Source organism: Nannospalax galili, unplaced genomic scaffold, assembly GCF_000622305.1.
Source record: "Nannospalax galili isolate Female #2095 unplaced genomic scaffold, S.galili_v1.0 scaffold1258, whole genome shotgun sequence".
NCBI lineage: Eukaryota > Metazoa > Chordata > Mammalia > Rodentia > Spalacidae > Nannospalax > Nannospalax galili.
Genome location: NW_008341370.1, coordinates 1,129,493 through 1,199,073, shown reverse-complemented (window position 1 = coordinate 1,199,073; position 69,581 = coordinate 1,129,493). Strand labels below are relative to the sequence as shown.

General features: G+C 47.4%; 4 protein-coding genes across 8 annotated transcripts in view; 3 read left to right on the top strand and 1 right to left on the bottom strand.

The window, feature by feature from the left end:
* Window positions 1-10,628: 10,628 nt before the first annotated feature.
* On the top strand, window positions 10,629-20,325 carry Kdf1 (keratinocyte differentiation factor 1). 3 transcript variants are annotated; one of them, XM_029565245.1, is made up of 4 exons: window positions 10,629-10,662; window positions 17,273-18,431; window positions 19,075-19,149; window positions 19,790-20,325. In XM_029565245.1, the coding sequence occupies exons 2-4, from the start codon at window positions 17,393-17,395 to the stop codon at window positions 19,870-19,872; spliced, it is 1,197 nt and encodes a 398-aa protein (XP_029421105.1). In that variant the 5' UTR covers window positions 10,629-10,662; window positions 17,273-17,392; the 3' UTR covers window positions 19,873-20,325. The 3 variants fall into 3 exon arrangements, with proteins under 3 accessions (XP_029421105.1, XP_008835065.1, XP_017654559.1); XM_008836843.2 differs by lacking the exon at window positions 10,629-10,662 and adding an exon at window positions 10,676-10,719; XM_017799070.1 differs by lacking the exon at window positions 10,629-10,662 and adding an exon at window positions 14,537-14,595.
* Window positions 20,326-22,456: 2,131 nt separating this feature from the next.
* Window positions 22,457-38,320, bottom strand: Nudc (nuclear distribution C, dynein complex regulator). 3 transcript variants are annotated; one of them, XM_008836841.3, is made up of 8 exons: window positions 38,114-38,320; window positions 32,314-32,391; window positions 25,763-25,966; window positions 25,606-25,671; window positions 24,540-24,857; window positions 23,323-23,406; window positions 23,113-23,231; window positions 22,457-22,696 (listed from the first exon to the last, which is right to left on the bottom strand). In XM_008836841.3, the coding sequence occupies exons 1-8, from the start codon at window positions 38,192-38,194 to the stop codon at window positions 22,645-22,647; spliced, it is 1,002 nt and encodes a 333-aa protein (XP_008835063.1). In that variant the 5' UTR covers window positions 38,195-38,320; the 3' UTR covers window positions 22,457-22,644. The 3 variants fall into 3 exon arrangements, with proteins under 3 accessions (XP_008835063.1, XP_008835062.1, XP_008835064.1); XM_008836840.2 differs by having other exon boundaries at window positions 24,540-24,860; window positions 38,114-38,294; XM_008836842.2 differs by lacking the exon at window positions 25,606-25,671 and having other exon boundaries at window positions 38,114-38,294.
* A 6,838-nt stretch (window positions 38,321-45,158) lies between these two features.
* Window positions 45,159-47,452, top strand: Nr0b2 (nuclear receptor subfamily 0 group B member 2). The gene is made up of 2 exons (XM_008836839.2): window positions 45,159-45,740; window positions 46,910-47,452. The coding sequence occupies exons 1-2, from the start codon at window positions 45,200-45,202 to the stop codon at window positions 47,149-47,151; spliced, it is 783 nt and encodes a 260-aa protein (XP_008835061.1). The 5' UTR covers window positions 45,159-45,199; the 3' UTR covers window positions 47,152-47,452.
* Window positions 47,453-63,391: 15,939 nt separating this feature from the next.
* Window positions 63,392-69,581, top strand: part of Gpatch3 (G-patch domain containing 3) — an 8,647-nt gene continuing 2,457 nt past the window's right edge. The window contains exons 1-4 of the mRNA XM_008836837.3: window positions 63,392-63,842; window positions 65,210-65,625; window positions 67,960-68,134; window positions 68,780-68,839. Coding sequence (XP_008835059.1) covers window positions 63,392-63,842; window positions 65,210-65,625; window positions 67,960-68,134; window positions 68,780-68,839 — 1,102 coding nt within the window. The remainder of the gene's footprint in view (window positions 63,843-65,209; window positions 65,626-67,959; window positions 68,135-68,779; window positions 68,840-69,581) is intronic.

The window sequence follows — 69,581 nt, the reverse complement described above, 5'->3', positions numbered from 1 at the left end:
CCTGGCAATTCTCACTGCTGTGTGCTGCCCCCAGAGCTCCTGTAAGAGAAGTACAGCAGGGGCTGGTGGCACTCGAGGAAAAAGGTGGCAGGCAGGGAGGGTGGCGTTTGCCTTTAATCCCAGCACGCTGGAGCCAAAGGCAGGTGGAGCTCCGTGAGTTCAAGGCCAGTCTGGTCTACATAGAGAGTTCCAGATCAGCTGGGGCTACAAGGAGACCCTGTATCAAAAGGACCAAAAAAAGAAAGAAAGAAAAAATGATTCTGTTGGGGATGTAGCTCAGTTGATAGAGTGCTTTCCTAGCATGGTTGAAGCCCTCGATTTGATTTTTCAGGACCACATAAACCAGGTGAAGTAGAGCATTCCTATAATCCCAACATTTGGGAGGCAAAGGCAGGAGAATCAGAAGTTCAAGGTCATCCTCAGCAACATAGCAAATTCAAGGCCAACCTGGACTACAGGAAACCCTGTCTCAAAAAAAAAAAAGATAATTTTTTTTTTTTTTTTGAGACAGGGTCTCCCAGTAGCCCCAGCTGACCTGGAACTCGTTATGTAGGCCAGGTTGGCCTCCAACTCACAGAGAACTGCCTCCCTCTGCCTCCTGACTGCTGGGACCAAAGGCATGTGCCACCACACCAAGTGGAAGAAAAAGTTTCTAATATGCTTAGAAAAAGTCCTAAAGGCTGGAGACATAGCTCAGGGGTTAAGAGCACTTGCTGCTTTTGCAGAGGATGCAGGATCAGTTGTCAGCACTTACGTGGTGTCTAATAAACTATCCTCAACTCCAGTTCCAGGGGATCTGATTCCCTCTTCTGGCCTCCATGGGCATTGCATGCACACGGTGCACTTACATACGTGCAGGCAAAACATTCAAACACATAAAATACAAATACATACAATTTTTAAAAAAGAGTTTTATTGAGGCCTGAAGAGATGGTTCAATGGTTAGGAGCAATGGCTGCACTTGCAGAGGACCTGGGTTCGGTTCCCAGCATCCACATGGCAGCTAACAACCATCCATAACTCCAGTTCCAGGGGATCTTCTGACCTCTTCTGACCTCCACAGGCATTGCACAAAACGGGTGCACTTACACGCAAGTAGGCAACACAATCATACCCATAAAATAAAATAATAAATAAAGAGTATGAATACAGTGTGAAGAGCTTTGAGTAATGAGCACTGTGTGATGAGCCAGAGGACTAGGCTCCCACCAGCTCCCCCACCTGTTCACAGTATGCCTTGGGCAAATGGTCTGATATTAAAGGCCTCAGTGGCTTAGTTGGTAGAGTGCTTGCTAGCATGCACAAAGTCCCATGTCCTCTGGGCGTGGTGGCCCACACCTTTAATCCCAGCACTCAGGGATGCAGAGATGGGCAGATCTCTGTGAGTTCAAGACCAGCCTGGTCTACATTTCGAGTTCCTGACCAGCTGGGGCTACAGGTAGACCCTGTCTCAAAAAAAGACCAAAAGGGGCTGGAGAGATGGCTCAGCAGTTAAGAACACTGGCTGTTCTTGCAGAAGACCCATGTTTGAATACCAGCACCCACATAGCAGTTAACAACTGTCCTTATCCCCAGTTCCAGGGGATCTGACAGCCTCTTCTGTCCTCTGCAGGCATTGCACGACACTGGTGCACTTACCTACATGCAGGCAATACACACATACACATAAAAATAATAAATTAAAAAAATATATTTGGGGGGGTCTGTTTGAGACAGGTTCTCCCTGTAGCCCCAGCTGTCCTGGAACTCACTATTTAGACCAGGCTGGCCTTGAACTCACAGAGATCTGCCTGCCTCTGCCTCCCAGTGCTGGGATTAAAGGTGTGTGCACCTAGCCCGGCCTAAATAAAATATTTTTTAAAAAAGGCTTATTTCTATTTTATGCATATGAATGTTTTGCCTGCATATATGTAAGTGTACCACATGTATGCAGTGCCCATGGAGGCCAGAAGAAGGCATCAGATTCCCTGAAATTGAAGTTACTGATGGTTGTGAGCTACCTTGTGGGTCCTGGGAACCGAATCCAGATCATCTGCAAGAACAGCCAGTGCTCTTAACTGCTGAGCCATTTCTCCAGCCCTCTGATATGGGATTTTTGCCACAAAAGACTCTTGTTTTTTTTTTTGTCATATTGAATACTAGGATAATAAGCTCCTCTGTTGTTTTTTTGTTTTCAGAATGTCATCTTTTGTTAGCTTTAATGAGAAATAAAAATTATGCATATACTTTTAGTTTGGTTTTTGTTTATTCTAGTCTTTGGTGCTTTTGAGACAGAATCTCACTGTATAGCTCAGGCTGACCTCAAACTCATTATGTAGCAGGTTTTCCTTAAACTTTTAATCCTCCCACTTCCAGCCTTCCATACCTGGCTTAAACCATTGTTTTAGTCATTTTGTCTTTCATGTGTGTGTGTGTGTGTGTGTGTGTGTGTGAGAGAGAGAGAGATATGTGTACATGCAGAGGCCAGGAGGAGTCAGGTGTCCTGCTCTACCACATTCATACACATGACTGAATAATATTTCACTGTATGTGTATACCATATTTTGTGCATCTATTTATATGCTTATGGATACTTTGGTTTTGGTTATTGTAAAGAATGTTATAATGAACAATGGTATATAAGGAGGCTGGAGAGATGGCTCAGCAGTTAAGAGTACTGGCTGCTCTTGCACAGGACCCAGGTTCAGTTCCCAGCACCCACATGGTGGCTAACAATCATCCATAACTCCAGTTCCAGGGGATTTGACACCCTCTTCTTACCTCTCTGGGCATTGTACAACATGGGTGCATTTACATACATAAGGCAATACACTCATACACATAAAAAAATAAAAATAAGGCTGGGCGTGGTGGCGCACGCCTTTAGTCCCAGCACTCTGGAGGCAGAGGCAGGCAGATCTCTGTGAGTTCAAGGCCAGCCTGGTCTACCTAGTGAGTTCCAGGACAGCTGGGGCTACAGGGAAACCCTGACTCAAAAAGACCAAAAAATAAAATATAAAATAAAATAAAAAATAAATAAAATAATAAAATAAATTTAAAAATAAAATAAAATAAATAAAAATAAATTAAAATAAAAATAGCCAGGCGTGGAGGCATGTGCCTTTAATCCCAGCCCTCAGGAGGCAGAGGCAGGTGGATCTTTGCAAGATTGAGGCTACTCTGCTTCACATTGTGACTTCCAGGTCAGCTGTGACTAGAGAGACCCTGTTGAAAAACAACCAACAAAAAAATAAAAATAAATAAGTAAATAAAAATGAAAATACTAAAAAAAATTTTTCTTGGTCATTTTGAGACAGGGTCTCCCTGTAGCCCCAGCTGGCCTGGAACTCACTAGGTTGACCAGGCTGGCCTTGAACTCATAGAGCTCCTCCTGCCTCTGCCACCCAAGTGCTGGGATTAAAGGCATGTGCCACTATGCCTAGCTATACTAAAATATTTTTAAAAAGAAAAAGAAAAATGGTATGTAAATATCTGCCTGCTACCTTGTGTTTATTGCAAAACACTCCACAAAACACTTGTGAAGATTAATCTTAGTCGTCAGTTTGATTGAGACCTAGGCTTCTGGGAATGCCTGTGAGAGATTAGGTAATTGAGGTGGGAAGGTTTGATCACTTTGGGTGGCACCATTCCCTGGGTTGAGATCCTGAACAGTGTAAAAAATAAACGAGGAAGTGGGCTGAGCACAAGCTTTCATGCTCTCTGCTTTCTGACTGGATCAGTCAGGATTCTCTAGAGGAACAGATCTTGGAGAATACACATAATATGTATATGTGGGATTTATTAGATTGGCTTACAGAATAGGATCCAGGAGGTAGTCCAATAGTCGCTGTGCCACACTTTAGGGCCTGAGAATCCAGGAAGGTTGCTCAGTCCACAAAGCTGATGATCTCAGTGAACTGGCTCAGCAAACTTTTTTAAGTTATTTTATTTTGTTTAGAGTCATTTTAGTAGTAATTTTGTTCTACACCGAAAGGAAAAGGGGGACAATCTTGGGCCTTGGAAAATTGCCCTCGCCATGAATCATGGAATGTGCTAATTCCAGATATTATATTTTTACTAACCAGCTTATTTTCGCTTCTGTAACCTGCTTGCTGTCTTGGGTCACCCTGTCTTGGGGCACAAGACCACCCTTGTTATCCTGTTATTGTATGACCACCTAGAAGTTATTTACCTTGACTGTCTTATTTTATTTGTTATGGCTAAAGCAGTTGGCTAGTTTTTAATGTCACAAAGTTGAGTGCCAAGTTATATGACTGTATCACTTGTCTGTACAATGATTGGTTGTTAATAGAATCAAAATACTGCTATGTTGTACAAACCTGATTGGTTCACAAATGTCCTGTTTTAATAATAATTCTGTAATCCTATAAAAACTCTGACTTAACAATCATCAGGGCTGCTTCTACTCCCGAGATAGATAGCCCGAGTTTTAATCTGGTGCTGAAGGTCTGGAGGATTCTAGAAAGTGGATATTCAGTCTACCTTGGAACTGAAGAAGTGGGTTCTAATATCAGCAAAGGAATGTCACAGCAACAAGACAAATGAACTCAACAGCCAGAGTGAAGGCCAGCAGGCTAAAAGCAAAGTCCTTCTTCAATTTCCTTTTATCTGGGCTGCCACTGGAAAGTGCTGCCTACATTTAGGGTGGGTTTTCCCACTTTAAATAATACGATCAAGGAAGTTTCTCACAGGAGTGCCCAGTGACTTGTGTTTGAGTTGATTCCAGATCTGGTCAAGTTGATAACCAAGATCAGCCCTCTCAAGTCTACTCCTTGTCAGGTTTACATTGAATTGCATCTCCTTATTTATGCTTAATTTCCAAATGAAACCAATAACAAGATTCTGTCTAACATGAAATAACTATTTCATGTGCAATGCAAACTCATTATATATATTTAAACATTTTATTTATTATTTTTATTTTTATGTGTATTACCTTCGTGTATGTAAGTGCACCTGTGTTGTGCAATGCCTCAGAAGTCAGGAGAAGGCATCAGGTCCCCTGGAATTGGAGTTAAGGACAGTTTTTAGCAGCCATGTGGGTGCTGGGAATTGAACCCACCTCCTCTGTGAAAGCAGCCAGTGCTCTTAAGTACTGAGTCACCTCTCCAGCCCCCTGCCCCTCACCCATTTTCTTTTGAAACAGGGTCTCATTATGTAGCCCTGGCTGACCTGTATCTCAATATATAGACTAGGCTGGCCTCAGACACAGAGATCCACCTGCTGCTTCCTGAGTGCTAGGATTAAAGGTATGCCACACCAAGTTCTGGCTATATTTTATTCTTTTAGAATAGGTGTTAAAAGTCCCTTCAGGAATGCTTAGTCAATTTGAGGGAGCCTCAATTGAGGAATTTCCTCCATTGGCATTGGCCTGTGAGGATTTCTTATTGTTAATTGATGTATGGAGGGCCCAGGCCACTGTGGGCAGTGCCATCCCTAGGCAGGTGAGCCTGGGCTATATAAGATAGCTGAGCAAGCCAGGAGAAAGCAAGTCAGTAAGCAGCATTTCTTTTTTTATTTTCTTTTCTTTTTTTTTTGTCTTTTTTGAGACAGGGTCTCCCTATAGCCCCGGCTGGCCTGGAACTCACTATGTAGAACAGGCTGGCCTTAAACGCACAGAGATCCGCCTGCCTCTGCCTCCCAAGTGCTGGGATTAAAGGCATGTGCCACCAGGCCTGGTTCTTTTTTTCTTTTTTTAAAAAATATTTTATTATATTTTATTTTATGCGTATGAGTATATTGCCTGCATGTATGTGAGTGCAATATTGTGAAGGTCAGAAGGGGGCATCGGATTCCCCTGGAACTGGAGTTAAGGAGGGTTCGTAGCCGCCATGTGGATGCTGGGAATCGAACCCAGGTCCTCTGCAAGAGCAATCAGTGCTCTTAACTGCTGAGCCATCTCTCCAGCCCCAGTAAGCAGCATTTCTATCATGGTCTCTGCTTCTGTTTTTGCTCCAGATTCCTGCCTTGAAGTCCTGCCTTAGCGTCCCTCAGTGATTAACTGTTACCTAAAAGTATAAGACAAAATAAGCCCTTTCCAGGCCAAGTTGCTTTGATCAGTATTTTATGAAGCAACAAAAAGTAACTAGGACATTGACTGTGGACACAAAGTGACCAGCTCCCTCAAGTTTCCACAGTCATGACTTTCCTACCATGGTGGACTATACCTTGGAACTGTGAATCAATATAAACCCCTTTCCCCAGAGTTGTTTTTCTCAGGGCATTTTATCACAAGAAAAGAAACTAAAACAACACTCTGTGGAGGAAGTAAGATCACCCCCACTCTTTTGAGACAAGTCACACTATAATCCTCCTGTCTCAGCCTCTTGAGTGCTAGGATTATAGGTATGTGCCACCACATTCCGTTATCATTTCCATTTAAAAAATTATCTATCATGGGGGCTGGAAAGATGGCTCAGCGATTAAGAACACTGGCTGTTCTTGCAGAGGACCAGGGTTCAAATCCCAACACCCATATGGCAGCTAACAACTGTCCGTAACTCCTGTTCCAGGGGATCCAACTCCCTCTTCTATCTTCCACTGGCAATGCATGACACGGGTGCACTTACACACATGCAGGCAATATACACATACACAAAAAATAAAAATGATGAATAAGTGGGCTGGAGAGATAGCTTAGCAAGACAATCTTTTAATTGCATCTATTTAGTTAGTGTGGAGGCAGGCCATAAAGCACATGTGGAGCTCAGAGGACAACTTTCATGAGTTGGATCTCTCCCTCCACATATGAATCCTGGGGACTTCTTACAGAAGACCCGGGTTCGAATCCCAACACCCACATGGCAGCTAACAAATGTACATAACTCCAGTTCCAGGAGATCCAACAGTTTCTTCTGTCCTCCTTGGGCATTGCACGACATGGGTGCACTTACCTACATGCAGTCAATACACGCATACACATAAAATAAAATAATAAATTATCAATCATCTGTGTGTGTGTGTGTGTGTGTGTTTATGCACTCTTGTGTGGAGATCAGAAGACAATCTCTTTTTTTGTCTTTTTGAGACAGGGTCTCCCTGTAGCCTCAGCTGTCCTGGAACTCACTATGTAGACCAGGCTGGCCTTGAACTCACAGAGATCTGCCTGCCTCAGCCTCCCAAGTGCTGGGATTAAAGGCATGCGCCACCATGCCTGACAAAGACAATCTTTTAATTGCATCTATTTAGTTAGTGTGGAGGCAGGCCATAAAGGACATGTGGAGCTCAGAGGACAACTTTCATGAGTTGGATCTCTTCCCTCCACATATGAATCCTGGGGATTGAACTCAGGTTGTCTGGCTTGGTTGCAAGTGCCTTTACTTATTGAGCCATCTCATCAGCCCCATTGCTTTTTTGAAAATATTTTTTTTTCTTTTACTTCTAAATTAGGCTGAACCATATAAAGTTACAATTTTTTAGGTAACAGTAGGATTATTCCTTTGAATGGATTTTCCACGTTTCTTCATCTACTGTCAATGGTGTTTATATGTTTATATTTCTTGTTTGGGAAACAATCTTTCTTTCTTTCTTTCTTTCTTTCCTTTCTTTCTTTCTGAGACAGAATGTCCCTGTGGTCCCAGTTGGCTTGGAACTTGCTATGTAGACCAGACTGGTCTAGAACTCACAGAGTTCCGCCTGTCTCTGCCTCCCAACTGCTGGAACTAAAGGCCTGGCACAGTCCCTTCCTTCCTTCCTTCCTCCCTCCCTCCCTCCCTCCCTCCTTCCCGCCTTTCCTTCATTTCTTTTTTGCTTGTTTTAGTTAGTTTGATTCGTTGGTTGGTTTGGTTTGGTTTTTGAGACAGGGTCTCATTAGGTGTACTTGAACTCCTGATTCTCCTGCCCCCATCTCACCAGTGCTGGGATGGCAGGTGTGTACCACACCTTACTGAACAATATTTCTAACTGCACTCTTGTACACATTTCTTCCTGAGACCTGATTGTAAGAGCTTCTTGTGAATGTGCCCTAGAACTGGACTTGCTGGTCTTAGCACACAGGAATGCAACTGTACCCCATAGGACTCATTTTCTGAGCTCCAAACAAGAATGCAATGTGCTCCTTGCCCCAGAAGAAAAGGTGAATAAGATGTGATGGGAAGATGTGCCATAGGGTCTTCAGTGAAAACTGCACACTGTGTGTATTTATCCCAGGGGTTTCATCCTACATCCATTATCTTTCTATGTGTCTGTTATCAGCTTCCCAGTCTACAGAAAACATTTTTTTTGTCTTTTTGAGACAGCTGGCTTAGAACTTACTATGTAGACAAGGCTGACCTCAAACTCACAGAGATCCACCTGCCTCTGCCTCCCAAGTGCTGGGACTAAAGGTGTGCACCACCATGTCTGGTCAGAGATACCTTTTTATGTCTTGGTTTGTTGTTGCTGTTGTTTTAAGATTTTGTTTTGGGGAGCTAGAGAGCTTGCTCAGTGGTTAAGAGCACTGGTTGCATTGCATGACACAGGTGCACTTATATACATGCAGGAAAATTACTCATATGCATAAAATAAAAATAACAATTTAAAAAAAAAGATTTTTGTTAGCTATGGATGGTGGTACTTTAATCCCAGTACTTGGGAAGCAGAGGCAGGCAGATCTCTGTGAGATCAAGGCCAACCTGGTCTGTAGGGACCAGGCATACAGTCAAAACATACACATAAAAATACAATCTTTTAAAAACATTTTGGGGGGCTGGAGAGATGGCTCAGTGGTTAAGAACACTGGTTGTTCTTGCAGAAGACCCAGGTTTGAATCCCAGCACCTACATGGCAGCTAACAACTGTCCATAACTCCAGTTCCAGGGGATCTGACAGCCTCTTCTGTCTTCCGCGGGCATTGCAAGACACGGGTACACTTACCTTCATTCAGGCAATACACGCATACACATAACATAAAAATAATAAAATTTTTAAAAAAGTTTGGGTTTTTTTTTTTTTTTGAGATGGTCTCACTATGTAACCCTGGCTGACCTGGAACTTGCTATGTAGACCAAGCTGGCCCCAAACTCACAGAGATCCACTTGCCTCTGCCGGACTCCTCTGGAGCCAAGGTTATAGGTGTGAGCTGCCTGATGTGGGTGCTGGGAATTGAGCCTTTGGAAGAACAGTACATGCTCTTAACCACTGAGGCATCTCTTCAGCCCTGGTTTGATGTTTTGAGACAGGACCTTGCTATGTAGGCCAGGCTAGCTAGGGACTCATAATTCTTTTGTATTTGCCTTCCCATGAGCTGGGATTACAGCAGTGCACCACCACATCTGGCCAGAGAAGCACCATTATCTACATAGATGAAACAGAAGGAAGGAAAAGTTCATGCTAAATCAAACAGCTCATGCTAACAGTCTGAGAAATTTCTAAGTCTCAGCTTCTACACCAGTAAAAGTGTGAGGGTGATAGATAATATTTCCACATTTCTTTGTCTCCTATTGGTGGCATTTGTGTGTTTGCAGTTTAGGGGTATCATGAACAATATTTCTACCTCACAGATAACACCTCAAAGATTAGTGGAAGGTTAAATAATACTGAGCAGGTAAGGGACTTAGCATGGATCTTAGTGATGTTCCTAAATTCGTGTGTCGGTTGGCTTTACTGTTGTTCAGTTATCAAGCTGTCATTAAGGCAGTAGTCAGGGTACACTAAGCCTTGACTTCCTGCCACCCAATAGTGCTGCCTTTTGAAGAGGGCCCCCCCACGCCCTGCCCCAACAGTGATCATAGCATCTTTTGGTTTTCTCTGCTGATACATGACATGTCTTTCAGGGCTATTCAGCCTGACTGGCTTCTTCACCCTACACAGGGGCCCTACAGCTAAGGTATGTTTTCAACTGCAGATTTGTACAAACAGATGAGAAGGTGAACTAACCAGCCAAAAGAAAAACGTATTCTCTGGCCCATAGTCCTGTCCCAAGGCAAAGAAAGAAATCAGAACTCATGTTGGGTGTGACAGTGAGTACCTGTAATTCAGGAGTCTGTAGGTGAAGGTAGGAAGGATAGGGGTTCAAAGCCAGCCTTGGCTACCTAGTGAGTTGGAAGACAGACTGAGGATTCAATAGACCCTGGGCTCAGAAAACCTAAATAAATAAATAGGAGAGAGATAGATGACAAGTAGGTAGATAGATAAATGGATAGATAGAAAGATGGCTAGGTAGGTAGGTAGATAGATGATACATCTAGATATTCAAACAGTTACGAATATTTGCTGAACACCTAGTATGTGCCAGGCCTTATGCTAGTATTGCACCAGACCCTACTCTCCAGGTCAGAGGGTAAAAAGAGGAGACACAAAGCAGAGCAACAGCCTGATGACAATTCCGATAAAGAACTCAAAGAACTCTTCCATACAACAGAAACCAGACGAGCCTGGGGTCAGGGAAGGCCTTCTAGGAGACATGCCCTGTGAGCCTGAGCTTTAGATCTGGTATGCACTCGGCCACTTCTAGGCCACTGACTAGAGAGCGACCCTGAGCCCTGGCGCCTGGCAGCCCATCTCCCAGGCCTGGTTCCCGACTAGGCCGAGGTGGTGGGCCGCAGGAGCTCGTCGCTGTGCGGCCCAGTGCCCCGGGCGGGGCCTCAGCCAGGTAGATGCACCGCGGCGTTTCGCGGAGCCAGGAAGTGTGTCCCTAGCGGCGGCCCGTGCGGCGCTCCCGCGAGACGCGCACCTGCGGCCCAGGTGAGCGCAGAGGGGCGGGGGAAGGGTTGACTGGAGGCGGCTCACCTGGCGGGACAGGTAAGGCCCGCGCGGGCTCGCGGGGGCGCCGAGCGGTGCGGCGCCAGGGTGGTAGCCCCTCGAGGCTGCGGGGGGCGGCGGCAGGGCGCGGGCCCGGCTGCTTGGGGTCCGTCGCCCACTTCCGGGGTGCGTGGGCTGGGCCCGGAGCGGCCCGAGCAGGAGCGGGGCTGGGCGGGCCGCAGGCGAGGGGGCTGCGGGGCTGGGGCCGGACACTCACAACGCGTCTGGACCCAAGGTCCCCCGTAGGCTCAGGCGCTGCAGCGGGCGAGGCAGTGCGCGCCCCGGGGCTGTGCTGGCGCAGAAGCTGCGCGCGTTCGGGGCATTGCCGGGTTCGGGTCTCCCTGGCCCCCGGGACCAGGCGCCCGCAGATGGCGTCATGGGCTGTGCTTAGGGGCCGGACACCTGGTGTACCGGTGTCCCCGCTCTGGAGCAGAGTCGATGGCTGCTTGATGATCCGAGCAGCACCTCCAGACGGGTGGTATGAAGCTTGGCTAGGAAACAAGAGTTGGGCAAAGACTGGTGTAGTCGGGCTGTCCTGGGGACCTAGAAGAGGGACCATGGGGAGACACCCCCCCCAGCAGGGTGTTTGCAGGAACTGAGCTGGAAAGGTAAAGCCAGTGGGAAGTCAGAGCATCCACTAGACCCTGGGGTATCCCTGTGGCGCCTCTGAACGCCCCGTTTCCCATGCCAGGCTGTCACTACAAAAAAACAAAAAAAAAAAAACAAAAAAAAACTTAAGTGGGGAGTTAGGAAGACAACTAATCTCTCCCATTTTGGAAAATGAGGCTTTAAAGAATTATTTTTATTTTACTTAATCTTGTTTTATATTTTAATTTTTGTTTTTTGAGGCAGGGTCTCAAGTAGCCAAGGCTCATCTAGAGCCCACTATGCAGCCAAGGATGATCTAAACAAAAAAAAAAAAACAAAAAAAAACTTAAGTGGGGAGTTAGGAAGACAACTAATCTCTCCCATTTTGGAAAATGAGGCTTTAAAGAATTATTTTTATTTTACTTAATCTTGTTTTATATTTTAATTTTTGTTTTTTGAGGCAGGGTCTCAAGTAGCCAAGGCTCATCTAGAGCCCACTATGCAGCCAAGGATGATCTTGAAGTGATTCTACTGCCTCCACTTCCACAGTGTTGAGATTACAGGCATGGGCTGCCATTTAAGGTTCTAAAATGGGCCTTTTTAAAGATGAGGAAACTGGGGGATAGAATGGGGGCAGGGAAGCTCACCTTTAAGCCCCGGCACTGGGGAGGCAGAGGCAGGTGAATCTCTGTGAGTTTGAGGCCAGCCTGGTCTACGTAGTGAATTCCAGGACAGCTGGGGCTACATATTGAGACCGGTCTCAAAAGGGCATAAACAAAAAAAACTGAGACCAAGAGCCTTGTCTTTGTCTAAAATAGAGGCAAAATTGGTTTTTCAGTAAACCAAGTCACTGGTGTTGCTGGAATTGATAGGAAGGGAGGGGCAGCAGCAGGAAGAGGAAGATGTAGCCTGGAATAAACAGGTTCTTTGAAGGAATACTAAGGCTAGGCACTGTTTTTATCACAAGGAGGTTTGTTTGCTTGTTTTGAGAGGGGTCTCACTTTGTAGGCCAGGCTTGAACTCATGGCAATCTGTCTTCCTCAGCCTCTCTAGTAATGGGATGGATGCCTGTGCAAGCCACCATACTGTAGCCCTTGCTTCCCTTCTCACCATTCCTCTCCAGCTAGAGATGTGGCACACAGCAAAGGGCCTGGCCCATCACAGAGCAAATTCTTCCCAGCTTGCTGGCTTGCTCCCTACCTGTAACCCTACCACTCTCTGAGCTTCAGATTCTTGGGTTGTGGAGGTGCACTGCTTATTCACAGGGCAGTTGTCAGGACTAAATAATGTGAAAGAACCCTGGCTAGAGCCCATTTCTGAACCATATACTGCTGTTTCCTCAGCATTTAGCACAGTGCTGGCCCAACAGTAAATGTGTTGGATAAATTTACTAAACAGTAGCTAGTCCTAAAGCCTTGGTGGTAGGAAGGAGACAGAACCTGGTCCATGGTCAGTAACCCTGATCTTCCCACAGACTCCCACAGCTCAGATTGGTGTGGATGGTTCAGAACTCCAAATTCGAGCCTTCAAAGGGCACAGGCTCATGCTAGCAGCTTTGTCTGGTTGTTCTGGCCTTGCAATCCACAGATAGGATGGGGGAGTGGTAAAGAGTCCTCTTGAGCTGGGGTGAGGAGGGGATGAGGATTTGGGCAAGAAGGGCTAGGTACAAAGTGTGTCTTTGAGGTCTGGGGATGCAGCTTGATAAATAGAGCATTTGCTTAGCATGTATGAAGCCCTGAATTTGATCCTTAGCACTGTATAAAGCATCACTTGGGAGGTGAAGGCAAGAGGATGAGAAATTCATGTTATTCTCAGCAAAATAGTGAGCTTGAGGCCAGCCTGGGATACATGAGGCCCTATCTCAAGAAAAAAGTGTGGCTTTGGACAACTTTTAATCTTTGTGCTTCAGTATAGTGGTAATAATACTATTAAGAGGGCTGGGAGAATCAATAAATTTATTACAGGCAAAGCACTTAAAGCAATGCAAGCCCTCAGTAATTACTTTCACCAGAATGTAAGCTCCTGAGGCTAGGGAGTTGGTCTGCTTTACTACTTTGTCCACAGAATTTAGGATACACAGTAGGCCCTCAGTATTTGTTCATTGAATGAGTCCATGCCAATCTCCCATAACTCAAATCAGGGCAGACATTTTAATGTCCCTCTGGGTTATGAGGAACATTTCACCTTGTTTGTTTTGTGGAGACACGGTCTTGCTATGTAGCTTATGTTGATCTCAAAGTCATGATCCTCCTGCCTCAGCTTGAGGATGATAGTACTAGGATGATGGTTGTGTGCCACCCCATTCAGTTGTGAGGGACTCTAAAATTGCTTATTACAATTTTAGTTTGTATACTTTTTTTGAGCAGAGTGGGAGAAATTCCAAAAGAGAAATACCCCTTGTAGATGTCTAAAGATGGGATTTCACACACACGCACACACACACACACACACACACACACACACACACACACACTCACTCCCCCCCATCCATTCCCCAAGACTGCTGGTCCCATGTTCTCATTAGCCTAGAGCCTAAATCTTTTCTTTCAACCCAGTAGTCTTGTTTCTACCATGAAGTCACAGAATATGTCTGTGCTGTGAAAGTACCTTACAATCTGACCCTGCTCCAGGCACTGAGGCAGAAAGGAAGCTGGCTCTTGGAGGTCCCTGGGGAAGTAGGCTTATCCTAAAACAATGGGTACAAGGCTGACTGGGTCATCAAGAGAACCCAGTAGAAGGGTGTGGGAAGAGGATGTCCTATCAGACTAGGGGCCCCAGTGAAGGCTGGAAAGTTACAGGAACAAAGAACTCCCATGTCATCCTCATCAAGCACAACTAATCTCTACACAAGCCCTCTGGGCATGTGCTGGTTAGTTGGTTTGAACCATTGGCGATCACACTGCAGATATCGTGCCCCTTTACCCCCAAGTGCTGTAGTGTCTGTTTCCTAAGTAAAGCTACTAGGCTATTCTCTTTGTCATAGAAATGTATATATTCATCATTGTCATTAGTAATTTGTAGAGAATCAAAAGTCAAAAGGAAAAGTTTTGGGATCCTACTATTTAAAGATACCATCTAGGGAACTGGGACTGGTGGCAAACCTATAATCTCAGCACTTGGGAAGCTGAAAGAGGAGAATCAAAAGTTCAAGGCAGGGCTGGGGATGTAGCTCAATTGATAGAATGCTTACCTAATAAGCACTGGGTTTGATCCCTAGCACTACATAATTCTACTGTTCGTGGGATGGGGGCAGAAGAACAGAAGTTCAAGATCATCTTCGAGTATATAGTAAGTTTGAGGCCAGCCTTGACTGCTCGAGACCCTATTTCAAAAAACAAAGCAAAACCCCCAGCACTCAGGAGGCAGAAGTAGGTGGATCTCTGTGAGTCTGAAGTCATCTTGATCTACATAGGGAGTTCCAGGCCTACCAGGCTACATAGTGAGACCGGTCTTACTTTGTCTCAAAACAAAACAAAAATCCCAGAACATTGTCTTGAACAATAATAATCAAATTCGGAGAATTTAACATTGATAGAGTATTATTAAATAATATATAGTATGGCCAGGTGTAGTGGGACACACCTTTAACCCCAGCACTCAGGATATGTGTTTGGGGTTGGAGATATGGCTCAGTGGTTAAGAGTTCTTGCTGTTCTTGGTGGGGGGGAGAAATTTAAAAAAAAAAAAAAAAAAGAGTTCTTGCTGTTCTATAGGACCTGAATTTGGTTCCCGGGGCTCACAACTACCTGTAACTCCAGCTTCAGGGACTCCAACTCTGTCTTCTGGCCTCCATGAGTACCTTCACACATGTGGCACACACTTACTCAGACACACACATATACATTTAAAAAAATGGGACCTGACAAGGTGGTGCACACCTTTAATCCCAGCACTTGAGAGGCAGAGGCAGGTGGATCTCTGTGAGATCAGGGCCAGCCTGGTCTACATAGTAAGTTGCAGGACAGCCAGGGCTACATTGTGAGACCCTGGCTCTAATAATAGTTTTCTACTTTCACTAATGGTTCACATCATCCAGGTCCCCATTTTTCTTCTCCTGATTCCTAGCCCTGTGCAAAGTCATATACACTTCATTGTCATGTCTCAAACTGTGCTGTCTAATTAATGTCTTATCTCATGGTTACTACATTCAGGTTATGTTTGGAGAAGAAATACTTAATGATGTGCCCTTAGTTCATCATGTCAGGAGATACAAAATGCCATTTTGTCCCATTATCAGTGGCATTAACTTTGATCATTTGCCTGACTAGCACTTTTATCCATTGAGCCATCCCTGGCCCATGAAGATTATGATTATTATTATTTTTTAATATTTATTTTTTAAAAAATATTTAGGGGGCTGGGCGTGGTGGCGTACGCCTTTAATCCCAGCGCTTGGGAGGCAGAGGCAGGCGGATCTCTGTGAGTTTGAGGCCAGCCTGGTCTACATAGCGAGTTCCAGGTCAGCTGGGGCTACAGGAAGACCCTGTCTCAAAAAGACAAAAAAAAATTGTATTAATTTTATGTGTATGAGTGTATTGCCTGAATGTATGTGAGTGCACCTGTGTTGTGCGATGCCGCAGAGGTCAGAAGAGGGCCGCCGTGTGGGTGCTCGGAATCAAACCTGGGTCCTCTACAAGAGCAGTCAGTGCTCTTAACCACTGAGCCATCTCTCCAGCCCGATTATGATTATTTTTGTGGCAATGAATCAAAACTGCTTGATGTTGCTAGGCAGGGTGATGCACTCCTATAATCCTAGTACTTGGGAAGCAGAGGTAAAAGGATTGGGAAGACTAGTCTTCGCTACCTAGCAAATCAGGCCAATCTGGCTACATGAGACCCTTTAGTCTTAAGAAAAAGCAATCTTCCTCCCTCTAGGGGGGAAAAAAAGACCCTGGAACTCACTATGTAGACCAGGCTGGCCTTGAACTCAGATCTGCCTGCCTCTGCCTCCCGAGTTGCTGGGATTAAAGGCGTGCACCACCACACCGGGCTGACCTTCCTGTTTTTAAGTGTTGCTAGGAGGGCAAATCTAAATTAGACTGGAATATTGACAACGGAAGCTTTATTCCCATGTCTGAGATGAGGGATGGGAAGCTGAAGGAGAGTGGTAATGACGGTGGCCCATCAGACAGGAGGGCGTTTGATGAGAGGCTCTGCAACAGCAGGAAGGGAGAGGTCCCCACTTCTCAGAAAGTGAGATCCCTGGGGGTCTTTCCCTGTTTGTGGTAAAATAATTAAAATTGCCATCTTAATCTTTTGCACACCATTTTTAAGTGCCATCCTATGGCACTAAATACATTTACCATGTTGCCATTATGTGACTCAAGAACTTTTGTCATCTCCCTAGCTGGAATTCTGTATGCATTCAACATAATTGCCATATTTTCCTTTGCTCCATCCCCTGGCAACTACCACACTATTTCTGGGAAATTGCCAAATGTAGATATTTCACATATGTGGCACAATACAGTGTGTGTTCCTTCTTGTCTTTTTTCACTCAGAATAATGTCTTCAGGGTTCATTCATGCTGTAGCACAGAAGATTTTCATTCTTCTTGAAAGCTAAATAATTCCATTATATGATATACCACATTTATTTATCCATTCATCCATTGATGGACTTTTGAGTTGCTCTTACCTTGCGGTTCTTGTAAATAATGATACCATGAACACTGATGTACAAATACCTATTTAAGTTGCTTTCACTTCTCTTGGGTATGTTCCCAGGTGTGAAATTGCTGGGTCATGTAATTCTGGTCTTTGTTTTGTTTGCCGTGCTGGGGATGAACCTAGGGCCTCGTGCATGCTAGGCACTCTACCACCAAACTACATTCCCAGCCCTTATGTTTAAATCGCGAGGAACTGCCATATTGTTTTTTATTTTTATATTCCCACCAGCAAAACAAAAATGCTTTAATTTCTTGCTTCCACTGACACTTGTTATTGTGTTTTATTTTCAATCCTAGCCATTCATTGATTGACCATAGAGAGAACTTTCTCTTTGGGGAGAGAAGAGCAAAACACTTAGGTTTTACTGGATGTTCAACCCATCCTCCTCACAGCTTCCAGAAGCCATGCGCTGAGCCATGCCCAGGCCGGGACAGCCCCGACCATCCTCGGGGCCTCCAAGCTTGGGGCCCTGGGAGCGGCCCGCAGAGCTATGCTTGGAGAAGAACTATGAGCCTCCTCACCCGCCACCAGGCCGCCGCACTCGCAGGCCCGACCCCAAAGATCCTGGCCACCATGGGCCGGAGAGCATCACCTTCATCTCGGGCTCCGCGGATCCCGCCGCTGAACCCCCGACCTGCTGCCTGCTCTGGCGCCCCTGGGGCTGGGACTGGTGCAGGGCTGCCTTCTGCTTCCGCCGCTGCCGGGATTGCCTTCAACGCTGTGGGGCCTGTGTGCGGGGCTGCAGCCCCTGCTTGTCTGCTGGGGTCCCCACTGAGGGGTCTGCCGAAGCCACCTGGGCCAAAGAGCACAATGGCGTGCCCCCCAGCCCGGACCGTGCACCCCCGACCCGCCGGGAGGGCCAGCGGCTCAAGTCCACCATGGGCAGCAGCTTCAGCTACCCTGACGTCAAGCTCAAGGGCATCCCAGTCTACCCCTACCGCAATACCACCTCCCCAGTCCCCGACGCGGACTCCTGCTGCAAGGAGCCCCTGGCCGAGCCCCCTCCCACACGGCACAGCCTGCCCAGCACCCTTGCCAGCAGCCCCCGCGGTTCCGAGGAGTACTACTCTTTCCACGAGTCGGACCTGGACCTGCCCGAGATGGGCAGCGGCTCCATGTCGAGCCGGGAAATCGATGTGCTTATCTTCAAGAAGCTGACGGAGCTATTCAGCGTACACCAGATCGACGAGCTGGCCAAGTGCACGTCTGACACCGTGTTCCTGGAGAAAACCAGCAAGATCTCAGACCTGATTAGCAGCATCACGCAGGACTACCACCTGGATGAGCAGGACGCCGAGGGCCGCCTGGTGCGTGGCATCATCCGCATCAGCACACGGAAAAGCCGCTCCCGCCCACAGACCTCCGAAGGGCGCTCTGCCCGAGCTGCTGCCCCCACCGCTGCTGCCCCCGACAGTGGCCATGAGACCATGGTGGGGTCTGGCCTCAGCCAGGACGGTAGGTGGGCCAGAGGGGCAGGGTAGGGCAGCTCTGGCAACAGGAGGGTTGGACTGAGTTCTTGGGGCATAGTAAGGTTTGAGAACTGAGGAGAATGGGCAGACCCCGGGGCACTTTGACTGTCAGGGTCGTCCAATGGGCTGCTTTTCTCCCCTGCTCCTGTTGGCCAGAGCGCTTCCAGACCTGGCCAGAGAGGTCCCAGGGCAAATGAATTTGGACCTCTGCAGAAAACAAGGTTGGTGTTGGTGGCCCATGCTTTTATTCCTGGCACACCAGAGGCTGAGGAAAGATTGCCAAGAGTTCCAGGGCAGCCTAGGGTAGAGACCTTGTCTCAGAATACAACAGTAATTTGTACCACTGGCCTAGCCTACCCCACCCCCACCCCCAATTCATTTATGTCTTTTGGTCTTTTTGAGACAGGGTCTTCCTGTAGCCCCAGCTGGCCTGCAACTGTGTAGACCAGGTTGGCCTGTCTCACAGAGATCTGCCTGCCTGCCTGCCTTTGCTGAGTGTTGGGATTAAAGACATGTGCCACCACACCTGGCCCATGTGTCCTTACTTTTAAGCATGCTTCTCTAGCCCTGGGCAGAGGACTGGGGCTTAAAGGACATGATAATGACCACTGCCTGTTCATGCTCCCTAGAACTGACAGTGCAGATCTCCCAGGAGACAACAGCAGATGCCATCGCCCGGAAGCTGAGGCCATATGGAGTCCCAGGTGTGGTCCTGACTTGACCAGAGGGTGGGATAATATCCTAGGGGGCCCTCAGCTTCCTTGGGGGTGGGTGATGATGGGATCAGAAATGGAAAAAAAGCTGAGCAGCCACATACCCACCCCACCCTGGAAGCTGACTTGACTGAAGCAAGGGGAGGCAGATGGCAGGCCATCCAGCCTGCAGCTGCAGAAGCTCCCTATGTAATTTTTATTGCTGTCTTCTGGGACTTCACAACCCCTAAGGGGCAAGGTCATTATCCTTTTACATGGTGAGGCTGAGGTTCAGAGACCAAAACACTGAGGGGGGTCACCCATGCAGGATAACTGATCAGGACCAAGTCCCGCCCTGTTCCCTCTAGGAGGATTCTCCCTGTTCTCCCTGGCCCTGGGCCCCAGATGAGCTCCTAACCCTCAATTTTTATTGCTGTCTTCTGGGACTTCACAACCCCTAAGGGGCAAGGTCATTATCCTTTTACATGGTGAGGCTGAGGTTCAGAGACCAAAACACTGAGGGGGGTCACCCATGCAGGATAACTGATCAGGACCAAGTCCCGCCCTGTTCCCTCTAGGAGGATTCTCCCTGGCCCTGGGCCCCAGATGAGCTCCTAACCCTCTCTGAGCCTCTGCTTCCTTCCCCCACCAGGGTACCCAGCCAGCCACAACTCATCCTTCCAGGGCACGGACACAGACTCTTCAGGGGCACCCCTGTTGCAAGTGTACTGCTAACCCCAACCGGCCCAACAACCACAGCCCCTCTTGGGAGAAGGATAGCCTACAGAGGAACCAGAACCCCGTGTGGGTCCACACAAGGGAAGTTGGACCAAGCCCAGAAGTGGTGCCCACTCTGGGTCCCCTCCTGCCTTGGCTGATTGGTTCCTATACCACATGCATTTCACAGGGCCATAGGTGCCCTTGCATCTCCAGCTGGCTTGACTCCTGCCTGGGCCTTTTCCTTCCTGTGGCCTGAAATCTGAAGAAAAGCCTTGGGAGCTAGCTTCTCAGATTAAATCCTGGCTCCATTCCCACATACCACTCTAAGCAATCATGGATACTCAGTAGACTGGGTTGGGGCAACAGGGCCTCTGTATAGAATTGTGGGCAGTGCCCGCTTGTTATATTCTGTTGAGCAGTTTGTTCTGATTCTTGAATGTTTAACATGTTAACATGACATAGTTCCAAGTATAGATAGCTGTTTGGTCATCTGGGCTACAACACAGTCCTTTCTGTCCCATTTGCCTTAATTGTTGCTCAGAACAGGGTACAGGATATAGGTTTCCAGCCTGGCTCAGCATTGTGGAGTTAAAGTCAGAAGGACAAGTTAGGAGCACGCTTGCCTACAGCTCCAGTTCACTGAGCTCCAGGAGATAAAAAGCTATCTCCAGTGTCTACACCTGGCAAGGGTTTAAGTGGTTTTCCTCACTTCTAGGGCAATTTACCTCAACTGAGTTCCCAAGTCCACTGCCTATAGGCTGGCCTGCCGCCACCCTAGTCTTCCCAAATACAAGATTGCTTGTCGGCGACTCTCACCTCTCCCTGGTGCTATCACAACATTGTTGGAGGAGGGTTGTCTTTTTGAGACAAGGTTTCCCTGTACCCTCAGCTAGCCTGCAACTACGTAGACCAGGCTGGCCTTGAACTCTGCCTGGGATGAAAGGCTTGTGCCACTACTCCCAGCTAGCAGTTTTTCGCCATTATCCCGCCACTCTTTCTGGCAACCTGAGGAGAAAGTCTGGGGCTCAAAGAAAGCCTTGTAGCCAGTAACTGGCCCTGACTCTGAAGTTGAGCTCCTTGAGGCAGAACAAGGCATTAGTACCAGCTATGTTCAGGGCCCTTGGTTGCTCCCTACAGGGGTGCCTCTGTTTATTCAGACTAGCTGGGCATGATTTTGTAATCTTGGCTGCTTGAGAGGCTGAGGCAGGAGGGTCACAAGTTCAAGGCCTGCCTGGACAACTCAAGTGAGACCATCTCAAAAAACAAACAAAGCTGGGGAAGTAGTGCAACAGTTCAAGCCCTAGCTCTACAAAGATCCTGGCTCTAAAAAAAAAAAATCAGTCAGCCCTGGGCAGGCCTACAGACCCTTTCTCCAGAGACAAACGGGCTAGAAAATGAGGCAATTCCTTTCCTACCCTCTTCACTTACAGCCCCAGCCCTTTGTGGTCTCAGCCATGGTTGCCCTTTGGAAAGAGGTAACTACCATTTATCTAGTTTCCTGTCAGACTCAAAGGATGATCCCCGGGAGCTCAGCTGGAGCTCTAACATTCTAACTGGCCCCTTTCCTTAGGTGCTCCTGTCTTACCCAGGTCTAGACATGAATGAAATGACTGGTGGTGATGCTCAGTGGTAGAATACTTGCTTAGTATGTGTGCAGTCCTGAGTCTGATCCTTAGAACTATGAAAGAGGAAAAAGGTGCTGTGGCAAACACTCCCCTGTAATCGCAGCACTTGAGCTGAGACAAGAGGATTGCCATGAGTTCAAGGGCAGCCTGGTCTATATACTGAGTTCTAGGCTAACCAGGGATACATACCAAAACTGTCCATGTGTATTCCCCCCCACCCCCCCAAAGCAAAAGGAACAGGATAGGGCATGGGAATTCAGAGTAAGAATGACATCACCATGCCTAAACTCTAGCCTTGACCCTAGAAACCAATTTCCAAACAGCTTTGCAAAGCACTATTCCCAGAAAAAGGTTTATCAAGTTTGGGGAAACCTGGGTACTACCTTAATCCTTGCAGCCTCTGCACCCTGGCCTCTAGGGCTAAGCAGGGTAGAGAGCTCCAGGGGCCAGATCTGAGAAGGGGCTACCCCACTGACCCTGATACTGCCTTGGGGCTGGCTCTGAAGCAGCCTAAAATCTGCAGGGGGCCAGGTCAAAAACAGTGGGGCCCTACTAGACTTTATTCTCCCTGGACCCCCCCCACAGCAGTCTTGAAGACTGTGACATCTTGCCTCCCTCCCCAGGGCTAGGCAGTGTTACTCAAGCCCCTGGGAAACAGTCCAGTATGAATCCTTGATTCTGGGATGGGGGGCAGGGCTTAATAATTAAGTACAGCTGCTGTTAACCTTGCTGGGTCATGGCCCCTCTGGGAATCTGACCTGTTCTGGTCTCTGTAGCCAGAAAAACTCACCTTTCCTTACAGCCATACATACTAAAAGCCTTGTTCTAGTTCTTCCTATAAGTAATAAGGAGAAATTAAGGCCCAGAGAGGGGCAAGAATTTGCCTTAGGTCACGTGGTAGAATATGGCCCAGAAGCCAAAACTCTAGCTCCCAGCAGCCACCAGGGAAGGTCCAGAGGGAGAGGACACAGGTGGAGCTGGGTAAATAGTTTTTAATGTGTAACAGTAGGCCAACTGGGGAGGACAAGACCCCCAAGGCTCAACCTTTCTCCTGTGGTACCCTGGAATCCACATGCCTGGGCCAGTCCCATGCCTGCCCCAGCCCTTAGGCTCCCAGGTCCCAGGGAAAGGGTGGGAAAGGAGTGAATGGCTGACACAGGTGCTAGTTGAATTTGGCCTTGGAGAAATCCATTTCTGGATGCTGATCCATGAACCTGGGGAGCGAAGTAGAAGAAAGTGAAGCAGCTGTCCTGGGTTCCCCTGCTCTTCCAGTCCAACACCAGGCCTAACCTCTTCAGAACCCCGAGATCTGGATCAAAGCTAGGTGGAGCCCCAGGTAGCTGAAGCCCAATTGAGCCCAGAGGCTGGAAATGGAAGTAAACAGTGGCACTGGTTTCCAGTAGGTGGCAATGACCAGTTTCAGCGCCAATGACTGTTACCTACTGCTTCCTACTGAGGTGGCCTTGTGCTGGCAAGTGATTAAGGTAGGCAAGCCAAGGCCATGGAACCATAAACTTGACTGGTTTCAGGAAGGGAACAGGGCAGTTCTGGAGTCCCACTCTGACATACCTGCTGTTCTCACCCAAGCCCCCAGTCCCCCCCTTTCTCTGCTCCCACCCGAGCTGCTTACTTCTTCAGAATCTCCTGTTTCTTCTGCTCATCAGAGGTGGGCAGGCCCATGGACTTCTGTCTCTGGTCATACATCATTTTTTCCACCATGCTGCGGGTCTCACTGTCCAGGTCTGACAGCTAGATGGCAGCAGGGAGAGGGATGGGTGAGGCTCTGGACCCACTCCCCCATATCTCCACCAGAAAACTTCCCTAACTAGTCAGGGCTCACCTTAGAGTTCTCAGGGTTAATCTTCTTTGTATTGATCTCAGGGTCACTGGCCACCAAGCGGTTCCACCATTCCATCTTATTGATCTGGGAGGAGGAAGAGGGCATCCACGGGGGAAGGGTCACTTGATGACCTAGGAACCACACTTAAATCCTTCTAGAACCAAACTCTTCCCACCCATATCCTCCACCTGAGGCCCACACAGGTCTGTGCGAGGACCAGGGGTACAGAGGAGCCAGACCTCTGCCCTCAAGGGAACAATACGCCAGCAGTCATAAACCAACACAATAAGGGCAAGGAAGAAGTTCGAAACGGTCACCTGGGGTGGAAGAGAAGCCAGAATGACAGTTGGACTAAACTTAAAGGAAAAGGAAAAAAAAAAACCCAAGAGATTCCAGGCAAGAGAATAACCAAGTGCAAGACAGGGTGAGTGGCAGCCAAGTGATCTGGGCCACACTGTGCCAGAGGAAGCTGTCCTTGGACTCCTGGCCCTTGCAGACACCACCTTTATTTACCAGTACGTGTCCCACCTCTCTGGGAAGGCAGTATGGCAGACAATGTGGACTTCGTGAGGGCACAGATTTTTCTACATTTTCTTCACTGTTCTCTCTCCATCCCTTAAAACAGTGCTTGTCACACAGTACGTATTCCAAGCATGTGTGGAACTGAACCCATGTGAAAAGTGGGAAGGACGAGGTTTGGTACACAAGATTCCTCAACCCTGACTCTGCCCACCCTTCCCAGAGGGAAAAAAACAGGCAAACCGCAGCTGTTTCCTAAACAAAGAGAGGGGCTGGTGATATGGCTCAGTGGTTAAGAGCACTGGCTGCTCTTGCAGAGGATCCAGGTGTGGTTCCCAGCACCCACAGAGTGGCTAACAAATATCTGTAACTCCAATTCCAGGGGAGCCAACTCTCTCTTTTGGCCTCCTCAGGCATTGCATTCATGTGATACAGGCAGGCAAAACACTCATACACATTTTTAAAAAAATAAGAGAACAGCCAGGCGTGGTGGCGCACGCCTGTAGTCCCAGCACTCGGGAGGCAGAGGCAGGTGGATCTCTGAGTTCAAGGCCAGCCTGGTCTACATAGTGAGTTCCAGGACAGCTGGGGCTACAGGGAGACCCTGTCTCAAAAAGACCAAAAAAAAAAGAACAGGTAGTCTATGCTAGGCCCCATCTCCCCCCCACAGCACCTAGGTTGGGACAGGCCTCACCCACCTTCTCCAGATGCACCGTCACCATCTTGCCATCCTCAATGAGCCAGGAGCTCTCTTCCACCTTAACTTCATTGTAGAGCTCCCCATCAATGACTGCCGGCTGTCCCTTGAGCCCTACCCAGAGGTGTCGCCGCTGGATGTCCACCACTACGTCCTTGCTCTTCAGTCGAAAGCTAACTTGGAAGGGCACTGCCAGGTCCAGTTCTGACAGGGTCTGGGTCCAGCGGTAGTTGGGCAGGTCGGCCCCATTGCCTAGGTTGGGCTTCAACTTCCCTTTGTCTTTTTCATCTTCCTCCTCCTCCTCCTCCTCCTCAGCATCCTGCTTACAGTCAGGGGTGCTCAATGATGTACCTGACAGACAAAACCCCCACCCAGCCATTCCTAGGACTGCCACTGGCCATCCAGCCATGAGAGCAGGCCAAAGCATGGCAACCTCCCCCGCCCCAACAAACCCTGAGCCACTGAAAAGACAGCTCAAATCAGGTCCTGATTTCTGCCAGAAGGGCTTAGACTACTACACCATGTAAGATGGTATAGACTATTACACCATGGATGAGCCCATTGCCCCTTAGCCCAGCCTGCATGGTGCCCTGTATAGGCACGCTGCCTCCAAATTGTAGCGTTTTTTTTTCTTTTTGAAATAGGGTCTCCCTACAGGGAGATGCTCAGTCTCCTGCCGAGCTTGTTTCCAGCTGGCCTGGAACTTGCTATGTAGACCAGGCTGGCCTCAATCTCAGATTTGCCTGCCTCTGTCTCCTGACTGCTGGGACTTAAGGCGTGTGCTACCTTATCTCACTCATGGGCTTTCTTGCCCTAGGTTTAAGGCCAATAGGAGTTTTATTACTATTTTTTTTAAATCTCTTTTGAGACATGGTCTTAATACGTAGCTAAGACTGGCCTCAAATTTGCATGTAATCCCTCTGCCTGAAATTACAGGGTGTGCTACTATACTGGCTCTGTTCCATTTCTTCCATGTCTCCAGGTGGGACCTTGAAATATGGGAGGGTCCCCAAAGGTGGGTGCAGGGGAGGGTGAGGACTAGTACCCAGGCCCACTAGTCTCCTTACCTGCTTCCCTGGCGAGCCAAGGCTGCCATTCTTGAGCTGGGTTTCATGATTCTCTGCATCCTTTTTCTGGGGCAAAGGGCACAGTTGGCAATAAAGCCTGACTTCCCAGAGCCAAGGCAGGGAGGTAAGGGGGTGGAGGAGGGAAGCTCAGCCTCACCTGGTCAATTTCCTGCTGCAGCCTCTCCGCTTCCTCATCAGTCAGCTCCTTGATCTGGGGCCCAGGGGTCTCTGCCTTGGTCTCCTTGGCCAGTCTGGCTGCCTGCTCTGCCTTCTCCCGACGCTCAGTCTCCTGCCGAGCTTGTTTCTCTCGCCGTGCCTTCTGTGCCAGCTGGTTGTGGTGGTTAAAAGTCTGTGTGATGAGCTGGGGAGGGAAGAAGGCAATCAAGTATCAGAGCAAGGGACAGTGCCCCAAGGCCTGAGGCCTGGACAAAGCAGGGCACTCAACATGTTTCCTCATCTGCAAAGTGGGGACTACACACCTGACTCAGAGTTGTCATGCCCATGCCTGTAACCGGCACAGCAAATGCTGTTACTCAAAACACCCCTGCCTCCCAACTGCTGTTACACGATGTGCCTGATTATGAGGTAGGTGCTGGTAGCTGCTTCTGTTATAAGCAGAACCCAACCTCCGGCCCTCTATGAAGCCTTCCCTGAGCTCCCAGGCCCAGAACCCCATGTTCTTTGACTGTCCCTCTCCCCTGCCTATATCCATCTCCAGTAGTACAGCCCAACCAGGCAGTGTTCAAAGCCACACCTAGAATCATAACAAGCAAGCTACCAATTTCAATTCCTTTCACTTCCACTAAGCCTTCTCAGGATGTTTCAACCCCACACCCTGCTAGCTGGCCTCCCTGTCACACAAGGGCTACCCCTATTCCATCTGTCACATGACTAAGTGTGACCCTGAGGTCACCCCTATACCTCTCTAAACACAGCCTTGGCATACACTGTTCTTACCTAGACTTTGTCTGTCTCATTTGCTGTTCACTCTCCAAGACCAGCTTAAGTGTCTCTTGAGTTTTAACCTTCAGCAGACTATAGGCAGACCCTTTGGAAACCCAACTGTGTGGCCACCTACACACAGTATAAGTGCACACCTGGAGGTCTCACAGGACACCCACCATGTGGTCAGTGGTCAAGAAACCACCTTCTAAGTTATCAATGGGCTCTCACATCTAAGGTTCTGCCAAATGCCTGCAGACTCTCATTCATCAGTGGCTACTCCTGTGACTCTAACCCCTGGCCCTATGCCACACAGCAGTAGCTTCATACTCTGCAACAGTAAAGGATATTCAAAGCCCCTGACCTCCACCAAGTACACTGGATAACAAACGGAGAAAAATGAGCCACTCAAAGGCCATTCTGTCAAGAGAAACAAGAGGTCATGAGATCTGTGCAGCAGGGGCTGTTCCACCACAGGGCCTTGTCCCAAGTCCCTATCAGTGGGACCTTGAACTCAAGCCATTTGCCAACTAGTGGCCTTCCCACCCCTCCCAACCCCAGTAAGTCATGTCACAACCCACTTGCCCTTTTCCTAGCCGCTGGAGGTTAAACAAGAGTAAAGACGAGCAACTGGTCAGAGTCAAGGCCAACCAGAGCAGCCTCTGACCCCTCCACCCACAAAAGGACACGCTGGACACTGGTACCTCCCCAGAGAAGGTCATAGAGTCAAGCTTCAGTCAGAGATCATTAGGAACTACAGCCTGGCAGGTGGGAAAGGGTGTGAGGTGTGCTGGGCCTGCAGGGTGGGCACATGCAAGAGCAGGCCTTTCTTGACTGGGCTGACAGAAGGATGGTTCCCACTGGTGGGGCACATCACAAAACCATTTAAGCTCAACCCAAAGGCATGAGGTCCTAACCCTGAGCACTCAAGCAGCAAACAGAGGATGCCTCTAGTGAGCTGCTCAGTGAGGGAGTCCTGCTGAATTCTGTCTTCAAGCCCCACCCAATCCCATCTTTCTCCCTTTACACAAGTCAGAGAACAGACTAAGCTGGAGTGGTATCTTGGCTCCTGCCTTTTCTCAGCTTTCAGCTGTGCCACAGGCCCCAGGGGAGATGTCTAGAGTTGGGGTGGGGGAGGTAAGAAATGGCAGGCCTTACTTAAAGCACGGACAGAACCAACTTACATCTCTCCATCTTTACCTTCAGCTTCTTTCTCCTCCCTGGTAGTTCCCATTTTGAGTGACACTGCCATTCATCCAAGTGCCCAAGGACAGACCTGGTACCAGTCTTACCAGTCTTAATGTCCTGCCTCCAGCACAAACAGATGGCCTACGCAGAATGGCCCACAACTCCCCACAACCTGCAGCCTGTGATACTCAGCCTCTGCCCAAGTCCTTCTGTCTGGCTGACCCGTTGCTGGCACGGACCTTAGTCCTTCCTAGTCCTCAAGGTTGGACCCAGTGTATGCAGCTCATGTTGCTGCCTCTCCTGGCAGATTCAGTAACTCACTTCCTACCACAGGCCTCCACAGTTCTGCATCTGTTTCTCGCTGCTGCTCCCTTTACTTGGGACAACCCTGTGTCCTCCACGGATAGCCCTACTCTACCCAGACTTTCAGACCCTGCCAAGAAGGAAAAAAGGGTAAGGGGAGCTCAATGACAGAGCACTTGCCTAGTACAGGAAAGGCCCCACATTTAGTCCCCAATACCACATAAAAAAGTAATCAAATGACAAAGAATTGTGAGTAAACTTTACAGAAAGCCAAAAACAGACAGAAATGAGATTCACACCACTAGAGGGGTTCAGAGAAGCATGGTATGGCACGGGGTTGACAGTCATCAACAAGGGGTATGCACAGTGACCGGGACAGAGGTAGGCACTGGTGCTAATAGGGAGTCTCACGCTTTTGTCATGGATCAAAGTGGTTTGTATCCTTTGACAGAGATTTCCCTCTTGACTGACTTAGTGACCACCCCTGAAACACATTTATTCATGACCATGAGTTTATGACAACAGTGGAGGAAAAACCCACCTCATGGGTCACACTAGGGAATCGAGGAATTCTTCAGAAAGCTTTTCCTGATGTCCCTTCCATATGACCAAATGATTAGTGATGGGGAATCTTTGCTAATAAAGCAAAGAACAGTAGAGCATCATGAAACAACAGCTTTAGGTACGATCAACAATTACGTTCTTCACAACAGAATAGACACAGCCATGAACAGTTACAAGAAGAAAAAAACCAAGAGAAGCAAGTCAAGCCTAGATAGAAGTCTAGCTGCCAAGACCCTGGGAATCCACAACAAAGAAACATTAAACTACACCATGAGGATGTGAGATGCAGTAAGAAAAGCAGCATTCTGTCTGTTCCAGGTCCCCTCACACAATGCTACAGGCAGGTCTTCCTCACCAAAAAAAAAATTGATGAAGTTACGGAGAAACTGACCCCTGTGCAACCAAACCCAGCCCATCTACATTTAGTTTTGGAAAAGAGAATGGTAGTTCCTCAAAATCTAAATATACGCAGGGTTTGGATGTACACACCTTTAGTCCTAGCTAGCACTCAAGAGGCAGAGGCACACAGCCTGGTGTGCACAGGAAGTTCCAGGCCAGCTAGAACTACATAGTGATATCCTGTCTCAAAAAAAAAGTTAAAAGTTAAACAGAATTACTATATCATCTAAGCTAGAGAGATAGCTCAGCACTGGCTTCTCTTGCAGAGGACCCGGGTTCAGTTCCCAGCACCCACAGGGTGGCTAACAACTGTCCATATCTCTAGTTCCAGGGGGGATTCAACACCCTCTTCTAGCCTCCACAGGCATTGCACACACAAGGTACACTTATATACATGCAGGAAACACATTCATACATATAAAAGTAATTAAACTAAAAAAAAAAAAAAATTTAACCTGGGCATGGTGGTCCATGCCTTTAAGACCAGCCCTCAGGAGGCAGAGGCAAGGGGATCTCTGAGAGACTGAGGTCAGCCTGATCCACATAGTGAGTTCTAGTTCCAGGCCAGCTGGGGCTACAGGTAGACCTGTCTCAAAAAGACCTCTCCCCCCCAAAAAAAGAAAAAAAAGTATACAATTTGCCGTCTTCACATCAAACCTACAGTTCTGAAGTGATATACTGCTTTTTCTAATTTTTTATTTTATTACTTTTTTATTATGTGTATGCATGTATTGCCTGCAGGTAGGTAAGTGTACCCGTGTTATGCAATGCTGGAGGAGGTCAGAAGAGGCTGTCAGATCCCCTGGGACTGGAGTTACGGACAGTTGTTACCTGCCACGTGGGTGCTGGGATTCGAACCCAGGTCTTCTGCAAGAACAGTGTGTTCTTAACCACTGAGCCATCTCTCCAGCCATTATATTGTTTTTTCTTTTCTTTTGTTTTTTGGTCTTCTTGAGACAGGGTCTCCCTATAGCCCCAGCTGGCTTGGATTCCCTATGAAGACCAGGCTGGCCTCGAACTCACAAAGATCCACCTGCCCCTGCCTCCCAAGTGCTGGGATTAAAAGCATGCGCCACCACGCCTGGCATGCTTTGAAAAAAAAAAAGAAAAAGACTTAAATTATGTGTATGTGTGTGTGTGCATGTGAGTTAAGGTATCAAGGTATCTGCAGAGGCCAGAGGCATTGGATCCCTTGCAGACAGAGTTACAGGCAGTTGCAAGCCACCCCATGTATCAAACTTCGGTCCCGTGGAAGAGCAGCATGCTCAACCGCTGAGATCTCTCTCCAGACTTTATTTACATTGTTTAAAACGGGTTCAGAACACTGCAGCTCGTTAAATTAAAAGCTGTACCAATTAAACAACTCTCATTGGTTCTTTACCTCCAGCCCCTAGCAACTATTCTCTATCACTATGAACCTAACTACTCCAGGAACCTCATTCATATCAACAGTATACAGCATCTGTCCTTCCATGACTAGCTTATATATGCCCTCAAATGATCCACAAACACATGATGCTCCCTTCTCTCTTAAAGCTGAATAATATTCAATTGTATGCATATGCCAAACTCTATTCATGTACTGACAGGACTTCAGGGTTCCTTCTACCTTTTGGCGATTCTGAATAATGCAACATGAACACAGCTGTGTAAGTCTTCGAGATCTTGACCAGAAATGGAATTGCTGGATACAATAATACTCTTTAATATTTTGAGGAACCACCATGTTCTTTTTCCAGAGCAGATGTACCATTTAATTCCTACCAGCTGTGGCCAGTGGTTCCAATTTCTCCATGTCTTTATCAACATTTCCTGTTGTCATCTGTTTTTAAATGTACCAGGTGGGTCTGGAACTTGTGGGTTAACCCACGCTCCTCCCTTAGCCTCCAAGTAACAAAGACTAGGGGTGTACAACACTCTAGTTGATTGGGGATTTAGCTCAGTAGTAGACCACTTACCTAGCAAGCACAAGGCCCCAATTTTGGTCCTCAGCTAAAAAAATAAAAAATAAGCCAGGCATGGTGGTGTATGCCTTTAATCCCAGCACTCAGGAGGCAGAGGCAGGCGGATCTCTGTGAGTTCAAGGCCAGCCTGGTCTACATAGTGAGTTCCAGGACAGCTGGGGCTACAGGGAGACCCTGTCTCAAAAAGACCAAAAAATTAATTAATTAAAAAATAAATAAATAAAAAACAAGGCTACTAGGCTACTAGCACAGCTTTTCTTTCCTGCTCTTCTGATATAAGCCAGTCTACAGAGTCTGAGGTAGGAGCTTATTATGGCTTGGGAGGAATGGGGTGATGGGGCTGACATAGGATCTAGCTATGTAGCCCAGGCTGACTGTGTAGCTAAGGATGACCCTGAACTCCTATTCCTCTGGCTCCTACCTCCTGAGTACTACAATTACAGCCCTTAGTCCTTATGCCTGGTTTACTCAAACCTTTTGTTTGTTGCTGCTGTTTTTAATTAATTTTTATGTGTATGAGTGTTTTGTCTGCATGTGTATAAGTACACCATGCTCAAGCAGTGCTTGTGAAGGCCAGAAAAGGGTGCTCCCCTCTCCTGGAACCGTAGTTACTTATGGTTGTTAGCCACTATGTGGGTGCAGGGAACTAAACTGGTCCTCTGTAAGAGCAGCCAGTGCTCCTAACCACTCAGCAATCTCTCTAGCCCTGGTTTTTGTTTTTTGAGACCAGGTCTCCCTGTAACCCCAGCTGGCCTGGGACCTGTTATGTAGACCAGACTGGCTGACCCTGTTCTCAAAGAGATCTACCTGCCTCTACTTCCCAAGTGCTGGGATTAAAGGCCTATGCTCACCCAGCTTGATTTTGACAGGGTCGTATCACAGCTCAGGCTGTTCTGGAACTCACTATGTAGCCCAGGTTGGCCTCAAATTCCCAGCAATCTGCCCCAGCCTCCTGAGTGTTGGGTTTATAGGCGTGTATCACCACGACTGGCTTTAAGCCTTAAGTTACAACGTTTATCCAAGCAAGGTAATTAGTAAAAACCTTATGGGTTGGTAGTGGTGTGTTGAGTCAGGGGCAGAAGGCAAACTTACAATAGACTAGACTCGTCTTAATGGTATTTCTCCCACAACTCAGCTAATGACCCTGAACAAAGTGCAAAACATCTCTGAGCCAATTTCCTCATTTGTAAAATGGAAATGGTTAACACCACAAGAAACTCAGGACCAGGGCCTCACCGACAGCTTGTTTGCTGACTGGCACTCTGCTTTAGCTCAGGCTCCTCATGCTAAGGAGACAGGGGAGCTTTTCTTCCAGACAGAGCTGCCCAAGGAAAAGGAGGTCACTCACCTTCTCTGCCATCCCCTCTTCTCCTCCAATGAAAAAGTCTGTTTTGCGACGAAGGAAGCTGAAGAAGGTGTTCACAAGCTGAAAGACAGAGGGAAAAGACTAATGCTATGGGGGTGCCAGGATGGGAGCCCCTCAACTGCAGTCAACTTCCCAGTTTAGGATGGAACTTGAGTATTTCACCATTCAACCTCCCATCTTAGGTGACAGCCTTCCAACCAGGCCCCTTCAGGCACTTCCACCAAGAAGGCTATCCTGACCTTATCACCTGAAAGACTGAGTTCTCAATTTTTGCATAGATGTGCGCACATTTCACCTGCCAGGTGGTGCCCAACACAGCAAAACACACACTCTGCATCCAGGACCTGAAAAATGTGGACCCAGCCTTTAGTTCTAGAGAGTAAAAAGTCCATCAAAAGGGTTGGAGAGATGGCTCAGTGGTTAAGAGCACTAGCTGCTCTTGCAGAGGACCTGGATTCAGTTTCCCAGCACCCACATGGCAGCTAACCACCATCTGTAACTCCAGTTCTAGGAGATCCAATGCCCTCTTCTGGCCTCTGCAGACACTGCATGCACATGGTGCATTTTACACACATGCAGGCAAAACACTCATACACATAAAAATAGAAAAGGCTGGGTGTGGTGGCACATGCCTTTAATCCCAGCACTTGGGAGGCAGAGGCAGGTAGATCTCTCTGAGTTCAAGGCCAGCCTGGTCTACATAGTGAGTTGCAGGCCAGATGGAGCTTCAGGGAGACCCTGTCTCAAAAAGACCAAAAAAATAAATAAAATAAATTTTAGTTAAAAAGAAAACCAAAAACCGGGTGTGAGCTAGACATACTGGTACATCCCAGCGCTTGGGTCAGGAGCAGGAGGATCAGTTGTTCAAGTCATTCTTGGCTACATAGCAAGTTTGAGGCCAGCCTGCACTATATGAAACCCCACCTCAAAAAAAAAACAAAAACAAACAAACAAACAAAAAAACAAAACACAAACCAGCCTTGTGTGATGGTGCATGCTTTTAATCCCAGCACTTGGGAGGCAGAAGCAGGTGGATCTCCAAATTCCAGGCCAACCTGGTCTACACTGTAAGTTCCAGGCCAGCTAGGGGTACAGGGAGTCGTTTTCTTTTTTTTTTTTTTTGTCTTTTTGAGACAGGGTCTCCCTGTAGGCCCAGCTGGCCTGGAACTCACTATGTAGACCAGGCTGGCCTTGAACTCACAGAGATCCGCCTGCCTCTGCCTCCCAAGTGCTGGGATTAAAGGCGTGTACCACTACGCCCGGCCTAACCCTGTCTTTAAGAAAAAGAAAGAAACCCCACAAACCAGCCTGAGCGATGTGGCACCTGTCTGTAATCCCAGCACTCAAGAAGCTGAGGCAAGGGGCTAAAGAGATGACTCAGCAGTTAGGAACACTGGTTGTTCTTGCAGAAGACCCAGGTTTGAATCTCAGCACCCACATAGCAGCTAACAATTGTCCATAACTCCAGTCCGAGGGGATCTGACAGCCTCTTCTGACCAACAAGGGCATTGCACAACATGGGTGCACTTACCTACGTGTAGGTAATACATGCATACACAAAAAATTAATAATAAAAAAGAAGCTGAGGCAGGAAGATACAAAGTTCAGGGCCAGCCTTAGCTACATAACAAGTTCAATGCCATCCTGGGTTATAGGAGAGCATCTCAAAAAGACAAAACAAGAGGCTGGTGAGATCATCCAGCAGGGTAAAGGTGCCTGCAGCCAACCAAGCCTGATGACTAGAGTTAAAGCCCCAGAATCCAAATGGTAGAACTGACTCCTGTAACTTGTCCTCTGACCTCCACATGGACCATAGCATGAGCACACCCACACATGTACACAAAATAAAATAATAATAAAATAAAAATAAGGGGATGGGGCCCAGAACCAGCAACCTGTAAAACCGAGGATAGTGAATTCTGTAATCCTAGTGTTTGGGAGGTAAAGAAAGGAGGATTAGAAGGCCATCCTGGGACACATGAGATCCTTAACAACAATAGCAATCATCTGGGGGCTGGAGAGATGGCTCCAAGGTTAAGAGGCCTTGTTTCTCTTCCAGAGGACTGAGTTCAATTCCCAGCATCCACAACAGCTGGCTCCCACCACCTATAACACCAGCTCCTGGGGAATCCCAGGTTTCTGGCCTCTGTGGGCACCTGAACTCAGGGGCAAATTCCCCCCCCCCACATATGTATATACATAATTTCAAATAAGAATGAAATCTTAAAAAGTTAGGCATGGTGACACATGTCTTTAATCCCAGTATTTGGGAGGCAGAAACAGGCAGATCTCTGTGAGTTCAAAGCCAACCTGGTCTTCCTACTGAGTTCCTGGCCAGCCAGGGCTCCATAGTGAGACCCTGTCTCAACAAAACAAAATGCAAATAAAACTAGTTAAGTAACTAGGACAGTCAAAAGGGAGCAAATGGAACCACATCAAAGGTTAGGCCAGGTGATCTTCAAAAAAACACTGAGGACCAAGTGGTTGAGCATGAGACTCACACGATGTCAGGAATCTGGAAATCAATGCTGAACTTTGTTTTTTAACTGCAGGACTTAATTCTAAGACCTTGTAAGAATCAAATGAGGTAATAGAAGCAAGCCCTTAGGAGTGTGTGGCACAGAACAGGAGATCCATTGGTAGAAGGCAAACTTTTCCTACACAGGAATCAGGAATCACAGCTTACTCTTTCCACATACATAACAAGGGCCCCAATAATGATTCAGTGAATAGAAGGTCACCAGCTGATGATGACTACCTTAGGGTTTATAGATTTCACACTGAGTAGAAATCAGGTTTTAAATTTTGGTCTTACACCAGCTGTGGTGGAACACGCCCTTAACCCCTGCATTCAGGAAGCAGAGGCAGGTGGATCTCTGGGAGACTGAGGCCAGATGGGGCTACAGGAAGACCCTGTCAAAAAAAATTTTTTTAAAGGTCCTAGGCTATCAGTACCTATGACAGTCTCTTGTAATACTAGGCAGCAAGCTTCGGCTCCCAGCCAGCTATTCCACAACCATCAATAATCTGCAACGCACGATGCAGCTGAGCTGTGATGTTCTGAAGGTTAGGTGTCAGAAATGCGTTGCCCCCTCAGACTTTCAATCTATGTTAGGGTGCAATATCACCATGAACTGAAGAGCATCAGTACATGCTCAGTAAAGTTCTTGCTGACCTAACCTAGCGGTGACTTCAGGCGCATGTATACCAGGTTTTTTTTTTTTTTTTTTTTGGTTTTTTAACTCACTATGTAGACCAGGCTGGCCTCAAACTCACAAAGATCCACCTGCCTCTACCTCTCAAGTGCTGGGATTAAAGGCGTGCGTCACCATACCCAGCTATACCAGCTCTTTTATTTGACCGAATGAGTATTAAATCGGCCACTCAAACTTACTGATGGGTGCAATTCCTACTTCTAGACACTTTTTAAATCAATTCAAACAAAAAGTGAACTCCCAAATCCATTCTGTGTCAATTTAGGGGAATGGGAACAAGAAGCCTTTTCACATTTGCAGATTAGAAACTGTCTCCCACCTCAAAGTGTAGGTGCCTGGGTCAACACAGGCACCTACACTTGGCATGGGGAGTTAAATGAAACCTACCCTCAGTGACCCACAGGCTGAGGAAAGCACACTAGCCTGAGGGGCCTGTCTAGGCCAGGGCCTTGGGGTCTCACATTGGGCAAATCCTTTACTCTCTAGGCAGCAATGCTAGGCAGTGGCCCTTCAGTGCTTACAAAATGAGCGCTCTGTGCTGATCTCCACAGGTTCTTCTACCCCTCCCATTACTTCTGTTTGAAAAGACAAAGAATGTGTCAGGTGGTCTCTGTGGGTCATAAGCTATAAGCTATATCCATGGTATTACTGAGTGTGGTCACTCAACATGAATGATGGCTTATCTGCAGCTTTTTTGTTCCAGACAGTCTCACTATATATACTTGGAATGCTCAGAATTTGCTTTAATGATAAGACTGGCCTCCTACTCATGGCAATCCTCCTCCCTCTCCTGTGTCAGGATTACAGCCAATCATATCCAGACCTGAATTATGCTCTTTTAAAAATTCTATTTATTCTTCTATTTTATGTGTATTGTATGAGTGTTTTGCCTGCATGTATGCAAGTGTGCCACATGTGTGCAATGCCCCAAAGCCAGAAGAGGGTGTCGGATTCCCTGGAACTGGAGCTACAAATGGTCATCAGTTGTTATGTGGGTTCTGGGAATCAAATCCAGGTCCTCTGGAAGAACAATAAAGTTTTTAACCACTGAGCAATCTCTCCAGCCCCCTGGCCTCTCCCCCCACAGTGCTGGGACTAAAAGTGCACATCACCACACTGTGCTTCTGTGGCTGGTGAAATCACTCAGTGGGTAAAGCTGCTTGCTTTGCAAGCCTGGCAACCTGAGTTTCATCCCTAGAACCCACAATGGAAGAATAGACTGGACTCCACAAAGCTGTCCTCTGACCTTTTCAAGTGTGCTGTGACATGTGTGCTCGTGCACACACACACACACACACACACACACACACACATAGAAGTTCGTGGGGGGCAAGGACAAGATTCTGCTCCTGTCTGTAGCCCCAGGACCCAGGCTTGTGGATCTGGCACATATTAATGACTTGAGAAAATACTTATTGAATGAATAAGCCTCTTTAAGAACTTGGCTTTTCCTTTCAAGGCACTACTCTCCTAAAACTCAAGAAAATGGGCACAGGGCATGGTGGCACATCTGAATCCCAGCATGGGGAAAGCAGAAGCAGAATCGTCCAGAACTGGAGGTCAGCCTGGTCTATGTAACAGTTCTGCGACAGCTATAGCTACAGTATAGTTGAGGATCCTGGCCTGGCATGGTGGTACACACCTTCAATCCCAGAACTTGGGAGGCAGAGGCAGGCGGATCTTTATGTGTTCAAGGCCAGCCTGGTCGGTCTGCATAGTGAGTTCCAGGACAGCTGGGGCTACAAGGAGACCCTGTCTCAAAAAAAAAAAGACAGTTGAGGATCCTGACTCAAAAAACAAAGCACAAACAAAAACTGGTATTCCTAAATTTCATCTCACAGACAAGGAAACTGAGGCTTGGCAAGATGAAAGGTCTCAACATAGTGGAAAGCAACTGAGACTACTGGTCTCCTATTCCCCCATTCAAGATCTAAAAAGGCCACGTGTGGGGCTGGATAGATGGCTCAGGGGTTAAGAGCGCTGGCTGCTCCTGCAGAAGAGCAGCACCTACATGATGCCGAATAACCATCCTAAAGCTCCAGGGGATCCGACGCCCTCTTCTGGCCTCTGCGGGTACTGTACGGCACGGGTGAGCCTGCACACATGCAGGCATAACACGTTGACAAAATAAAAGTTAAAATCCTATATAAAAAAAAAAAGGCCACGTGCTAACCTTACTTTACTTCCGCTCCCCCGCCCCTGCCCACTACCCCACACATTAAGTGATAGGCTGGCTCCACTTAGGGTAAAATGCAAACCACGTCCGGGAGGGTCAGTCTAGGGTAGAGAGTTGGTCTAGTGATGCTCTGCGGAGTGGACATCCCAAGGGAAGCAGATGCACGTGCGCATGCCTAGGCTCTGGGGTGACTCGAGGACCACGGATGGCTTAGACGGCTTAGCACGAATGGGGGCGAGGGGGGCAGGAGGGCCCCGGGACGGCCGGGGAGAGGCTTGGCCCGCGTCGGGGGTGGCCCAAAAGCTGCGGCGCTGGGCGAAGGTGCGGGCGGAACCCCGCGCGATCCTGCGGCGGGGAAGGGCTGGGGACCCGGCAGTCTCGCGCCCGTTACCTCCTGCACGCCGCCCTCGTGCTGCTGCGCCATGGCCAGCAGCATGCCGTCGAAGCGCTCCTCCTCCTGCTCCCCGCCCATCGCGCCACTACTGCTCCGAGCTCCGCGCTCCCTGCCGCGCTTGTACAGGTGGCCGGGCCCAAAGGCTCCCGGAGCTCGCCTTCCGCAGCGGAGCCGGAAACACGCAGCGGCCCGGCCGCCAGGGCCCGCCCGCCTCCCGGCGCTGGCCACTGACCGCACGGCAGACAGCCCGCTTCATTCACCATTGGTTAACGTGAGGAGCAAATCCGCAGACGCAGCCCTGGAGTGGTGGGCGGAGCCCAGGGGCCCAGAGTTTGGCTTGCGTTGCTATGGTCACCGGATACCTGAGCGTCTTCTAGAAAGCTCTGGGCTCACATCTTGACACGACTGGAAGTGCAAAGAGTTTTGTAGGGTTTAAAAAAAAAATTATTTACTATTTTTATTTATTTTATTTATTTATCTTTTTTTTTTCTTTGTCTTTTTTGAGATAGGGTCTCCCTGTAGCCCCAGCTGTCCTGGAGCTCACTATGTAGACCAGGCTGGCTTCGAACTCACAAAGATCCGCCTGCCTCTGTCTCCCGAGTGCTAGGATTAAAGGCGTGCGCTACCACGCTCGGCTCTTATTTTATTTTTTATGCTTGTTCTTTGGTCTTTTTGAGACAGGGTTTCCCAGTAGCCTCAGCTGACAAGGAACTCGCTATGTAGACCAGGCTGGCCTCTAACTCACAGAGATCCTCCTGCCTCTGCCTCCCACCTGCTTGGATTAAAGGCGTGCACCACCATGTCTGATTATTTTTATTTTATGTGTATGAGTGTATTGCCTATATGTATGTTCTGTAATGCCCATGGAAGTCGGAAGAGGCTTCGAATTCCCTGGAACTGGAGTTAGGAATAGTTGTTACCCACCGTTTGGGAGCTGGGAATCGAACCCAGGTCCTTTGCAAGAGCAGCCAGTGCTCTTAACCACTGAGCCATCTATCCAGCTCTAAATTCTTCACTTTTCTGTTTTGTTTGGTTGGTGGATTGTTTTGTTTAGTTGAGGCAAGGTCGCATGTACCCCAGTATGGCCTCAACTCACCTCATAGTCAGTTGATCTTGTACTCCTGATCCTTTAGCCTTCACCTCCCAAGCACTGAGATCACAGGTGCATGCCATCTTAAATTTTTTTTTTACATTTATTAATTGTAAACTACAGAGTGCTGTACTAATGGAAGGGTATTACCAGAAACTTTTCCTGAAATCCAGGCTGTTTGTCCCTCCTTTGAATAGGGACTCCTGAGAGCTGAACTGAGTCTCCAACCTCAGGAGAAGGCTTCCAAGAGCTGAAGTCATCTCCTCTAGGAGACTCATGTCCCTGGGGGCTGACCTGTGCCATCTCCCAGATAGAAGCCCCACGTGTTTCTAAGCAAATGGCCCCAGCCAGGATCTAGATCATAGAGAGTCCAGCCATAGCCTTTCCTCATCCTCCAGGGTCTCCAGACTGACACCCTGGTCAAGAGGGACATATAGGGCTCAGAAAACACAGCTCCCACTGTGAAAAACCCAAGAACCTAGCCTCCAGCCTGGCAGAGGGGCTCCCCCCAGCCAGGATCTAGATCATAGAGAGTCCAGCCATAGCCTTTCCTCATCCTCCAGGGTCTCCAGACTGACACTCCAGACATATAGGGCTCAGAAAACACAGCTCCCCCTGTGAAAAACCCAAGAACCTAGCCTCCAGCCTGGCAGAGGGGCTCCTCTTCCAAAGATGGTGATAGCAACAATTATAATACCAGCCCTCAAGAAACACAAGTGTGCAAGGTGCCTTGGAACTCATATGCCCCTTGAGCCTCACAGACTACCCTTCAACAGTGCTTTTCCTTGTAGTCTGTGTGTACCTTCTTTCTCCTCGCAGGGTCTCCCTGGGACTAAAGGCATGTACCACCATGCCTGGGTTTTTTGTTGTTTTTTTTTTCACTTTTTGAGACAGGGTCTCCCTGTAGCCCCAGCTGACCTGGAACTTGCCATGTAGAGCAGGCCGGCCTCAAACTCACAGAGATCCACCTGCCTCTGACAAGTTCTGGGACTAAAGGAGTGCACCACCAAGCCCACCTCCATTATTCTTTCTTTCCTTTTTTACCCCTGGGCTGACCATGGAACCCAGGGCGTTGTACATGGTAGGCAAGCTGTCTCCACTGAGCTATACCTCCAGCCCAGAATAATCAGAGCTGGTTGAGTACTAATTGATCCCAGAGGCTGGAAAGGTTGATATCTTGTTAGACCAACCTGTGAATGCCTTTGCCTAGTGAAGCAAAGGCATTCACAGGATGATGGAGGGAGGTCAAAAGGATATAGACTCCAGGGGCTGGAGAGGGCTCAGTGGTTAAGAACACTGGCTGTTCTTGCAGAAGACCTGGGTTCAAATCCCAGCACCCACATGGAAGCTAACAACTGTCCATAACTCCAGTTCCAGGGGATCTGACAGCCTCTTCTGTCCTCCAAGGGCACTGCACAACACGGGTGCACTTACCTACATGCAGGCAATACACGCATACACATAAAATAAAAATAAATATTTTTTAAAAAATCCAGACATGCCAGGTGTGGTAGCATACGCTTTTAATCCCAGCACTTGGGAGGCAGAGGCAGGCGGATCTCTGTGAGTTCAAGGCCAGCCTGGTCTACATAGTGAGTTCCAGGACAGCTGGGGCTACAGGGAGACCCTGTCTCAAAAAGACAAAAAAAAAAAATCCAGACATAGTGTTGTACACCTTTAATCCCTGCACTTGAGAAAGTAGGGCAAGTAGATCTCTGTATCTCTGAGTTCAAGGCCAGCCTGGTCTATATAGCCAGTTCTAGGCCAGCCAGGGCTACATAGTGAGACCCTGTGTCAAAAAAAATCCAAAATGAACCACCAAGCAGCCAGATATGACGGCACAGACCCATAATCAAAGCAACCTAGGAAGCTGAGGCAGGAGGATCCCAATTTCAAACCCTAATAAGCTAATAATAGAGTGCGTTTAAGGTCAGCCTGAATAACTTAATAATATTCTGTTTTTAAAAGGGGGTGGGGAGGGTGGAGAGATAGTTCAGTGGTTAGGCGCACTGGCTCCTCTTACAAAAGACCTGGGTTTGGTCCTAGAACTCCAGTTCTAGGGGATCTTAATGTTCCGTTCTGACCTTCGCAGGTATTGCATATACAGGTGCACTTACATACATGCAGTCAAAACACTCGTACCATAAATTAATTAAAAATTAATTAGGGGGGCTGGAGAAATGGTTCAGCGGTTAAGAACACTGACTGTTCTTGCAGAGGACCTAGGTTTGATTCCCAGCACCCACATGGTGGCTAGGAACTGTCTTTAACTCCAGTTCCAGGGGAATCCGAAGCCCTCTTCTGACCTCTGTGGCATTGCACAGCCGGGTGTACTCACATACATGCAGACAATACACTCATACACATTAAAATAATAATAATAATTAGGGCCAGCCGTAGTGGTGCATGACTTTAATTCTAGCACTTGGGAGGCAGAGTCAGGTGGATCTCTGTGAGTTCAAGTCCAGCCTGGTCTACATAGTGAGTTACAGGCCAGCTGGGGCTACAGGGAGAGCCTGTCTCAAAAAAAAAATTAATTAATTAAAGGGAGTACGGTGCTGTAGCTCAGTAGTAGAGCACTTGAGTACTTGTTTAATGTAAGCAAAGCCATGGATTCAAGCCCTAGTACCACAAAAAGAAGAAAAAAGAAACCAGGCAAAATGTGGTGGTGCATGCCTGTTATCTCAACACTTGGGAAGTGGAGGAAGGAGGATAGAGTTAAAGGTCAGCTTTATCTACATTGTGAGTTCAAGGCCAGGCTTGGCTACATGAGACCCTGTCTCAATAAAACAAAAAAAGGGTGGGAGAGATGGCTCAGTGGGTAAAGGCAGTTGCTGGACACACCACCAGAGTTTGATCCCCAGAACCTACATAAAGGTGAAAGGAGAGAACCAACTGTACAAAGTTGTCCTCTGACCTTCATATGCACCCAGTGACAGACATGTCTACACACATGAATCATAAATTTAGAGACAGATGCAGATGCAGCAGCCCAGCTGGTAACTCAGGCCTGTAATCCCAGCACTTGGGAAGCAAGGCAACAGGATTGTTGCAAGTTCAAAGGTCAGCTCTCACAGTGAGAGCCTATCTCAAAAAACCAGGACAAAGCAAACACAACAGTAAGAGGAAGAACAAAGCATTTCCCCTGTGACAGTCCTAAGAAGAGGTAAAACCTGACTCTAATCTCAAGGGAGCTCACCCCCCCCAAGTGCTGGAATGGCAGGTGTGCACCATCTGTCCCAGTTCTGTCAGTTTATTTGTATTTCACTTTCTCACTGTAACTTTTCAGTTTCATACTTGAGTTTCTATTCTTTTCCTAAATAAGGCCTGGACAGAGAAGATAGCTCACCAGTAGAGCACTTGCCCAGCATGCCTAAGGCCTTAGATTCAATCCTCAGTATTGCTTAAAGGGGGCCCTCCAAATGGTTTAAATTTCCTGCCCCATCAAGCCAACGCTTCTGATTATTCTTTTTTTAAATTTTTTTGATTTATTCATTTTTATTTTATTTTGTCTTTTTGAGATAGGGTCTCCCTGTAGCCCCATCTAGCATAGAACTCACTATGCAGACCAGGCTGGCCTCGAACTCACAAAGATCCACCTGCCTCTGCCTCCTGAGTGCTGGGATTAAAGGCATGTGCCACCACACCTGGTGATTTATTTATTTTTATATTATGTGTATGAGTGTTTTGCCTGCATGTATCTAAGTGCATCTGTGTCTTGCAATGACAGTGGAGAACAGAAGAGGGTGTTGGATCCCATGGAATTATGGATGGTTGTTAGTCTCCATGTGGCTGTTGGGAACTAAACCCAGGTCTGCAAGAGCAGCCGGTGCTCTTAATGGCTAAGCCATCACTCCAGCCCCCACTTTTGAACATTCTTATAACCATGTCATTAATTAGTTTGTTTTATTTGAGACAGGGGCTCACTATGTAGCTCAGACTGGCCATGAACTCACAGTGATCCTCGGGCCTTGTCTTCCTGAGTTCTGGGATTACAGGACGGTATCACCACACCCAGCTCTTGCCACCAAGAGAGATGGCTGCTCTTGCAGAGGACCCAGCACCCACATGGCAGCTAACAACCATCTGTAATTCCAGTTCTAGGGGAATCTGACACCCTCTTCCAACCACACATGCAGGCAATACACTCACACACATTAAATAAAAATAATAAATTAAAATTAAAAAAAATAAGGTAACTGTGGCACACAAAGATAAAATGGCTTCCCCAAGGTCACTCAGCTAAGGAGGCTGTGGACCTAGGTCATCTGACTCTGAGATCTTCTTTGGAGGGACACTGAGGCCTCAGTGAGATAAAAGGATGTGACAGAAACTTCATAAATGAGAGGACTAAAATTATCCACAATCAAGCTGGGTATGGCAGCGCACACCTGTAATCCTAGCACTTGGGAGGCTGAGGCAGGAGATTCCACAGTTCCAGGTCATCCTTGGATGCATATCAACTTTGAGGCCAGCCTGGGCTACATGAGACCCTAACTCAAAACAAAAACTCAAAAGTGAAAGCTGTATGCCTCCTTGTCTGCAGATTCTTAAATTCTTTAGGTAAAGGAGAGCAGATTCTAGCCCCCTATTGTATACAGGACCTGCTTGGTATTTGACAAGCAGACCTCAATCTGTCCTCACAGCAGTCCTGTGGCCAGGTCTTCTTGTCTCAGATGAGGTACCTGAGGCTCACAGATGACTGAAGACCAACCCAAAGTCTCACAGATGCAACAGAATGAGGCCAGGAGTAGATGCCAGGGCTGGTGATGCCAGAGTCTGTCTCTCTCCATCCAGAGCGGCTGATTGCTCAAGAGTGTGGCAACAACAGAACTGCTAGGCTAGGCTGGCCAAGGTCAGTAACCTGACACAACTGAGGATCTCCCACTTTCCTTGTCCCTCCCTCACCTCTAACCTGAGACAGATATCCAGGATAGAGGAGCCATGAGCTGACAGAACAGTGGGCACCACAGGTGGGCAACACCTGCAGACCGGGCAGCAGTAGGGGGTGGGCCACTAAGCCAGCAGCACTGGGAAACTCATACTTTAGCTGCACAGTTGATCCAGGGGAATAAACAAGGTCTTTGGGATCAGACAGCTCTGTGTTCTGCCCCGTCCGGTTGGGGTGACTATGCGCAGGTCACTTCACCTCTTTGAGTCTCCATGAGTAAGAGTCTAGCCTCACAGGGAAGCTCTCAATGTTACAATGGAAAGTGATCCACATATAGTAGGTGCTCAATAAATAGCAGTCACATTTCATAATGGTTCTGTGAAGGCTTCTCAGCAGACTCTGCCTCTCGGGAGCTGTAGGAATACAGGGTGCTCTGAACACCTTCCTCCTGAAGGGATCCCAGTACTGGAGTCTCAGGAAGGGGGGCTCCTAGACTGCAAAGGGAACAAAGTCCTCCCAGCGCCCCCAGAGTCCTGGCTCTCTTCCCTGCAGTCTGTTCCTTACCAACAACAGGAGCAGGGCCCCAAGGTTAGGCAAACACAGCAGTGATAAGGCACTTCCAGGCTGGGCCTTGTTCCCTGTCTGGATCCCTGGCCTAGGGAGAGCCCTGGTCTTGTATGTAGGAAAAGTGGGCACCAATATAAACAGCAGTCACAGCCACCTGCTGATTGAGCACCTAAGGCCTTGGTGCCCTGGTACCGCCTGGGTTAATGACCCTGTTTATCCACTTGAGTCATCTGATCAAGGGCAGCCAGGCAGCGGGCAGGTGGCCCTGTGCCTATGCCCTGCAATGGCCACTTCATTGACTAAAGCACTATCAGCGCCACGTGGTGCTCCCAGTGACCCTCCCCCAGCACTTCCCACCAGTCATGCCAGGGTCGGTGTGTGTGAGTTCTTTTTTTTTTTTTTTCTATGAACAATATTTCTGGAGTCAAGGTTGTGTGGCCATTCCCCCTCCCGCCCATCAGGGATATAAATAGCGCCTACAGTACAGCACAGAGGACCAGATAGCTAGGAAGAAGTAAGAGCAAGTCCCCAAATCATGAGCTCCAGCCAGTCAGGGGTCTGCCCATGCCAGGGCTCTACAGGCCGCCCCACTATTCTCTATGCACTTCTGAGCCCCAGCCTCAGGGCAAGGCCCATCGCACCCACATCCCGCAGCCACTGCCTGTGCCAACAGCACCGGCCTGTCCGCCTGTGTGCTCCGCACCGCACCTGCCAGGAGGCCTTGGATGTCCTGGCCAAGACAGTATACTTCCTCAGGAACCTGCCATCCTTCTACCATTTGCCCCCTGAGGACCAGCGGCGGCTGCTGGAGGGCTGCTGGGGCCCCCTCTTCCTGCTTGGGTTGGCCCAAGATACTGTGACCTTCGAAGTGACTGAGGCTCCGGTGCCCAGTATTCTCAAGAAGATCCTGCTGGAGGAGCACAGCAGCAGTGCTCACAGCGGCCAGCTCCCAGACCCGCCCCAACCCTCACTGGCTGCTGTACAGTGGCTCCAGCGCTGCCTGGAGTCTTTCTGGAGCCTTGAGCTGAGTCCCAAGGAGTATGCCTACCTGAAAGGAACCATCCTCTTCAACCCAGGTGAACTCCCAGACACTCCTGGATGGGGGCCGAGGTGGGAGGGCACAGGACCCAGCTAGGGAAGAACCTTTTCGTGGCTTGACATATATCATCTCATTGGATCCTTGTCAGCCTCAAGTAGCTATCTCATGGAAGAAGCACAGAGAGCTACAACAACTACCCGAAGTTTACACACCCAGGTAGGGGCAGAACAGGGCTAGGAACTCACGTCAGTTCACTCCAGAGATTGGTCTTAGCCATTGTGCAGAGAAATTTGCAGGACTCTCAGGGAATGTGGGAGGGAGGAAGAGGTGGGGGCGGACACAGCCATGTGCCAGACACATCTTCAAGGGCAGGCTGCATGCTGAAGATCTGCAGGTTAAAGTCCTCCATGGGTTCAGAAAGGTAACACAAGGAAGGAAAGAGTACCCGGGGACTGGAGGGCGGGGACTCCTTGTGAAATCTAGAAGGAGAGCCTTGTTAGGGAATGTGTTCTTTGTAGCTTTGAGCAATATATGAGACAGGCCTTGCAAGCATTAAGTGTAGTGAAGACCTGTGGTCACAGTACAAAATATCCATAGTGAACTTACCATATGTTAGGATTTAGTCTATGGATTTTTACAAATATTGGTTTGGTTCAACTTCATAATAAGCCTAGGAGGCACCTACAGTCATTGTTCCTATTTTACAGATGGAGAAACTGAGGCACAAAGATTAAATTACTTGTTTAAGATCACTTAGCTATTAAGTGACAACACTGGGATTCAAACATAGGCAGCCTGGTTCTTAATCAATTATTATCCACTTCTCTATAAATGGATGGATGAATAAAATTATAATGAAGAAAATGATAGTGGTTGATGCTTCAAATGTCGAACAAAAGTGGCAGAGGGGGACCAAGGGGTGAAATTTATTGGTAGAGTGCTTGCCTTGTATGGCACCAGCCTAGGTTTGATTCGCGGCACCACAAAACAAGGAAACAATTAGTTCATGTCAATTAGTTCACTTCTCTGTCCTTACGGGCACAGAACAGCGCTAGAACCCTTGCCTAGCAGGTTCAAGGACTCATCCTGATGTAGCTCAATTGTAGAGTGCTTGCCTCACATGCACGAGGGGTTGCATCCAGAGAGGGGGCAGGGTTTGAATCCTAGGCAGCTGCTCACCAGCCTGCTTTACTTTCTCTACCACAGATGTGCCAGGCCTCCACGCCTCCTGTCACATCGCACATCTACAGAGGGAGGCTCACTGGGCGCTGTGTGAAGGCCTAGAGCCCTGGTACCCAGCTGGCCAAGGCCGCCTGGCCCAAGTCCTCCTCATGGCCTCCACTCTCAAGAGCATTCCACCCAGCCTGCTGGTAGACCTCTTCTTCCGCCCTGTCATTGGAGACGTTGATATCGCTAGACTGCTGGAGGACATGCTTTTGCTGAGGTGACCTGCCAAGTGAGGACCCGATGCTCCCGAATGGGGAGCCTGGCAGACAGCACTCAGTTTCCCAGACGCAGCCCTCACTCAGCTACAGCCCCTAACTTGGACTTTCTTGGTTTGGACACAGTGTACATACACTAGCAGGCCCTAGGTGGTTCCCAGAGCCTCTGGGACAAAACTCCTCTCCCTTCCTGGGACAGGGATGGAACACTGGGCTGCACATCAGGCCAGAATTCCTCCTGACTTTGTATAGAATGGAATTAAGTTATTGATTTTTGTAATAAAAGGTATGACATGCTTGGAGCCTGTCACTGTAGTTGTGTGCAGAAGGGACCAGACATCACCTCCAGTACCCAACCTACCCCTGCCAGAAGAAGATAGAGGAAAAGCACAGGGCCAGGCTCACTCATGTTTTAGAGCAGGATGGTGACTTCACCTCTGGAGATAAGATTTCTTGTCTGGCTGTGAGTCCAGTGGAGAACATCAACTCACAACCCTGCCACGGCCTTTCTTCCTGGGGAGAGGTGGTTTCATTCCCTGTCCCTAGATCCTCCATGTCCCCCTCCAAGGCTGTTGTTCCCTAGAGGCATTCTCTCTCTCTCTCTCTCTCTTCTCTCTCTCCTCTTCTCTCTCTCTCTCTCTCTCTCTCTCTCTCTCTCTCTCTCTCTGGATCATAGCTAATCATAATTGGCCCATTCCTAAAGCAGACAAGGCTACTTCAATTTCTATAATTTATGACCCTTCACCCCCCCACTCCTGAAATTGACAGAAAAAAATGGTCCCTCACTGTCCCAACACCAGGAGACAAGGCACCCAGGTCTGCCTTAGAAGCTGCTTGGAGGCAGAGACAGGCCAGGGTTTAGCACATGACAAGGTTATCCCAGTTGTTAATAGTCTGAAACACTCCCATTAACAGTTGTTCACAGTTCCTGCCCTGAGCCCCTGAGTTCTCTTCCATCATCCCTCTGCCCTGCCCTGTCCTGGGGCTCTTCCCTTAGGTCATTCCCATTGTCTGCCCATGGAAGAGGTTGTATTTGACCTGGCCACAGCCTCTAGCCCTGCTCCATTCAGAGCCTGACTGGGATCTGTTTTGATTGGTCAATGCCTGGGCCTCAAAGTTTGTTAACTATTTTGGCCTGGTCACCTGGGTCAGGGTGACTGACCTGAAGGCAGGAGGAGATGATAACAACACAAGTGCCCATAGGACTTCCAGGCCTCCTCCTGTGCTGACCAGGCCCCACCCCTTCATCCCTTCACCACCACAGTTTGGATTCTTCTCACTGAGCCAAGTTAATTATTGCTCAGAGAAAGGTCATTCTTTCAGGGACACCAGTGTAAGAGTCATCATTCAGGTCTATCTCTAAAGCTCCCAACTGTGCTGAACTGGCCATGTCCCCATTATGGACACCCAGTTCCAGCATCAGGGTACCCTTGTTTCTAGAAACACAGCTCAGGCTCCACAAAAATACACAGAACTCAAGGTGTACGACTCAGACACATTTACTTTTTTTTCCAGACTGGGCTATAAAAAAAAACCCTGACTCAAAAAAAAAAAAAAAAAAAAAAAAAAAAAAAAAAAAAAAAAAAAAAAGAAAAGAAAAACAGACCCTCAACCCACCTCCACATGGCACAGGAAAGCATGGTGCAGTAGACCCAAACATACACAGCACAGACATGCACCCAAGCCACAAGTTCGTTTCAATTTTTTTGTTTGTTTGTTTTAATGAAATAGCATCATCCTATATAGCCCATGCTGGCTTTTTTTTTTTTTTTGTCTTTTTGAGACAGGGTCTTCCTGTAGCCCCAGCTGGCCTGGAACTTACTATGTAGACCAGGGTGGCCTTGAACTGCTTCTGCCTCCCAAGTGCTGGGATTAAAGTCGTGTGCCACCACACCCAGCCAGGCTGGCTTTTTGATTCTCTTGCTTCAGCCTCCCCAGAGCTGGGATTACAGGTATGCCTCCACATCTGGCTCTAGGACATGTTAGTCACTCTTTTCTATGTCACAGTGAAGACAAAATTAGCTTTTTTTTTTTGTCATTTTGAGACAAGATCTCCCTATAACCCTGGCTGGCCTGGCACTTGCTATGTATACCAGGTTAGCCTCGAAATCACCTGCCTCTGTCCCCCAAGTGCTGGGACTAAAGGCGTGTGCCACTATGCTCAGTGAGAAAATTAGCTGCTGAAGCAGGCAGACCTCAGCAGGCACAGTGGCTCATGATGATAATCCCAGCTCTCAGGAGGCAGAGGTGGGACACTGCCATGAGTTTGGAATGCATGGTGAGTTCTAGGCCACTGTGGCCTATAGAGTGAGACCCTATGTCAAAAAAAAAATGTGTGTGTGTGTGTGTGTGTGTGTGTGTGTGTGTGTGTGTGTATGTGTGTGTGTGTGTCCTGGAGAATGTAGCTCAATTTCTAGAGAACGGTTGCCTAGTATGCACAAAGCCCTGAGTTGATCTCCAGCCCTGCTGGTGGTGTGGGTTTATAATCTCAGCACTCAGGAGGTGGAGGCAGGAGGGCCTGAAGCTCAGGATCACTTTTGGCTGCATAATGAATTTGAGGCCAGCCTGGGTTACATGAGACCACATCCCAATAAAGAAAGATGAAAGATGAAAAAAATGAAAGAAAGAAAGAAAGAAAGAAAGAAAGAAAGAAAGAAAGAAAGACCTGGGTATATACACACCTTTAGGTTATGCTCAGAGTCTACAGATCTAGGCCAAACTGCTCTGTCCAGCATTCAGGACCTTAACTACTAATCACTCTTTTTCTCTACAGTGAGTTCATCGTTCACCCTTTTCTCAGCCATTCCCCACCAGCCAAGTCCTAGTGAAATCCCCCAAGAGAATGGCTGAGTAAGCCCTGTGTTCCCCTACCTCCCACCGGACCTCCAATCCTGGCCTCTCCCTGCCCTGCCTCCCTGGTACTCTAACACAGACCAGTTCCTCACACTTTGCTGACACAGGAGGCCACTCTTGCAATACTAGAAGTTCATTTTCTTCATGTGACCTGATCAAGCAGATTCAGGCATTTGGAATCATCCTGTACGTCTGATACCTTTTCACCAACTCTGTCTATTAGTTAACTGTGGCACCTCCCCAAATCTTCAGGCCATCTTCCTGCTTCTCAGCTTCCCTCCTCCAAGGTCACCATGCATTAGGGAGCATTCTCCTCTACCTGTGCCAACCTTTTCCCTCAACTTATTTAATTTCTCCATCATCCAAAGAGTTTTTTCTATTAACTCTATCTTGTTCCTTTTCAAATTTCTTCCCTACCCCTCTATGCAGTTGGAAATCTACCCCCCCCCTCATTTTTATTTCCTGTTAGTGCACTCACATACCTACAATAATAACAAATTGCCTTGCCCATGTGAAGATCAGAAGACAACTTTCAGAATTTGGTTCTCTCCTTCCATAATAGCATGGGGGCTTGAACGCGGGTCATCAGGCTTATACAACAGTTGTCCTTACCTCTATGCCGTCTAGCTGGCCCCACTTCTGTTTTTTTTACCTCTCTGGTCCATTCCCTGTGCCCTGGTTTGAACTCTTTATACTAGGGGCATAAAGACAAACATTACAGAACCAAGGAAATGAGGGCACAATGCTCTTTCTAGGAGACACAAGCTTTCCAAAGCTGGGAGACTGTGTTTTCTTTGTCACCGGGGTGGGGCCTGTGTCTCATTTCCAGGGAGAGGAGGTAGGAACAGGTCCAGACAGCACATGCAACTCTCTGAAGTCTAAGCTGATCACTGTGCTGAGCCTTAAGCTCAGAATTATGTGATTCTGGAGACTGAGTTCTTACCACCAGCACACACTGGAGTGAGTCATGGCTAGGATCAGACCATCTGGTGCCAGTTTGGCCACTGTTTACTGACCATCCACCTCTTAACTATGATCCCTGTCCTCAGGCTCAGCCAGGGGTGACTCACTGGAAAGCTGGAGAGTGCTGTGGCTCTAGGGTAGCTGAGGGTACTGGTTTATGGCCACCATTAGTTATATCTTCATTAGTGAAATCATTGGCTATGCATTAAGTTGTCTAACAGCTGTCAGCTGATATGTGCTCTGGTGTGCTCTGGTGTGCCCTGAATCACCCTGCCCTCAGGGCCTTTACACACCCTTGAACCTTTGATGCTGGCAAAAGGTGAGGTGATCATTATCCATCCATCCACTCATTAACTGTGCACTCAATGTCTCCTGACATCTACTCATGTCAGACTGTGTGCTACATGCCAGGGAAAGGGGCACCGAATGAACAAGATGCAGCCCCTGCCCTTGTGGAACTTTTTTTTTTATTGCAGAGGAAGGCATCCAAGTAATTATAACACAAAGTGATCTGAACTGTGATAGATCAGAAGACAGGCAGAGGAATGATTGAATGTGCATGGAGGAGGGAAAAACACTTCCCTGAAATGGTGACTGAAAAACGGTTAGGGGTTTGCAAGGGTTTGGCATTTCAGACAGAGAGAACAAAGTATAAAAAGGCACAGGGGTGTCAGCAAGGGCATGCGGAGCTTGGGGCAACAGGAGATGGGCCCAGATAGGGGCTGATTCATAGACAAGGACAGCAGAGAAAAGAAATCCCAATGAAACTGGTGGAAGAGACATGTGAAGGTCTGAGAGGAATCAAGGTCAACAAAGGAGACCTTGTGTTCCTGGCAGGGCATGGCTAGAGCAAAGCCCAGACTGCAGCATAAGAGTCAGGGCAGGGGCCTGGAGAGACGGCTCAGCAGTTAAGAACACTTGTTGCTCTTGCAGAAGACTTGAGTTCAGATTCCAGCACCCATATCAGGCAGTTCACAACTGCCTGTAACTCTAGTGCCGTGATCTGGGCATCAATCAGGAGATCTGAGGCCCTCTTCTGACGTGGGCACCTGCACACAGACACACATAAATAAAATACACATAAATAAAAAATAAAAAAAATTTTTTTTGGTCTTTTTTGAGACAGGGTCTTCCAGTAGCCCCAGCTGGCCTGGAACTCACTATGTAGACCAGGCTGGCCTTGAACTTACAGAGATCTGTCTGCCTCTGCCTCCCAAGTGCTGGGATTAAAGGAGAGCACCACCACACCCAGCATAAAAATAAAATTTTTATAATCCCAGCACTCAGGAGGCAGAGGCAGGTGGATCTCTGTGAGATTGAGGTCAGCCTGGTCTACATATTGGTCTCAAAAAGACAATCAATCAATCAATAAATAAATAAAAAATAAATTTTTAAAAAAGTTTTTTAAAAAGGGGCTGGAAAGATGGCTCAGTGGTTAAGAACACTGGTTATTCTTGTAGAAGACTGGGGTTCGAATACCAGCACCCACATGGCAGCTAACAACTGTCAACTCCAGTTCCAGGGGATCCGAGAGCCTCTTCTGACCTCCGTGGGCACTGCATGACATGGGTGCACTCACGTACATGCAGGCAATACACTCATACACATAAAATAAAAATATAATATTTTTAAAAATTAAAAAAGAGTCAGAGCTGAGTGTGGTGGCGCAAGGCTTTAATCCCAGCACTTGGGAGGCAGAGGCAGGTGAATCTTTGTGAGTTCAAGGCCAGCCTGGTCTACATAGTGAGTTCCAGGACAGCCGGGGCTACAGGGAGACCCTGTCTCAAAAAGACAAAAAAAAAATTAAAAACAATAATAATAAAAAATAAAATGCGTTAACAATAACACCCCAGAAAACCTCAAACCTCATTCCTCCCCAAAGCTTACCACCATCCTGATTCTAAAATCATAACTGAGCCAGGCTTGGAGGCACACAACAGTAACACCAGCATTTGGGAGGTGTTAGAGGCAGGAGCATCAGAAGTTCAAAGTCAAGCAACCAGGGTGTTAGTGGGTAAAAGTGCTTCTTATGTAAGCTTGACAACCTAAGGTCGAGCCCTGGAACCTATAGTGGATGGAGAGAACTGATAAAAGCTGTTTTTTGACCTCTCTATTTGCACTGTAGTGTACACACACACACTCTAAATAAAAAATAAAATTTAACTACTCATGCTCATGCAGTGGGTCAGGAAGGGAGCTGGGCATGGTGGCACATTCCTTTAATTCCAGCACTTGGGAGGCAGAAGCTGGTGGATATAAAGTTCCAGGCCAGCCTGGTCTACATGGTGAGACCCTGTGTCAAACAGACAAAGTATTATGGAGACTTGGTGGGAGGGGGAAGGGATAAGAGAAGTCAACAGGGGAACTTAGACCAAAGAATGGTATCAAATTGTAAAAAGATAAATTTAAAAATGTAGAAAGACTAGATGTGGTGGCACATGCCTTTGATCTCAGCACTCAGGAGGCAGAGGCAGGCAGAGCTCTGTGACTTCAAGGACAGCCTGGTCTACATAGTGAGTTCCAGGTCACTCAGATCTACATAGTGAGACCCTGTCTCAAAAAAAAAAACAAAAAAACAAAAACAGAGGCTGGAGATGGCTCAGCAGTTAAGAACACTGGCTGTAGTTTCTGGGCTAAAAGTCAAAATGTCCTTGGGCTTGTTAGCAACATACTCTGTTCCAAAGGCCAAAAATGTCAAAAGTATTTGGGAGCTTGTATCTAATCCTTAAAAGATTTTAGGGTTACCTTTTCAGAGGGGGGAATGTTGGAGGGGAGGGAGTAGGCATGAAAACACCTTATATGCATGTATGAAATTCTCAATAAAGTTTTTGTAAAAGTTAAAAAAAAAGAACACTGGTTGTTCTTGTAGAAGGCCCGAGTTCAAATCCCAGCATACACATGGCAGCTAACAACTGTCCATAACTCCAGTTCCAGGGGATCCAACAACCTCTTCTGTCCTCCTCTGGCATTGTACAACACTGGTGCACTTTCCTACATGCAGACAATACACAGATACACATAAAAATAATAAATAAATAAAAAACAAAAACAAAAAAATAAAAACCCAAAAAATTTAGAAAGAAAAAGGACCTGGGTTCAATTCCCAGAGCCCACATGGTGGCTACGAACTGTCCTTAACTCCAGTTCCTTGGGAATCCAAAGCCCTCTTCTGACCTCCCTGGCATTGGGCACACTCACATCCATGCAGGCAATACACTCATACACATAAAAATAACAATTTTTTTTTCTTTTTGAGACAGGGTCTCCCTGTAGTCCCAGCTGACCTGAACTCACTATGTAGACCACGCTGGCCTTGAACTCACAGCGATCCGCCTGCCTCTGGCTCCCGAGTGCTGTGACCAAAGGCATGCACCACCACGCCTGGCAAATAAAATATTTTTTTAAATCTTATTATTTTTATTTTATGTGTATGAATATATTGCCTGCATCTCTGTAAATATACCCGTGTCATGCAGTGCCCATGGAGGTCAGAAGATGGCATTGGATTCCCCTGGAATTAGAGTTACTGACAGTTGTTAGCTGCCATGTGGGTGCTAGGAATGGAACCTGGGTCCTCAGCAAGAGCAGTCAGTGCTCTTAACTGCTGAGCCATCTCTCCAGCTCCCGAGATACACACCATTAATCCTAGCACTTAAAAGGCAGAGGCAGACAGGCTGCTTCTACAGAGGATTGGGTTCAGTTCCCAGCAGTCACATGGTGGCTTATAACTTTCTGCGGCTCTCTCTGGCCTCTGTGGGTGTTGCACACATGTGGTGCTTTTACGTACTTGGAGGCAAAACACTTAAAAAATAAAAATGGCCAGGCATGGTGGCGCACGCCTTTAGTCCCAGCACTTAGGAGGCAGAGGCAGGCAGATCTCTGTGAGTTCAAGGCCAGCTTGGTCTCTATTGAGACAGGGTCTCCCTGTAACCCCAGCTGTCCTGGAACTCACTATGTAGACCAGGCTGGCCTTGAACTCACAGAGATCTGCCTGCCTCTGCCTCCCGAGTGCTGGGATTAAAGGCATGCGCCACCACGCCCGGCTATTTTATTATTTTTACTTTATATGTATGAGTGTATTTGCTGCATGTAGGTAAGGGCAGTGCCTGCAGAGGACAGAAGAGGCTGTTGGATCTCGTGGAACTGGAGTTACAGACAGTTGTTAGCTGCCATGTGGATGCTGGAATTCAAACCAGGGTCTTCTGCAAGAACAACCAGTGTTCATAACTGCTGAGTCATCTCTCCAACACCTTTTTATTTTTTTAAACTGGCACATACAATTTGTATATATTTATGAGTTAAGAATAATTTTTTTTAAGTTCAAGGACATCCTAAGTTATCTAGTAAGTTTGAGGCCATCCTGGACTACATTAACCCATTTTTCAAGAAACAACAAAGAGAGAGAGACAGAGACAAAGAGGAAGAAAAACCTTATGAGATGGCTCATCTTATAAGTTCATGTATGTATCTGCATGTGCTATTCCTGTTGATCGTTTTTCACTCAGCATTTTGCCTCTGAGTCATCCAGCTGTTCTGTGTGGCAGGAACCTGTTCATTTTCATAGTTGTAAAGTATCCCATTATGCCAACAATTCATTTCCATATCACGGTGAACATACCTGATAATGAACATACTGTTTGCTTCCCATTTTATGGATATTACAAATTATATTGCTTGAGTGATTGTTGTCTGTTTGCTGCATGTTGCATATGCATGTGGCAGGTGCACTCAACAGTGCAGGTGCCTGCAGAAGCCAGAGGCTGACGTTGGGATGTCTTCCTTGATCTCTTCTTCCACATGTTTTAGAAAACTATTTATCTATTTTTAATTTTTATTTTTTTAATATTTTATTATTTTTATTTTATGTGTATGAGTGTATTGCCTGCATATAGGTAAGTGCACCGTGTTGTACAATGCCCACGGAGGACAGAAGAGGACATCGGATCCCCTAGAACTGTAGTTATGGACAGTTGTTAGCTGCCATGTGGGTGCTGGGATTCAAACCTGGGTCTTCTGCAAGAACAACCAGTGTTCCTAACCGCTGAGCCATCTCTCCAGCCCCCCTTATTTTTATTTTATGTGTATGAGTGTTTTGCCTGCATGTATGCAAGTGCACCTATGTCCTGCAATGTTGGTAGAGACCAGGAGATGATGTCAGATCCCCTGGAACCGGAGTTACTGAGGGTTGTTAGCCGTCATGTGGGTGCTGGGAACTGAAACTGGGTCCTCTACATGAGCAGTCAGTGCTCTTAACTCCTGATCCATCTATCTCTTCAGCCCCTACACCTTATTTTTTGAGGCAGGATCTTTCACTGAACCTGGAGATTGCTGTTTCAGCAAACTAGCTGGCCAGAAAACCCCTGGGATCTGCCTGTCTCTAGTCCCCAGAACTGGGGTTATAGATGTGAGCCGCCATGTCCAATTTTTACAAAGTGCTGAGGATCTGACTGAACTCAAGTCCTCATGCTTGCACAGCAAGAGATTTACTCATGGAGACATCGTCCCAGTCCCTTGTTGCATGGTTTTAAAAGCGCAGGTGCTTGCAGATCTATTGGTACATAGAGCTGGAATTACCAAGTCATAGATGTGTGTTTAATTTTGTTGGGTCTTCCCAGTTTTCCAAAGTGATTGTATCAATCCACATTCTTACTAGATTTTAATATCCAGACATAAAAAACAAAAACAGGCCGGGTGTGGTGGCATATGCCTTTGGTCCCAGCACTTGGGAGGCAGAGGCAGGTGGATCTTTGTGAGTTCAAGGCCAGCCTGGTCTACACAGTGAGTTCAGGTCAGCTGGGACTACAGGGAGATCCTGTCTCAAAAAGAAAAAAAAAAAAAAAAAAAGAGGGTTGGTGACATGGTAAGAGGTGCTTACCACAAAAGCCTGGTAACCTGAGTTTGATTCCAGGAATCGATGTAAAGATGGAAGGTGAGAACTGACTTCACAAATTTGTCCTCTGACCTCCACACAAGTGCTAGAGCATCCACGTCCCCATACATACATTATGAATACACAATACTAAAATAGGTAATCCAGGTATGATGCTGTCCCTACCAAGAGTTATCCAAACATTCATTTGAACTATTTATTAAGCTGGGTATGGTGGCACATGCCTATAATTCCAGCATTTAGGAGGCTGAGGCAGGAGGATTGTCAATATGTCTGGTCAAGAAAAGAAAGAAAAATAAATTAAAAAAGAAAAGGAGCCAGGTGTGGTTTCACAGCCTTAAATTCCAGCACTTGGGAGGCAGAGGCAGGGGGAATCTCTGTGAGTTTGAGGCCAGCCAGGTCTATATAGCGAGTTCCAGGTCAGCCAGGGCTACAAAGTGAGACCCTGTCTCCAAAAAATTATTTTTTTCATATATAGGTAAATATGTGATTACCACAGAGTAATTATATACTTTATTGCTTTCTCTAAAATGATTATTTTTAATATTTTATTTATTTATTTAACTTCTTCTTATTATTATTATTATTTTGGTCTTTTTGAGACAGGGTCTCCCTGTAGCCCCAGCTGTCCTGGAACTATGTAGACCAAGCTGGCCTTGAACTCACAGAGATCCACCTGCCTCTGCTTCCCAAGTGCTGGGATTAAAGGTGTGTGCTTTTAGTCAGGGTTCTCCAAAGAAACAGAACTGGTAGAATGAATATATATGTAAAGAGATTTATCATCTCAGCTCATAGGACAGAGTCCGAGTAGTCCAACAATGGCTGCACCACACTGGAGAGGCTGAGAATCCATAGTCACTCAGTCCACGAGGCTGGATGTCTCAGTAGTTCCAATCTGGTGCTGAAGGCCTGATGAATTCCAAAAGATCAGCTCGTCTTCAGTCTACAGTAGCAAGACTAACTCACCAGCAAGAGAGAAGGCAAGCAGCAAGAAGCCAGGCATTCTCCTCTGCCTTGGCCTTTTATACCGGCTGCGATCAGAAGGTAACACCGCATTTAGGCTGCGTCTTCTAGCTTCAGATGATCCAATCAAAAAGATCTCTCTCATTTCAGTTAATCCCAGATCCATTCAAGTTGACACCCAGGATTAACCATCACAAGTGTACTGCCTTGCATGTATGTGAGTGCACCCGTGTTGTGCAGTTCCACAGATTCCCCTGGAACCGGAGATGAGGACAATTAGTAGCTGCCATGTGGGTGCTGGGAATCAAACCTGGGTCCTCTGCAAGAGCAGTCAGTGCTCTTAACCGCTGAGCCATCTCTCCAGCCCCTAAAAAGATTATTTTAATGTTTATTTTTATTGTTTTGTTGAGACAAAGTCATACTTTCTAGCCTAGGCTTGCCTGGGACCTGTGGCCACCCTGCCTCGGTTGCTCCAGTGCTTGGATTCCAGGCATGGGCCACCACACTCAGAGGATTTTTTTTTTCATTCCAAATGAAGTTCACCAGTAAGATTTTTAAACTGAATATTGAGTAAAAGAAAACGATGTTCATAAACCATATGTGTGCATACTATGAAGTATGGCAGTGTAAGAGTCTGCACAGTGTTCCTTGGGCCATTATCCCCACCAACTCTGAAGTTCTTTTCTGAATCTGTCATTTCCCCTAAAGCTAATGACCACTCTAAATTTTAGTTAATAACTTCTTGGCTTTTTACTTTCTCATATTCTCTCTCCCTCTCCCCCTCCCTCCCTCCCTCCCCGCCCCTGCCTCTGAGATAGGATCATAATATGGGATATGCAAGCCAGGGTGACCTTAAACTTGTGGCTATACTCCTACCTCATCCTCTCAAGCACTGAGATTAAGGTGTGCCCTGCCAAGCCTGGCTTTGTTTTAGGCAGATTTTTTTTTTTTTTTTTGTCTTTTTTTTGATGCAGGGTCTCCCTGTAGCCCCAGCTGTCCTGGAACTCACTATGTGGACCAGGTTGGCCTTGAACTCACAGAGATCTGCCTGCATCTGCCTCCCAAGTGCTGGGACTACAGGTGTGTGCCATCATGCCCAGTGATTTTTTTTTTTATGTGTATGCGTGTATCACCTGCGTGTAGGTAAGTGCACCCATGTCGTGCAATGCCCGCAGAGGACAGAAGAGGCCGTCGATCCCCTGGAACTGGAGTTACGGATAGTTGTTATCTGCCATGTGGGTGCTGGGATTTGAGACCAGGTCTTCTGCAAGAACAACCAGTATTCTTAACTGCTGAGCCATCCTTCCAGCCCCGGTTTTAGGTAGATTTTTTTTATGTATCCCTAAATCCTTTTTTAGTTTGCAATTTTCAACTTTATATAAATGAAATTATTTCAGTTTCTTTTTCATTGGTTTGATTTTGTTTGTTTGTTTGTTTGTTTGTTTGACATAGGGTCTCTCTGTAGCCCCAACTGGCCTAGAACTCACCAGGTTGGCCTCAGCCTCACAGAGCAACACCTACCTCTCCTTCCCAAGTGCTGAGACTAAAGTCATGCACCACCATACCCAGACAATTTCAGTTTCTCACTTACTTTATCTACATATACCTGAGATTATTAGTTCAAAATGCCAAAGTTTTGTTCTCACAAACACTGCAGCTATGAATACTAACATATATTGTCAAATGAAACCAGAAATCTAGACTCAGTACAGGGAGATTTAAGGTTTATTATAAAGGGAAAACGGACTATTGCAATCAGGAAGACAGGAACATTATACTGGGGAGGGGCTTGGACCTTGACCATGAGATCGTCGAGGCTCTTGAGGGCTAGGCAAAAGGAGTTTTTCTTTCACAGGAAGGTCAGGAAGAACTGGGTGAGAGCAAGACCAGCAGACCATTTATTCTAATGCCAGCCTATTCTCAAGGGCAGCTGTTGAGGGACAGGAAGTAAGAACTGGCTCAAGCTGAGAACCGGCCAAAGTTCAGAGACCCAGGAGAAGGAGAGACACAAATCCAAAGTTTGATTGATTAGTGGGAAAAGGAAGTTCAACCAAGCTTTTCTGAGGCACAGAATTGGAATTTGGAATCTATGTCTGGCCTCATCACAGGTAAACAAGAGGCATTTGTGAGTCTTATGTAAGTTAGATGAATAGATTTTTTTTTTTACAGTAATGTATGTTCCAGAATATAAAAGGACGGGGCGTGGGGTCCCTTCTGTTTTTCAGGATCACAGGGCTATGGTCAAATTCAAGTTCCACATTGTCAAAACACCTCCTGATAAACATGCACAAGAACTTTTTTTTTTTTTGAGGCAGGGTTTCCTGTAGCCCAAGTTGGCCTTAAACTTGCTATGTAGCTAAGGATGACATTGAACTTCTGGTCCTCCTGCCTCTTAACCTGCCAAGTGCTGGAATTACAGGTACACACTGCCACCTCCAGTTTATGCAGGGCTGGGAACTGAACCCAGGACTTCATGCATGCTAACTAAGCAAACACTCTACCAACTGAGCCACATTGCCAGACTTGTTTGTTTTTATGTTTTATTATATATTAATTAAACATAATGCATTTTGTTGTGACATTTTTTCATACATGTACATAATGTATTTTGATCATATTCACCCCCACCCCATTACTGTACCTTGTCTTCCTCCCACTCATGCTGATTGACTTTCTCTTCCCAACTAGCCTCCCTTTCATGTCTTTTGTTAAAAAATATTTTATTTATTATTTTTATTTTATGGCTTGTATTGCCTGCACGTAGGTAAGTGCACCCATGTTGTGCAATGCCCATGGAGGACAGAAGAGGCTGTTGGATCCCCTGGAACTGGAGTTACGGACAGTTGTTAGCTGCCATTTGGGTGCTGGGATTTGAACCCAGGGCCTTCTGCGAGACCAGCCAGTGTTCTCAACCACTGAGCCATCTCTCCTGCCCTCATGTCTTTTTTTTAATGATCCAATCGGTTTCATCAGGATTGCCTATAGGAGCAGGAGTACACCAGCACCTTGGCAGTGGCTACAGTGCGACAGAAAATGTCTTTCCCTCCCTTTGGTGTGACTTTTCCTGGGGAAATGCAAACAAATATCTAATCATCCCAGATAGAGAACCAACGGCAGATCAAAATAACAATTTCACCATTGTCTAATGTGGTGAACCTGAAGAGCTGTGGCAACTCCATTTTAAAACCAACCTCCATTTTATTAAACACCCCAGTTGAATCTTTCCAGTAAGAGCGAGTAGTTCCCGGAATACCCAGAGACCAAGTGCCACAAATGGTCAAAACTGCCTCCCAACCACAAACGGTCAAAATTGCCTGACAAACAACCAATCACCTACGGCCCCGTACATTCACCCCACCATGACGTAAGGCTGTGGTGGGTCCCCTATAAAAGGCCAGCCCAAACGATGGACTGGGCCTTCTCATAGAGCTGGGGCACCAGTCTCTGTGTTAAGGTCCCTACCACGATTTGTACTTTTTTGTTCGATAAACCTTGCTTTTGCAGTTTTGGAAGTGTCGGGCTGTCGCTGGTCTCTTTGGGGTCCTGAGGCTGAAGTATAACAAACCAATTAATTTATTAGGATTACAGGAGTATGAGTGAAAGGTCACAGGAGCATGGGCGACTCCAAGAAAAATGCCTTACTGAAAAGCCACCCCAGCATGGGTGACACCTCACCAAAGCTGAGTCCTTGGCACTCCCTGAATGACTTGCAGGCAGTTGGACAGAGTCTCTTGGTCCCAGCAGTTCTCACTGCTTATATAACCTTGGGAAGGACACTTTAACCATGGGAAGTTCCTTACTTACTGACTCTTAAGGAAGTCTCTCCAGGATAGAATGTTTCAATTCAGAGGAAATTGCTACACAACACTCCCTCATCAACCATTACCTGCATGGAAAGTTTTAGGCAGGCTGGGCATGGTGGGGTAGGCCTTTAATTCCAGCACTCCAGAGGCAGAGGCAGAGGCTGGTGGATCTCAGTGAGTTCAAGGCCAGCCTGGTCTATAAAGCAAGTCCAGGACAGCCAGAGCTACATAGTGAGACTGCGTCTCAAAAAAAAAAAAATTCTTAGGGAGGAGGGGGCATCAAGACAAAATGTTGAAGGTCCTAATCTTGTGCACATCTTGTGCAAATAGTCACAGCTGCTGTGAGTTCAAGAACGCAACCACCATGCCATGCCTGGAGTTCTTTGGCTCTTACATTTTTATGCCATTTCTTCCACAATGTTCCCTGAGGCTTGGATGGGGTAGTGTAGGTGAACCATTATGGCTGAGCACTGTCAATGTCACCACTGTGACCAGTCTCTTCAGTTACCACTGCCCACTGCAAAATGAAGCTTTTCTGACCAAAGTTGACAACAGCACTAATCCATGGGCATAAATAATTAGAAGGCAATTTCATGAGGACTTCATGTCCATTTAGCAAAAGAGCAGCAAGCTTCACCACTAGAGCCTATGATCTCCCCAACCATGGGCCTTTGTTGTGGTTCATAGTATCAGACATGAATTCTCTTCTGTGCAGCAGGTCTCAAATCCAATCAAAGCAATTGGTTATCCACGTAACAGACCTGTCACTATTGCACCTTATGCCCTGCAACCTGTGTTGGCCTCAGCATAGGGTCTGACCATTTTGCTCTGGTGGGCAACAAACAGTAGTGACAATACCTATATTGTTTTGTGGGGTCCAACAACTTGTAAGGAGGTAATCCTCTACTGGCACTAGAATTATTTAATAAGAAGGTTTCTGAGAGTAGTTTTAAACATTCAACACAAGCGCTTTTAGTTTCGTCTTTTTTGCGATAGCAACTCACTTTTTTAGTTCAGACTAGCTAGAACTCACAACACTCCTGCCTCAATTTTCCCAAGTGCTAGGATTACTGGTGTGAGTCACTAGCAAGGCTTTAAAAAAAACTTTTGAGACAAGGTCTCTCTGTAGACACAGCTGGTCTGGAACTCACTATGTAGACCAGGCTGGCCTCCACCTCACAGAGCTCCACCTATGCCTCCCAGGTGCTAGGATTAAAGGCGTACGCCACCATGCCTGGCATAATTTTTTTTTTTTTTTTTTCGGTCTTTTTGAGACAGGGTCTCCTTGTAGCCCCAGCTGTCCTGGAACTCATTATGTAAACCAGGCTGGCCTCGAACTCGCAGACATCCGCCTTCCTCTGCCTACCGAGTGCTGGGATTAAAGGCGTGCCGTCACCACGCCCGGAGGCATAATTTTTTTTAATAGTTATTTTAGGTTGGGTCTTGCTGTGTAGCCCTGGTTGGCCTGGTACCATATTAAGCTAGCTTCAAACTGCCAACTGTCCTGGCTCAGCCTCCAGAGTGCTCCAGCCACTACAAACTGGCTCCTAATTAGAGCCCCGGGCCTCTCACTTGCTAGGCACTGAGCCCATCAGGCGAGTTTTCCCAACATGCAGGGATCTGGACAAATCGGTCCAAGCAGTCACTATAGGAACCATATTTAGCATAGCCGGAAGAACCAACTAACACGTCCCACCCTAGCAAATTGCCTCCAGAGCCAGGGGCGTGGTGTTCTCGCGAGAGTTGGCTCCAGGCAATCATGTGATAATCCAAGATGGCTACGCCCGGGGAAGTGGAGGAAGAGTCTGCGGTGTACTTGGTGGTGAGCGGTATTCCTGTTGCCCTGCGCTCGGCCCAGCTACGAAGCTACTTTAGCCAGTTCCGGGAGCAGCGCGGCGCAGGCTTCCTGTGTTTCCACTACCGGCATCGGCCCGAGAGGACCCCTCCCCGGGCTGCCCCCGACTCGGCCGGAGCGTCCACCGACCCTGCCACCGAGGAGCGGGTTGTCGCCCAGACTGAGGCCCCCGATGCCCGCCCAGTCCCCACTCGGAGCTCCACTTCAGTCCAGACCCGCACCTGCTGCTGCATCATCTCGGTGCGCGGAGTGGCTCAAGCTCAGAGGCTCGTTCGCATGTACTCGGGCCGTCGGTGGCTGGATTCTCAGGGCACCTGGCTCCCGGGTCGCTGTCTCATCCGCAGGCTCAGGCTACCCACTGAGGCACCAGGTAAGAGGAAGAGAGAGAAAGACCTGGACCTGCGGGCCTTGAAATGGAAGGTACCTTTTCTGAGTGAAGATAAGTCAGACCTTTGAGGCGTTTAAGTCAGTTGTCAGATTTCCAGGCTCAACTTGCACGTTAGTTTCTCCAGGGGTTTAAAAGGCTTAAAAATCCGTAACAAAGGCCTATTTTATTTATTTTCTTCTGAGGCCCTTTTATAGTTTTTTATTTTATGCGTATGAGTGTATTGTCTGTATGTTTGTAAGTGCATTCATGTCGTGCAATGCTGGCGGAGGTCAGAAAGGGGCGTCAGATCCCCTGGAACTGGAGTTATGGACTGTTAGCCACGTGTGTACTGGAAATGGAAACCCAGTCCTCTGCCAGAGCAGCCAGTGCACCTAACCGCTGAGCCATCTCTCCAGCCCCTATTATTATTATTTTTTATTTTAATTTTATGTGTATGAGCGTATTGCCTGCATGTATGTGAGTGCATCCGTGTAGTGCAATGCCAGTAGAAGTCAGAAGAGGGCTTTGGATTCCCCTGGAACTTGAGTTAAGGACGGCTCGTAGCCACCATGTAGGTGCTAGGAATCAAACCCGGGTCCTCTGCAAGAGCAGTCAGTGCCCTTAATCACTGAGCCATCTATCCAGCCCCCAGCCCCTATTTTTATTTTACGAGTATGAGGTATTGCATGCATGTGTACCTGTGCTTTACCGCTGAGTCATCCCCAGCCTGTGGGATTTTTTTTTTAAGAGGAAATTTGGTTTCTTTCTACCTAAAATGAGCAACTGGGAGACTGACTTTATAGAGGAAAGAGTTTATTCAAGAGTGAGAGATTGCAGTTAGGGATATGTGGGCAATGGTTAACCATAGGTGTTCAGATGCTACAAATAAATGTATCCAGGCAAGAAAGGGAAGTAAAGAGTTTTAAAAGGCAAAATGGGGAAATTTGTATAAACTTTTTAAACAATTATACTGGGTTATAGTAGGGTCACTAATGAATGGTGTCAGTTCAAGGTTGGAGTTGGACTCAGTGGCTGGCAGACACCTCTTACGTGGTTTTTGTGCCAGGTTGTGCTTTTGGCAATCTTTAGGAACAACATCTTGTATCAAGATAGGTGTGTTAGGACTTCACATTTATAGCCTCCTCCCAGCTCTACTTTGCTAAAGTCTGATACAGTGATTCCATTTAGATTCTGGAAAGCAACTGTGCACACCACTGTACCACCAACATCAACTAATTTCCTTCCTTCCCTCCCTCTACATAGAGAGTTCCAGGTCAGCTGGGGCCACTTTTGAAATCCTGTCTCAAAAAAAAAAAAATTGATGACAGTTCCAGATTTTAAAAAATCCATTCTTCTCTCTCCTTTTCAAGGTCTTGAACACTTTCCCTTTAAGACCCGGAAGGAGCTACAGAGTCGAAAGGCAGAGAATGAAGTGTTTACCCTGGCTGACCTGAAGCAGCTGCCAGAGCTGAATCCACCAGTGCTGATGCCCAAAGGGAATGTGGGGACTCCCCTTCAGGTCTTTTTGGAGTTGATCCGGGCCTGTCGCCTACCACCTCGAATCATCACCCAGCTGCAGCTCCAGTTCCCCAAGACAGGCTCCTCCCGGCGCTATGGCAATGTACCATTTGAGTATGCGGACTCTGAGACTGTGGAGCAGGAAGAACATGTGTACACAGCCAAAGGTGAGGAGATCCCCCAAGGAACCCGCTTGGAAGACATCAGCCCCTGTGATGAGCCTGAGGAGGAAGGAGAACAAGAGGAGGAGGAGTCTCACTCAGATGATGTAAGGAGCAAGGCATTGCTACCATTCTCTTGTCAGCTGTCTGACCTAGGGTCTTCAGGAGGCTGGGTTTGTGGATAGGAGAGCTCCAACACTGAGTGAATGCAACAGATGGTCTAGAGTTGCTTGTTTTTTTGTTTTGGAAACGGTCTCACTGTAGAGCCCTGTCTGCTGGCTGGCCTGGAACTCACTTTGCAGACCAGGTTGGCCTTGAAATCAGAGAGATCTGCCTGCCTCTGTCTCTTGATTGCTGGGATTAATGGGACTTGTTTTCAGCCCCTCAGAAAGAATGGGAAAGTTCCTTTTATAGATGAAAACACACTGACCTAGAGATGTACCTAAAATCATCCAAAGAAGCAGAAGCAGAGCTGGGACAGGAGCCCAGTCCCCCTTCCATGCTTCTACTCTGTGCTTAGTGCCTCTGTGTTCTGGCCTGAACATTAGCCTCTGCCTTTAACTGAAAAGTAGACAGTTCTTAATCTTTCGCTATAAAATCAGGTGATGTACAATTTGCTAGGAAAACTTTTAAAATCTTATTTATTTTATGTGTATGAATGTTTTACCTGCATGTATGTAAGTCCATCTGTGTTGTAGAATGCCCATGGAGGCCTTAGAAGAGAGTGTCCAATCCCCTGGAACTGGAGTTAGGGACAATTGTTAGCAGCCATGTGGATCCTTAGAACTGAAACCAGGCCGCCTGCAAGAGCAGCCAGTGCTCTTAACTGCTGAGCCCTCCAGTTTCCCTCCAGTCCCAGGAAAACTTTTTTTAATTTTTTTTTGTCTTTTTGAGACAGGAGACTTGCTGTCATCCCAGTATACCCCAGCAGGAGGGTTTTGAGACAGGGTCTTGATATGTAGTGCAGGCTGGCCTGTACGTGTGTGTGTGTGTTTGTCTTTTTGAGACAGGGTCTCCCTATACCCCAGCTGTCCTGGAACTCACTATGTAGACCAGGCTGGCCTTGAACTCACAGAGAGCTGCCTGCCTCTGCTGCCCAAGTGCTGGGATTAAAGGTATGTACCACCATGGCCGGCCCCCCAGGAAAACTTTTTTTAACTTTTTTTTGTTTCGAGACAAGTTCTCATGTAGTCCAGGCTTACCTTCATCTCCCAGGAAGAGAAAACTTGTTTATTTCTATATAAAATGTAAGGCATTGGGGTTTCAAAAATCCTAGCGCAGTGTTGCTACCACACATCTGCACTACCTCCTCATCCCTGACTTTTCTCCAGCACCTGCTCTGCAACACTGGTTCTGGTGGCCTCTTAGGGTTTAACCAGGATGGGATACCTAAGTGTTTTCTTGCTTTTTTGGTTTGTTTTGTTTTGTTCTTGAGACAAGGTCTCCCAGGAATTTGTTTTGTAGATTAGGCTGGCCTTGATCTTACAGAGATCTGCCTCCCCTGTGTCTTTCCAGTGAGTGCTGGTACTAAAGGCATATGCCACCATGCCTGGCTCTTGTTTTGTGTTTGAACAGTCTCACTTGGTAACCCTTGCTGGTTTGGAACTCAATATGTAAAGCAGGCTGGCCTTGAACTCAGAGAGCTTTCTGCCTCTTCCTCCTGAGTGCTGGAATTAAAGGCATGCACCACCCAAGGTTTTAAGCCAAGAGTTGTCCTGTTATTCCACAAATACATCTAAGCACATCTAAGCAAGGACTAGTGGACAAGTCTAAAGACATTCTATGATCCATTTCCTGCCTTGGAATGTGGAAAGAAGAGAAGGGACATCTGGAAGGGCTGACCGGGGTTTGCTGCTGGTTCTGCCTCTCTCTTGGTTGTATGTTGTAGGCAAATCACTTTACCTCTGAACCTAGGAAAGGTTCCTCCTCTGGAAAATGGGAATAGTGGCACAAACCTCAGAGCCACGGGATGACTCCAGAAACCAAATTATGGGAAAGGCCTGACAACAGACAGTGGTGCCAGGTCCTGTCCCTTCTTTCTCTTATGCTGCAATAAAGGCTTAAATAGTGCATACTGATTAACAGTAAAGTTCAGAACCTGCTGAGAGAGCTGTGGAACTGAGGGCGGGGGCTTTGTGTGGGCTGTAGAGCTCAGCACAAGGCTGTCAACAGGTAGAGAAGCAGTGAGCATGGAGGAGGGTACGTTTCCAGCAGGAGCTGCCTGACCAAATGCACAGAGTAAGTCAGCGACGAGAAGCACAGTGGATGGAGACAGATGTTGGTCAAGGTTTTAAGATCTAAATGTGCTACTTCTAGATAAACCTCAAGGCATGGCACTGAGGGCTGGGTCCCACAAGCTTCTTGTGCCCTGACACTCTTTCTTCCTGGGTCCGAGGTCAAGAAGCTAGACATACAGGTCCCCTCTCCCTGCCTTCTCCCAGGAAGATGACCTGTGTGAGGAGTGGGAGCGACATGAAGCACTACATGAGGATGTGACCAGGCAGGAGCGGACTGCTGAGCGGCTGTTTGAGGAGGAGATTGAGCTCAAATGGGAGAAGGGTGGCTCTGGACTGGTGTTCTACACTGACGCTCAGTTCTGGCAGGAGGAAGGAGGCGGTAAGGACATGTATTAGCTTTCGGTCACTGTAACAAACACCTGAGATAAATCATCTTCCAAAGAGAAAGGTTTATTTGGCTCAGTTCCAGAGGGTTTAGTCCATGGTCTGTTGGCTTTTATGCTGGTGGCAAAGTGGCACATTGTGGGAGCACTTGGTGTAGAAAGTCCATTCACTTCATGGCTGGAATGCAGAGAAGACCAGGGTCCCACAGCTCCTTTTGAGCACACCTAAAACCACCTACCAGGCCCCACCTCTTTAAATTCCTATCACTTCTCCTTGGTACCACAGTGGGGACTGGGCCTTTAACACAGGTTTTTGGAGGATGTTCAGGATCCAGCCCATCAGGTTGGCACCCAGTCAAGGGCTGAGGTGGGGGCCTCTGTTCTGCATGGTGGATTTCCCTTTATGGTAAATGTATAATGTGAGACCAGCCATCCTATTTTTGAATGAGGGATTGGTGGGATAGAACCTGGAACATGTGTCTAACACTAGATTAAGCTCTCAACAGAACTTGGCATCCTTGGGGCAGAGGACAACCTTGACTGTCATCTGTAAGGCCCTGGGTCTGATCTCTAGACCATAGACAAAACAAAGAACTGAGAGTCCTTAACCCATGCTTCTGGATGCTTTTCTATCCCTGTAGATTTTGATGAACAGACAGCCGATGACTGGGATGTGGACATGAGCATCTATTATGAAAAAGGTACTGGGCAAGGGATGGCAGTACTGGGGAGGTGGAACTTGTGCTCTGGCCTTGTATGTTGGCTAGACATGCTAGACATACTTAGCAGAGGCTAAGATTGGGAACCAGTTTCCATGTGGTAGCCTAGTGGGTACTTGTCTCTCAGTGTCCTTGGGAAGACTGGTTCTAGGACCCCCATGGATACCAAAGTGTGTAGGTACACCTGGTGTGATGGCACACAATCTGAGATTGGGGCCAGCTGGGCCTACAGGCTGACCCTATCCCAAACAAACCAAACTCCCAAAGCTGAAGATGCTTATGTCCATTACATAAAATGGTGTATTTTCTTGCAGCCTTTACATATCCTCCTAATGTTTACTTTAAATCACCTCTCTAAATAATTATCAAGGGCTGGGGATACACCTCAGTGGTAGAGTACTTGTCTAGCATGTGTGAAGTTCAATTCCTAGCACCACCACCCAAAAGAAAGAAAGAAAATGTTCCAGCAATGGTGGTGTACACTTAAAATTCCAGCGTTAAGAAGACCAAGTGAGACATGAAGATTGATGCAAGTTTGAAGCCAGCCTGGGCTACAGTGTAAGACCCTGTCTTAAAACCAACCAACCAACCAGCCAATTATCTGTAGTTGGCTCTGATCACATCCTACTTCTGGAGTGAAAAATGACCTGCCATCTCTGTCTTCAATTAGTTCTGTGACTTTTCTATACTGCAGTTTCCTCATCTATAAGATGGGGAGAATCAA

Excerpts from the sequence above, each read along its gene's own strand:
- Kdf1 (XM_029565245.1), top strand. The coding sequence starts at position 17,393 with ATGCCCAGGCCGGGACAGCCCCGACCATCCTCGGGGCCTCCAAGCTTG. Across the intron at positions 18,432-19,074 it reads GTCTGGCCTCAGCCAGGACG|AACTGACAGTGCAGATCTCC; the intron begins GTAGGTGGGCCA and ends CATGCTCCCTAG. Across the intron at positions 19,150-19,789 it reads GAGGCCATATGGAGTCCCAG|GGTACCCAGCCAGCCACAAC; the intron begins GTGTGGTCCTGA and ends TTCCCCCACCAG.
- Nr0b2 (XM_008836839.2), top strand. The coding sequence starts at position 45,200 with ATGAGCTCCAGCCAGTCAGGGGTCTGCCCATGCCAGGGCTCTACAGGC. Across the intron at positions 45,741-46,909 it reads AACCATCCTCTTCAACCCAG|ATGTGCCAGGCCTCCACGCC; the intron begins GTGAACTCCCAG and ends TCTCTACCACAG.
- Nudc (XM_008836840.2), bottom strand. The coding sequence starts at position 38,194 with ATGGGCGGGGAGCAGGAGGAGGAGCGCTTCGACGGCATGCTGCTGGCC. Across the intron at positions 32,392-38,113 it reads ACGAGGGCGGCGTGCAGGAG|CTTGTGAACACCTTCTTCAG; the intron begins GTAACGGGCGCG and ends TCTGTCTTTCAG. Across the intron at positions 23,407-24,539 it reads TGACGGTGCATCTGGAGAAG|ATCAATAAGATGGAATGGTG; the intron begins GTGGGTGAGGCC and ends TCCTCCTCCCAG.